Source organism: Microcebus murinus, chromosome 12 (assembly GCF_040939455.1).
Source record: "Microcebus murinus isolate Inina chromosome 12, M.murinus_Inina_mat1.0, whole genome shotgun sequence".
Lineage (NCBI taxonomy): Eukaryota > Metazoa > Chordata > Mammalia > Primates > Cheirogaleidae > Microcebus > Microcebus murinus.
Window position 1 is genome coordinate 8,413,096 of NC_134115.1, and position 72,089 is coordinate 8,485,184.

The window sequence follows — 72,089 nt, forward strand, 5'->3', positions numbered from 1 at the left end:
TTTCTTCGTATTGTGTTTTGGAAAAATATTTTAATTATCAAACAATAAATTTCATCATGTTTTCTTTATGGTATTCCTATAAGAACAAGATAAAATGTCAAGGAAACACTTTCTCCATGCCTGACACGAGGTTTTCAGTCAATGCGGCTATTATGTTTGTGACAGAGGTGAATATTTTGTTACTTTAACAGCTGGCAGTACACTTCTTAGTAGAGAACACATGATCTTTGATAAAATTCCTTGGCAAGTGGTTTAGGATAGAAAGTGAAATTCTAAGGACATGTCAATTAGCAGGAGTCAAATTGCCAAAGGGGACACCTAAACTATCCTGTGTGAGTCAAGGATAGGAATTTGATTTTACTCCAGAAAGGAGCAATGAGACTAAAGAGATGAGTAGGAAAGGGTGTAGAGGGGGATGATAAGGAGGTGAGAGGGTGAAAAAAGAACCAAAGCGAAGTTATGAAATGGCCAGAGAGAACTGCCTGACCGAGAGGTCATCAAGGGACAGTGAATGCCTGATTTTCATCTTAAAGTTTTTGCCATCACTATGATATAAACTCCTGGCACTAACACCTGCCTCAATCTTCCCTAAAGTCTTCTAAGTACACAAATATTATGTATATACATGAGTGTGTTCATGGAAAATAATACAAGCTGACATATTTGGGTTGTGGATAGAAAAAAATATTTCCTATATGCAAGAAATAGGAATTTTCAACCAGAAGTGACCATAAAGTTTTAGCTCATCTGAGAGATTTCACAACTTTTCAGGAAGGTATTAGACTTTCACAGGGCATGGCATTGGCTATGTAGTCCAATTCTAGGCAACTTCAAGGGAAAAATGGAAATCCTACCTAATGTAACACATTACTTATATAATGCATTACATTATTTAAATCATAATCGTTATGCCACTTTTTGCTTTCTCATGTGGACAAATAATAATGGATGAACCAAATACATATTGGAACATTATAAAAATGCTAGCTTTGTATGAATGAAATCTTAGTTATAAGCCATGGTACTGTGTTTGAGTAACGAAAGAACCACAATCATTTTCCTAGTTCATCCCATGTTTTATAACATTGGTAAAGATCTTATTATTCAATTCCCACACTTCACAAGCCCTGCAGGTGAGGAAACTGCATGTTAAACAATAATCCAGTTTTGCTGTTGGATAATTCAAGACTTATCCTTGTCAAGCCAATTTCTAAAGCTGAAGATTCATCACACAGTGAGATAAATTAATACTTTGGAGATTCCAAACATATTAGGGTTAAAGCATAAGTCTTTGTCTCAGACACTGTTAATCTTTCATGGTTTCAATATAAAAACTTTAAAAAAGTGTGTCCATATACATTGTAATTTATATCAAAGATAAGAAATAGGAGCCCTCTACCATGTTTCCCCGAAAATAAGACCTACCCATAAAATAAGCCCTAGCAGGATTTCTAAGCATTTACGCAATATAAACCCTACCCCGAAAATAAGACCTAGTGATGGGCGTGGCTACGCAGCCTATCTGCACAACCCATGCATTTTGCCGAGGAGCGGTAAAGAAAAGGAGCAGCCCTTCTCATCTGCCCCATGAGAGCTCTATTGCTCGACATGAGACATTAGGGCTAATGGTTCTAAAGGAAATAGAGTTGCAAGAAATTCAGGATGGAATTCGGGGTTTGGAGAGTTATGATGATGTTCCCGAAGACGACTTAACTATATTTGAATAAATGTAGATTGTTGTACCATACTTAAAAAAAATAGCACATCCCCTGAAAATAAGCTCTAGGGTGTCTTTTTGAGGAAAAATAAATATAAGACCCCGTCTTATTTTCGGGGAAACACGGTAGGCTCCATGGTTAATGATGTGTACATAAAGGATTAAAGCACTCCCTGAGTGGAATAATGGTGCTACAGTGGGAATATCTCCATCAGCATCTGATCATTCAGTAAAGTAAGTGCTCTGAAATAAACTTTTATTTGTTGTGACTTTATTTTCTCTGATAAAAATAGGCATTTGTTCTTCTTTAAAAAAGAATTTTGATGAGGTACCATAGGTTCATTGGTTGGGTCCTTCATTACTAATTTTAAAAGCATTAGTTTCATTCATTAAATATAAGCTGACTTATGCCAAAAGGAGGCTGAATTGGTCATTTTCCAGAATTTGGCTTTGTTGGGTATAGACAGACATGATGACATTCCCTGGAGAACTGAAAGCTTTTTGCAAGATCTGCTGTACTTTCACCAACAGCATATTGTTCCCGCTAAGAGAGATCAAGAAATATAAGGACTAAAATGCATTCTTGGAACTTTCATCAGAGCCATATTTATGCAAATTGCAGAGTGTATTTTGATCAGAATGGACTGAAAGATAAAGGGAGGTAAATAAGTGGAGCTCATTCACAGAAAGCAGAAGCTAAAAACGTTGAAATAGGTGAAGTAGGGTGAAGGGCGCTTACTTGTTTGATTGAGGATGTGTGATTCTTCAGCAAGTTTAAATCCTGATGGGAAAGGGCCAGTTGACAGTGAAAAGCTGAAGGAATCAAGGGAAAGGAAGCCAATTTATAAGAGATTTGAAGGAAGGATTCAGATCACAAGTAAACAGACTCTATTTCTCAACTGGATCGAAGGGGAGTCAATCAAGAATGGCTGGTACACAGGCGTGATTTCAGGAGCAAGGTATGTCTCAATCCGGAGCTAATTGCCCTGGAGGAGTTTGAAAGGTGACTGTGCCTCTGTAGAATATGCCATTGTAAAATAAGACTTTCCATTTTAAACCAACTAAATTATTTCCATTTTAAAATGTTGAGGAGTACTATTCAGCTCTAAGAAACAATGGTGATATAGCACATCTTATATTTTCCTGCTTAGAGCTGGAACCCATACTACTAAGTGAAGTATCCCAAGAATGGAAAAACAAGCACCAGATATATTCTCCAGCAAACTGGTATTAACTGAGTAGCACCTAAGTGGACACATAGGTGCTACAGTAATAGGGTATTGGGCAGGCGGGAGGGGGGAGGGGGGCGGGTATATACATACATAATGAGTGAGATGTGCACCATCTGGGGGATGGTCATGATGGAGACTCAGACTTTTGGGGGGAGGGGGGGAAATGGGCATTTATTGAAACCTCAAAATCTGTACCCCCATAATATGCCAAAATAAAAAAAAAAACAAAAACAAAACTCTATGAAAGATGTCTCCTTGATGTTCCCTTCGAGAGCAAATTGTGTGAACAAAACAATTTCAGAAGATGGAGGTCATTCAGTCTTTAGACATTACTTCGCTATGCAATTGTAAACAACACTGCTTCACAATTAAGCCAAGAATGCTATCATGAGGGCAGCAATGGAATTTTAAAATAGATCTATTTATGAGTTTGCTTTACTTCATTTCTTCTGCCATTAAATTTTTATTCTTACAAATATGATTATATTTTCTTAAACTTCAACTGCTTCTGCTGCAGTTATCTATTAGAAGAGCATAATCAGTTACCCAGTAAACAAAAATAGGAGTGGCACTGTCCCAAGTGTAAAGCCTATTATGAAGGCTAATAATAGATTCCAATGGTTGTGACTTAGAAGCTCTAAAACATAATTTGCTTTGCCTCATAAGAAGATAAGGCCAACATTACTGTATTAGAATGTGTTCAGCAACTTTACTTCACATAGGGCTTGCCAACAACTGGGTTTTTCAAGGTAACTTTACACGGTGACACTCTATTCATTACTAATCATATTGAACTATTTTCAAATTCAGGTTTAGTAGAATTTGCCCAAGAACATACAATATATCATGCTTAAGGTTGAACTTGCCTGTCACTATTTCATTTGTTTTAGGGCAGTGTTTTTCAAACCTAATGGTCATGAAAGTTGCCTGGAATGTTCTATAAATATCAACTAGGTCAACTAGGTTCATAATATTGTTCAAATTTTCTATATCTTTGCTGAATTACTCTTTCTATGTTTTATCATTATTGAGGACAAGACATTTAAATATCTGCCTATGATTTTGTCTATCTCTCATTTGAGGTTTCTTTTTTTTTTCAGTTTGTGTCTCATGTATTTTGAAACTCTGCTCTTACGTGTCTATATATTTAGAATTGTTATAATAAGATCTTTTATCATTATGAAATAACGATTTTTTTACACTGGCAATATTCTTTGATCTAAAATTTACTTTGCTGTTAACATAGTCGTTTCAACTTTTTTCACTTTGATATTAATATGCTCATTTCAGTCTTTTCAGATTTCATATTCCATGTTATCATGGTATACATTTTCCATGATTTTACTTTTAACTAATTTATATCTTTATAGTTATATTGCATTTTTAATATACAGTGTGTATATTGTGAACTTTACTTCACATAGGGCTTGCCAACAACTGGGTTTTTCAAGGTAACTTTACACGGTGACACTCTATTCATTACTAATCATATTGAACTATTTTCAAATTCAGGTTTAGTAGAATTTGCCCAAGAACATACAATATATCATGCTTAAGGTTGAACTTGCCTGTCACTATTTCATTTGTTTTAGGGCAGTGTATATATATATATATATATATATATATATATATATATATATATATATAGTTAGGTCTTATTTTTTCATGCATTACAATTTCTGCCTTTTATTGGAGTGTTTAGAAAATTTACATTTAATATGATTATTGATATGATGATTATTAATGATTATTGATATGATGAGATTTAACTGTTATCTATTTTCTATCTATGTGTCCCATCATCTTTCTCCTTTTCTCTCCCTTTTCACATTATTTTTGATCAGTTAAATATATTTAATTATTCAATTTTTCCTCTTTATTGGTTTATTAGCTCTTTGTTTTATTGCTTGGAGGTTGTTTTAGGGCTTATAATATATATATATATATATATATAATTTGTCACAGTCTACCCTCATGTGATATTATACCACTCCATGTATAGTATATTATAATTATATATGTCTATTTAACCACTCCTAAGTCTTTTGATATTGCTTATATATGCTTTATACATGTCACTATCCTGTGATTATTTTGCTTAAATAAATAAAATTTTAGGCCGAATGTGGTGGCTCATGCCTGTAATCCTAGCACTCTGGGAGGCCCAGGTGGGAGGATCCTTTGAGCTCAGGAATTGGAGACCAGCCTGTGCAAGAGAGAGACCCCTGTCTCTACTAAAAATAGAAAGAAATTAGCCAGACAACTAAAAATATATAGAAAAAATTAGCTGGGCATGGTGGCGCATGCCTGTAGTCCCAGCTACTCGGAAGGCTGAGGCAGAAGGATCGCTCGAGTCCAGGAGTTTGAGGTTGCTGTGAGCCAGGCTGACACCATGGCACTCTAGCCCAGGCAACAGAGTGAGACTCTGTCTCAAAAAATAATAATAATAATATTTTAATAATTGTAAATAATATAAAAATGTATACATTTATCCAGGTAATTATGTCTTCTGGTGTTCATGTTTCCTTTGTATAGATTCATATTTCCCTTGATTTCATTTTCCTTCTACCTAAAGGACTTCCTTCAACATCCCTTTTAGTGTGGCTCTGCTCAAGATGACTTTTTTCAGCTGCTTTTATTCTGAAAAAGTATTTGTGCCTTCATTTTTGAAAGATAATTTTGCTCAGTAGAGATTTCTAAATTGAGAGTTTTTAAATTTAATTATTTAAAGATATTGCTTCACCATCTTGATGCTTGCTCTTTCCTTTCTCTCTCTCTCTCTTCTTTCTTTCTTTCTCCTTTCTTTCTTTTTTTCTTTTCTTTTTCTTTTCCCCAATGAGAAATATGCTGTCATTTTTATATCTGTTCCTTTGGATATAAAGTGGTTTTTTTCCCTCTGGATACTTTTAAGATTTTTCCTGAGTTAAGATTTTGTGTCTGAGCTCACCCTCTCTGCATCATGGCCTGAAAACTTCGCATTGTTTATTGATGCAATTGTAGGGCTCATCTCGTCTGTTTCCATCTCTGAGGTGTGACTACCCTTTTAAAACTGTAATCCAATGTTTTGAAAACTGTCGTTTTCTCCATTTTGCCTGTGCTTCACTTTTAGGTGTTTCATATAATCCCTGTTATTCCATCTTGTTTAAAAGCAAAATTCTGCTTACACTGTTCAATTTAATAATTTTGCTACATTGCCAATATTTAAAGTCGCATAGCCTATAAAATGGTGTATTAATTTTAAAATAGTATTTTCATACTCAAATTTTGTGAAAATAATTTATTCACTCATCTGTGCAGTTTTAGCTTAAGATCTTCCCCCTTATGAGAACCGTGTTTTAAGTCACTCAACACAGTTGTTCAAAGCACATCATTTTCTCTTCTAACTAAATTGTTGTTGGATTTACATTGAATTTGCATATGAATCTGTTATGATGCTGTGACTCGACAACATCATAACAGATTCACACGTTTTTATTTGAAATTTGAGATTTCATCTTCATAAACAATTTTTGCCTTTTAAATGATCTCTAAAATTCTTATTTACAATAATACACAACATTGTAATCATGAGTTCCTATTTTAAGGAATGATTATGAATTCTGACATAAAGTAACTTGTAGGTTATTCTACAAGTATCCAATACTGTCACTGAATTTGCATCAGGCTAACCTGTGTTTTCCTAAAAAGTAACTTTGTTGCAAAAATGAAATGAGAATCCCCTGAACCCATTCCTCTTCGTTAGGTGATAATTCTATATGAATATCTCACATTTGTGCAAGTCCAGACCCTAAGGCAGAGACACTTACATACAATTTAAGAATGTTTGTATAAAGAGACATTATAAGGTAGTAAACATAGAGACATCTCCCTCTCTGAAGATATTCAAGGTAGTAAAGACAGAGACATCTTCTTCCTATTCCCAGGGAAGATTTGCTTACATTCCAGAGTAAATTTAAGTTCTCTCTCTCTCTCACACACAAACACACTCTCTCTCCCTCCTAAATAAGATCAGAATTGCCTGGTTTGGATGTCCTTTTCTATAGTGCACCTGACTCATGTACAGGTACTGTATGTTCCTCACTGAGTCACCGTGTGGAAATTAAAAATCTAGTGTAAAATGTGGCTATGGTTTCCACTGTAAAAATAAACTGTCTTTTTCTGAGACTCAGAGATTACATATACAAGTTCATGTTAGTGATCCTGGTTCCAGGGTGGGCCTGGAGCCTTGGCCAGCAGGGGCAGCCCTAGAGCTGGGGTGGTTTTGAGCTCGGGTCTGTGAGGACTGGCCTGGGCCTGGTGTCCACTAGGGTGAGCCTGGACCCTGGTCTGCGGGAGCTTGGATTCATGGGGGCTGACCTGAAGCCTGGGTGCATAGCATTGGGCCTAGGTCCTAGGACCCTGAGGCTGGCCTGGCACTGGGGTGGGCCTAGATTCAGAGTCTGCAGGTACCAGCTTGGTGCCTGGGGTCTTGGGGACTCGACTACCACTGGAGCTGGTCTGGGACTTGGAGTCGGTCTGGAGTCTGAGTCCATAGGTGCTGGGTGGGACCAGGTGCCACTGAGGCAGGCCTGGTGCTGAGGTCTGCCGCAGACTCAGGGGCTCCCTTTCTTCTCCTTCCTCTGCACACAGGGTATCTACCTGTGCTGCCCGGCCTTGAACAGGGGAGATGTGGGGCAAGTGAAACTGTCCTTCCCACCCTCCTCAATGTGTCTTGTCTGATTTCTGTGCTACACCCACGTGCTATAAACTCTTACCTGGATTCCTCAGCTTTCATGAAGGTGTTCTCCTGTGTTGGATATTTGTTGACATCGATGTTTCTGTGAGGGGACAAGATCCGGAGGGTCTTATCCTGCCACTTGCTGACATCATGCCTTGCTGCTACTTTCATCTTGTTAGTATCCACCATCTTGTGACATGCTTGCAACACAATTAATATTAAAAATCAATCTGACTGTCATTATCTTTTGACAGGTGTCCCGCTCTGAAATATCAAATAGTGTGTTCCGTTTTGCCTGCATCCTGACTGTGCTTTGAGTTGGGCCGTAGGCTCCGCATCTCATTAAGCTCCACAGTGACAAGGACATATTCGCAGCGGGCCAGCTTCTGCTGAAAGGCAGCTTGGTGAACATCCTTTTGCTTTGTAACTGCAGAGCTACTGAACTGATACTCAGTTACTGAAACTATTAAAAGACAAACAGATCAAGGGTTGGGGATTTTGCCATCAGAGGTGTGTCTTCTGTAAGGCCTTCAGCTCTTTAAAAAAAAACAATTTATTCAAAGAGCAAAACAAACTGTGATACACCTGTTAAAAGGGGTCTCCTCTTTTTTCTATGGGGTTTTTCTTTTTCTTTTCGGTTTCCATGCTTATTTTCACTCATCTCTGCTTTCCCTCCTCAGATGAGGTCAGCTTTGCTTGTCTTCTTGCGAGCCGATGACTGAGTCAATCCCACATAACAGAGGAGGAAACTGATATAAGAGTAGAAGCCACTTGCCCAAGTGCCCAGCCTAGTAAGTGCACAGCCAGGATTGCAGCCCAGACAGTCTGGCTCCATATCCAGCCCTCTTCATTCCCGCCCCCTCGTGGGAGGTGGTCAACAGAGTTGGATGAGGTGGAGAGACACCTGTTTCTGGCAGAAGCAATCCCATAAAGCAGAGTTACAGAATAGACATGGGAGAACTCACGGACATGGGAGAGCCATGCGCATTATGAGATGACACTGAAGATTTGGGTGAGAATTTTGAATTTCAAAACCATAGTCTTGTTTGGTTTAAAAACATAATACACTTTAATATTATATAAGGAAAAGTGTTAAACCTCAAAATAGTAATTATTTATAAGCTAGAAGGAAGGACAAAATAATAATAACAAAAACATTTTTTCTTTAGGTTGTTAACCTTTTCCCTCTAACCAACCATATGACACAAGTAACGTTACCATCATCTTACGAAATGATGTTGCTATTCAGATACTAATGGCTCAATGACTTGACCCCCTTGAAGGGGGTCTAGTGGAAAGAGGGCACTCAAACCCAGGTATTTTTACTACTTATCCAGCATCTTTTCATGGTAATATTTCTTATTAACCAAAGGCCTCTCCTATTTTTACTGCAAGTGCAGAGTGCCCCCAAAATAACTCTATGTGAAAACATCTCCAGAAACTAAAGTGCAACTGCAGGGTCCAAGTTCCACCCCCTCTCCACACCTCATATCACAAGAGAAAAGACAGGTTTAAATATAGCCTCTGCAACCCCCAGCAAGGGACTGGTGGAATAAAACTCTTACAGATCAGACTGTGGTAAATTTACTCCTTTATTCAATACTGAATGGGACATTCAGTTCATTTAAATTCCTTTTACTATTATTTGTCAATTGAAAAATAAAAAAACTTAAATTAAGAAACTACAAGTGCCAAAAAATGAAGAGGATACAGTGGTAGTTTTTTAATTTAAGGTTTTTTTTTCAATTGACAAATAATAGTTGTATATATTCACGAGATACGTAGTGATGTTTTGATACACATAATGTATAGTGATCAGATCGGGGTAATTAGCATGCCCATTATCTCAGACATTTATCATTTTTGCTATTGAAGACTAATTCTTCTGGGTTCCACCAGGGATTTTTAGGCTTAGAGAAATGCTCCTGGATACATTTCACTGGTCTCCTAACCTCCCAGTTCCTTGGGGCAGCTGGAGCTCTTCAGAGAGCTGACTTTTATGCATTATAAAGCAAGTCTGGGGGTGGTGAAAGCGTATGTTCAGTCTGGGAAATTTTTGCACAAGATTCCAAATCTCAGCAGTGCTACGTTTGTTAAAGAAAAACAGACTTAAAGTATTAGATTCCTGCATATATAAATATTGCTCTGGGTGTGAGGAGCCTAGACTGGGTCTAGCTGAAAGGTTTAGAGTCCATGCTTGACCATCAGACAGAACCAGGTTCTAATCTGGCTCAGTCAGTTCTTGGCTCTGTGAACCTGGAAAAAATACATGGGAAAAATAATTTTTTTCCTCTGTTTATTGGAGATAATAATTTTTTTCTTAGGACTGTTGTAAAGATAAGAGCTAATGTATTGAAAGCTCCTAGTGGAATGTCTAACTTATTCATATTGAAAAAAGAGAGCTGGTACTGATATTTTGACATTCCAGATTACTTGGTGACATGCCTTGCACACAGAAGATAATAAATGTTAATTTATACAGACATTATTTATACATAATATGTGTGTATGTATATTTACATACGAACTTGCTTGTTTGGGGAGGTTAGGGGTTAGGACCCGCCAAAATGGCTGCACTCAGGCTCTCGTAACTTTCCTTTTCTGCCTTGCCCCTGTCATGGCTAGTCTTTTGTTAAGCTAGTTTGGACTACATTAAAGTATAATGCAGCTCACTGTCACGTGGATGAGGTAAAGTAAATGACGCAGAATTCTAACATGAAGCTTTCATGAGTAGAGAACTTCTTTTGACTATTATATCTTACCTGAATTCCACATCTTTTGCCTTGCTCTGGAGATACTTTTCCTCCTCTTGTGCCCTCTCTACATCTGAGTTGTCATCACGACCCCGTAGAACTCCCTGAGAATCACCACCTTCACCATTACTTATTTTAGGTGGACTACAGGTCCCATCTCTCATTGTATTAAGGAGAACGTGCATGATGTGTTTATGTTGTGGCAGGTTTAATATCTGGGCAGGAAATCCCCACCTTGAGTCGGAGAACTTCTCCAAGAACTTCTACACTTAAAGTCAGTACATCATAAAATGTTGAAGCTCAATGAGATCTAAGCTATCTTAATATGATCTGGCACAAAAAGTCAGTTTATATCAAAGGTTCTCAAACTTATCAGCAGATCGGAATCACCTGAAGGGCAAGTTCGCCAGGCCCCACGCGGGGAGTTTCTGATTCAGTAGGTCTGGGTGGGGCCTGCGATTTCTAACAGGTTCCTGGGTGATGCCCATGCTTTTGGTCTCGGGACCACACTTGTGAAACAAGATGCTCCGAGGAGGATACTTAATTTTCTCCCTGTGCCAATCTAGGGCCCTTTTTTGGTAAAGGGCCTGATCACAACTATGCTTTTGTTTTAGAGGCCACAATGTCTCCATATGACTGCTCAACCCAGTGGGAGGAAAGCGCTCACAGGCAAAACAGAGATGAACGGGTGTGACCAGGTTTGGTTCTTTGGGCCATAGTGCACCCAGCTCCTGATGTAGCAATCGTCCTCCAAACTCTAAATTCTGTGATATCAAGGCAGTATGTAATTATTAATAACTTACTGATAAAGTTACTGCTTTTAATCACTATAGGAATTCAGTCAAAGGAGAGAATGCTGTGAGTTGAAATAGTTGTGTAAGGAATGAAGGAGGAGACTGGGCCAAAGATTTCTGGAATCAGCAGTAAGTATATTTACTGCTTAGGCTTTTACTGCCTATTAATTAATCACTAGCTACTCCCTGCAAGTTCTGCTTTATTTCATACAACAGCAGTGATTTTGAATTGAGCAACTCTCAGACAATTGTTTTATTAATAGTAAATGATTTAGCCGTCACTGTCCATCCCCTCCCTCCCCCCCAATCCCCCAACTGACTCGCTTCCTAGGTAATCACTTCTCTACTTTCTGTCTCTATAGATTTCCCTTTTCTGACATTTCATATAAATCAAATGGTACAACATCTGGTCTTTTGTGTTTTGGCTACTTAGCATAGTGTTTTCAAGTTTTATCCATGTTCAAGCATTCCTTTACGCTACTGAATAATATTCCATAATAAGGATATACCACATTTTTTGATCCATTCATCAGTTGATGGACATTTGGGCTAATTTTTACTTTTTGGCTATTATAAATAATGCAGCCATGAACATTCATATATAAGTTTTTGTGTGAACATACATTTTAATTTCTCTTAGATATATACTTGAGAGGAGTTAAGGACTGGGTCATATTCTAACACTATGTTTAACATCTTAAGAAAATACAGAAATGTTTCTAAAGTGACTGCACCATTTTATATCCCACCAGCAATGTATGAAGGTTCTTTCTTCCCTTCCTTCTTGTCAACACTTTTTATTATTTGTCTTTTTTGTTACATCCATCACAGTGAGTGTGAAACAGTATTTCCTTGTGGTTTTGATTTCTATTTCCCTAATGGCAAATGATGTTGATTATCTTTTATGAACTTATTGGCCAATCTCTGGAAACATGTTTAGTCATATCCTTTGACCATTTTTAAATTAGGTTATTTGTCTTTTTACTATTAAGTCATAAGAGTTATTTCTATATTCTGGATGCAATTGCTTATCAGATAATATGATTTGCAAATATTTTCTCTCATTCTGTGGGTTGTCTTCACTTTCTTGTTGGAATCATTTGAACTACAAAAGTTTTTACTTTTTAAAATTTTTTTAATCTATTAAATTTTGACCTATGATATATTTTTGAGTGAATTTTTTGTATATGATGTGAGGAAAGGGTCCACTTTCATTCTTTAGCACATGGATAACCAGTTTTCCTCCACCATTTGTTGAAAAAACTATTATTTCCCCATTGAACAGCCCGGGGCATCCTTGCTAAAAATCAATGAACTAAAAATGTATGGTTAATTCTTGTACTCTTAGTTGGATTCCACTAATCTGTATGTCTATCTATGCCAGTACCACTCTGTGATGATTACTTAGCTTTGTGGTTAAGTTATGAAATAGAGAAGTTAGCACCCTCCAAATCTGTCCTTCATTTTCATTATTGCTTTGGCTATCATGAGTCCCTTGCATTTCCATATGAACTTGATTAGCTTGTCAATTTCTACCAAAAACACAGCTGGGATTTTGATAAGGACATGATCAATTTGGGGAATATTGCCATCTTAATAACATCCTCCAGAACATGGGCATGGATGTCTTTCTGTTTGCCTAGTTTTTCTTTACTTTATTTTTCAGGTATGTCTTATACTTTCCAGGGCTTAACTTTTGCCCTTTTTGAATAATTCATTTCTAAGTATTTTATTTGTTATGCTATTATCAATGGAATTGTTGTCTTAATTTCCATATTTGGAATGTTCAGTGCAAGAGTATAGAAATGCAAATTTGTATATTAATATAGTACCCTGCAGTCTGGCTGAACTCATTTGTTAGTTCTAATAGTTTTTTGGTGTTGTGGTTAGGATTTTTAATGTACCAAATAATGTCACCTGCAAATAGAGATAATTTTGCCTCTTCCTTTCCAATCTAGATGGTTTTAATTTATTGTTATATTTAATTTCCATGACTAGAACCTCTGGTACAAGGTTGAATAAAAGCAGTAATAGTGCAAGTACTCTGCACTTGCACTCTTGTGATGTAGCAAGTACTTATAATTTTATGTTGTCTTGCATTCATTTTTCTTTTTTTTTTTAGTTTTTAAATTTAAGTTTAACTTTCACAAACTAGAAGCAAAGTCACCCTTGATACAATTTTCTATACTATACACCTGAATGGCTCCAGCTGGTGACCAGAGATAAAAACTTAGGAAGACATCTCTCCCTGCCAGCAGACTGGGCTTTCTGCTTTCCTGCTGCTTCCTCTAAACAGAGCATTCAGACATGTGCCTAAGAACTTAAAGTGACCACCTTTCAGTCTCAGCATGATCTCGTGGTTCTAGCGCCTGCTTGCTTTAAACCCATCGATTAAAGCTCTCCTGTTAGGATAACACCCTGGACCCAATAAAGGTGTTGGCCTCTGTGTCTGTGAGTGTGTTCTCAGGGCGTGGGCATGCTGTGTACCCCCCAGGGTCCTTTCACACTGTGGCTGTGTCATTGAAGCCACGCCTGCAATCTGCCCTCTGATGGTGAGGAGCAGCCGGTCCCTGCTGGTGCTCTTCTGTTCGAACCTCTGACTGCTCCTAGAAACAGCAGCTACCAGCAGAATTGATTTTAAAAACTCGGAGAGTTTCATACAAAACAAGTGAATAACCTTGTTTTTCTCCTGATCTAAGACAAAAAGCATATAGTCTTTCACCATTTAGTCTTCTACAAGTGTGACATGTCCTCATTGCTACTCACTGACCCATCACTCATGGTCCATATCCTGGGAAATAGTTTTCAAAGGTTCGTTGACCTTCATTTGAAACTTCAGAAAATGTTTATAAAGCCAATTCAAATATCAAACTTCAATGGCATAAAAGAAAAAAAAAAAGGCATAAAAGGAAGAAGATACTCACGAAATAATAGTCATTGTCTCAAATACAGATAATTTTATGAAAAGAATGTCTTAACTACTTTCTGTGGTTCTACTGCTTTTCCCCATTCCCTTCTGTGACCCATAAACCTTACTTTATTTGGCTTCTTAGTTGTTTAAAGAAACAAAGTACAATACAAGCATACATTCATCTATCCTGATAATTCCAGAAAAAATAGCAGAGTTAAATATAAATTGACCTTAGTCTTATTAAACAGTTACTCTCCTTGACAATCCAAGGCTTTATAATGAAAGTACATTTCTCTCCATTTAGAAATTCATACACGTAAAGCCATTAAAATAAAAAGCAGATCCAAATAATGTAAATGGAGATGAAAATAAATATTAAGTCACAGACATACGGTTTGTGACTGATTACTAAATATAGTATATGAAATTTTCTGATACAATATGCAATTTTTATTAGTTGAGTAAAGGACAATTCTACTCTTCAAAGTAGCTAGTTGTATTAAATTTGAAGAACATACAATGGAAGCATTAAGATGAGTATGTCTTTACGAAGAATAATGCTATAAAACACTTATTATGCAAAGCAAGCCTGCAAGAGAGAGGAGTGCAAGGGCTCGCTGTATTTGAGGTAGACTCATCACATGATCCAATAAATCTTCCCCTTTACCATCTGCATTCTCATTAGCTGGCCGTGAGGATGCAGTGCTGAGCACAGCCCTGCGCTGAGACCTGAGTACACACACCTATGAAATATACATGGCCGGAGGAGCAAAGGAGAAAAGAAGGGAAACATTTTCTGAGTTTTGTCTTCACTTTTTTTTTAACAATAACCAAAAATATTCTATACACACACACACACACACAAAAACAAAAACAAAAACGAAAAACCAAACAATTCAGTGTGTTATTCTTGTGAGGCTAAAGGACAGGATTAACAACAGAAGGTAAGAACAGTACAATGCAACCAGTCTGTGAATCATTCTGATTGGACCAACTGAGCCATGGACAATTTCAACACTGGGCAATGCAACACAGGATAAGGAAACATGGAGAGAAGTGATGCTATTCTGACTGTCAGAAGTACAAATACAAAGAGATTCTCCACTTTTGCCTATTGGAACTTATGATGGATTTAAAAGCAGGTGCACACTGAGAGATTTTTGTTCAAGTGTAACACAAATTGTGTCACAACATGAGGATGAAATAGGTTGTTTGGGGCTATGTTTTAGTACATAAACACTAAAAACATGTTAATGAATGTTAAAGTGCATCTTAATAATTTATTTTCAAATAGTACTGTCACCTGTGGAACAGCTTTTATGCATTTTAAGTAATGTTTAGTTTCTAAAGAGCACCTTAGAGGTTACTTTGAAGATTCATTGTATTAACTTTCTCAAAGAGCTTTTATATTGTAAAGAGAATGTCATTTAGAAAACGAACCTCCTGGATGTTACACATCCCTAATTATAGTATTGCTTAAGATAAAACAGGAAAATCATAACCCAAGGCTTCTTCACAGTAACCTCGCTGGGACGGTAACCAGAAGGCCCACAGGAAGCATGCCAGAGCAGAGGGTGACTGGTTTTCCGTAGCCCCCGCTTCCTCATGTTAAGCAGCCTCCCAACCAAGGGAAGGCAATAACTTCTTAGTATTAAAGCAAACTCAGCAGATTTGTTTCCTTTGTTCCCCAAGATAAAAATTAAATGAGACTTTGGAAGTGTTTTTCTGTATGTGTGTTCTCAAGTTTTGCCCTTGTTAATTTTCTGCTCTTTATTAACGAATTAGTAGTTCCATTCTAGAGTTTGCCTTAATTATTTCACCTGGGAATGACAAATTTAAAAAAAATTGTAGTAAGTAACCATAAAGAGGAATCTTAAATAAGTATCAGGGATCAAACCTTTACTTTTAGAGGCAGTCCTCCGGTGAGTAGTTAGCTACTAGGAGCCAGAAAGAATTGTTTTTACTGCCTCTGTTTTATTTCTCTTGGAGAAAATAAAAATCCAATAAAAGTGTTTAACCACACAAACTCATCAAATATTAAAAGAATCGTTTTCTCAGCATCAAACCAAATTTGGTTCAGTGTTGGTTTCCACATAGGAATAAAAAGTTGAGCAGCATTACAGATTAACACTGTAATGTGGGGAAGATTGTGGAAGCTTCAGTGGTGGTACAATTTGCTGAGGGGTCGGGAGAAATGGAAGACCAAGAATGTAAGGACCACATCAAGAAATATGGCTCTCCATTATAGTAAAAAAATATTCTTTTTTGCCTCCTTTTGATTATGAGTCCATTGTCACACTTTATTTTTATTAAACAACTCTTTCGTTTGCTGGAAGACTCTGAGCCACTTAAAGTTTCACAATGTACAAAGAAGAATAGCTTTAACTTTGTTCATTTACTCTGGTTATAAAACACCAAAAATATTGCAAAATCAGAAGAAATAATTTATTCCACAGAAAAGTCACAAAACTCTGTTATGCATCACTTTGTATGTTGACAGCTTTGGGTAGGGTGTCTTCAGGCCATGGTCACACAAAAGATCTCTAGGGAGATGACACACCAGAGTCAGGCTCAAGTTTACCAGCTATTAGTTCCTATTGATGTGGATCTGCTCTGAGCCGGTTAGTTAGAAAATAGCTCTAAAGGCCGTCTTTGATGGATCATTGCTTGGAGATACAAACCCCGGACTGCATTATTAAAACATCTTGGAATCAATTCTGTGCATTTCCAAACAAGCTCTGGCATAGATATGACCACACCGCTAATACAGTTTACTTCTCTGAATTCTAGACCCTTAACTTCCTAGGCCAAAGCCTGTCATTATGATATCACCTTATCTCTGCAAATTAAAAGTTTTCTTATCTTAATTCATGGAGAGTTAAAAGATGTCGGCACCCTGCCCCACATCGTTTTCCCCTCCCCAAATCTTAGCAATCCCCAGTGTCTAAGAGCATAGGCATGCACCTTATAGTGTTTGGGAGTTTTCACTCTAACTTGTCAGCTGAAAACTTCTTGTCAACTTCCATCAGCTGAAAATAAGAAAAAAAAAGTAGCCAAATTATTAAAAAATGTACTGTTATTTACTAATACAAGCACTTTACATGCAACATTTGTCTTCTCAACAATCAAATGCGGAAGGTATTTGCAATATCACCACTGCACAGGCAGGGATGATGAAGCCTGCAGAGGGAGGATCACTTATTCAACATCTTCAACTAGGTTCCTTATGAGCAGGGATCATGTTTTCTCCTTCTGTGGTGTTCCCGTTAGCACCTAACACAGTTTCAAATCTTTGTCAGTGCTCGTTAAAAGAGGTTGAATGGCAGATATGGCAAGCTATCCTTCGATCCTTGTCCTTGATCCCCTAAGAAAGTCATATGTTATGTTTTAAAGAAGGCAGAAACAGAGATAGCATGTTTGCAGCATGTTAAAGATCCTCTGACGTTTATTTGGAAATGTCTACAAGGACTTTTTCAAAGTTAATTCCCAATGACGGTAGGCTATGGTTAACCAGTTGTCCTAAATCTTAGCTATACTGGAATCACCTAGAAAGCTTTAAAACACCAATGCATTCCGCAGCAGACATTTAGATTTAATTTATCTGAGATGGGACCTGGGCATCAGCATTTTTAAAAGCTCATCTAGTGATTCTAATGTGCAGTTAAAACTACTAGGATGAACATTTAAATGCCTAATTGAATTTACTTCTAAGGTCTCTCACAGAAGATGTGCTAATGTTTTATTCGGCAGCAAAAAATATTATTTTCTATTAGTTGTCATATATTTATTAAGAATATAAAATTGAAGAGGGTAGAAACAAATGCACTCAGAATATTAAAAATTAACAAAGCTACTTTATAAAGTTCTTCTATGATTAGGTCAGTGAGGCAAAATTAATCTATTTTGACAAATGCAAAGCCTTGAATATTAAACAGAGATCTAAAAGTCACAATATCTTAGCAATTATTTCTAGACAAAAACTAGTGGATAGGAGTATAATGCTTTGGAAAATAGCTTTAACTAACAGAACACCATAGGAAGGAGCTTCAAGGGTTATTTATTAACCTTATTATATCTCTCCTTTCCTCCTTCACTTCATTCTTTCTCTTCTTCCTTCCTTTCTTCCTTCTCTCTCAAGTCTCCTTAGAAGTCACATCATTGATTTGTTCATATAGGTGTGTTAAATAAATGTCATAATAATGGAAAAATTCTATAAAATAATTATACTCAAGAAGAAAATATTTGCAAATATACCTAAGTTATCCATTTTTTGTATAATACAGGTTAAGCATCCCTAATCTGAAAATTAAAATTTGAAATGCTCCAAAATCTGAAACTTTCTGAGTGCTGACATGACACCACAAATGGAAAATGCCACACCTGACCTCATGTGACAGGTTGCAGTTAAAATGCAGTCAAGCTTTGTTTCATGCACAAAATTACTAAAAAATAGTATATAAAATTACCTTCAGCCTCTGTGTATAAAGTGTATATGAAACACAAATTATTTTTATGCTTAGACTTGGGTCCCATCCCCAAGTTATCTCATTACATATATGAAAATATTCCAAAATCCATCTGAAAAAAATTCAAAATCTGACACAATTCTGGTCCCAAGCATTTTGGATAAGGGATACTACTCAACTTGTATAGATATTGTTTGTGTACAAGCTAAAATTTATTTTTCTTACAAAAAAGAATATTTTTCTTCTCTGTTTCTTATAAATATATTATAGGCAAGCTAATTTCTACTCTAAATTCTACTCATTTGGGACTATCAGTTGCAAAAAAATGTAAAAGATGACATTGGTTGCTACAATCCAGCAATTGATATGTTTACACAATCTGAGCTCAGTGTTCTGGTGTGGCATCACCAATGAATTTTGTTTTTAGACAACTAAAATAAAATAGCTTTAAGACAAATAGATAAGATTTAGAGACGATTCTTCCAGATAACATCAAACTAGAAATTTAGATCATAGTAGCCATTTTGTGATGCTCTATTGAAAGAGGGAAAGAAAATATTATTACTCAAATATTTATGCAAATAATCTTAACAGTAAGTTATATTTGTAGCTGCCACAATATTGTTAATAATATTACCTAAATTTTACTCATTATTGCATAAGTGCTGTTTCAGGGTGGTGGGAGACCTATCCTTCCAGAGAATCAATAGAATTGACAGTTGAAATGACAGTAAAGAGGAAATCAATATCAATCAGCAAATATTCAAAGAAAGGGATTTCCATAAATATATGCAAAATGTAAACTAATGAAATAGAGATGATTGATAAAGTAAAACAAATAAATGGCAGATAAGAACATTTTGGGGAGGGCTGTAGTGCAGGATGGTTTCAATTTTCTCATCAGAGCACCAGAGAAGTTCTGAGCAGGTATGACCAATTGAGACAGGAGTCAGACAGCCCTGCAGGCAGTCAGATCAGAAGAAGGCCAACAGGATGGGAAAGTCACAGAATGTGAATATGCTTAGCTAAGATAAATGTAACCAATAGGGACCCTGAAGTTATTTTACTTTAGCCATAACATCTTTATCTAAGGTAATAAGGGGAATTCCTTTAACTGGGGCATGGGTACAGCTGAGGTGACGGTGTCCCTAAAAGAAATGCCCTCATTAACATAGTCAAAATCACATCTGTCAGAGCCATGACAGTTTAGAAATGCCATCATGGCAACTCCCAGAAGTTACCCTATAAGGTCAAGAAACGGGAGGGTTCTAGGAACTCTCCACTCATTTTCCAGAAAATCCATAATATTCCACCTCCAGATTAGCATATTATTAGGGGTTAGCATAAAAGAACAGACCCTAACCCTGGGGTAGCACTGTTCTTTTCCGGATCAGTCTGCTCTTTTGCCTCCTTCTAAAAGAGAGCACTTTGTTTTCTACAAATCTATCTGCTTCTGCCTATACTTTGTGTTTGAATTCTCTTTTGCTTGTGACCCTGTGCATGTCCTTCCCACATGGAGGTCAAGAACCCTCTGGTGGTCCGCACTGACATCACAGTGACAGGGACCGAGAAATGGGTCTGAAAATTAGGGGACGAACAAAGAGGATGTGAAATGTGAGCAAAAGAAAAAAAACAAACAAAAAAAACCCACAAGGTGTTAGTTGGAAGCATGGTGTTACCATCAGTTCAAATGCAGAAAACCAGAGGAGGAGAAGGCTGAGGGAGGAAAGGAAGGATCAAGAGGTTAGATTTCAATGTGTTGAGATTAAATATTTATTAGACATCAAAATAGAAATGCATAGGAGACATAGGCACAAAACTGAGTTCAAGAGAGACATCTAAGCTAAGGGAACGCTTGGCACGTAGATGATGTTCAAAGATGTAAGACTGTATGGCATCAGCAAAGCAGTGAGAGGAGGGGAAAGAGTGGAGTTCTGAGCTCTGAGACAGGTTGGGGAGAAGGAAAGATTGAAAAGAAAGGGCCCTTCAGGTAGCAGGAAAAAAACAACAACATAGTATCAGGGAAGCCACATGGAAAAAAAAGTATTAAAGAGAGAGTGATCTATTGAATCAAATCCCATGAAAGATAAAATAACATAAGGATTAATAACTAACCACTGGGTTCAAGAACCAAAGGCTATTAGTGATCTTGACCTGAGCTCTATAGTTAGGAGGAAAAGCCTGGCGGGAAGAGATTTTAAAAGAATAGGGAAGAAGGTTGGGTGTGGGGGCTCACACCTATAGTCCCAGCACAGCAGGAAGATTGTTTGAGGTCAGGAGTTCAAGACCTGCTTGGCCAACATAGTGAGACCTCATCTCTACAAAACATAAGAAAAAAATAAGCCAGGCATGATGAGGCACACTTGTAGTCCCAGATATTAGGGAGGCTGAGGCAGGAAGATCTCTTGAGCCCAGGAGTTGGAGGCTGTAGAGAGCTATGATGACACCACTGCACTCTAGCCTGGGCAACAAAGTGAGACCCAGTCTCAAAAACAAACAAAAAAATTAATAGGAAAGAAATGGAGGCAATTATCAAAGGAAACTTTCCTGAGTAAAAGGAATGGAGCAGTAATTAGTAGGGTAAGAGAAGTTGAGGAAATTTTTATTTTATTTTTTTAGTAAAAAGAAAAATAATAATAACAGTATGTTTTTATGCTATTGATAATGCCCCAATGAAGGAAAACAATTTGATGACATCAAAGGAGAGGAGACCTGAGAAGGTAAAGAGAAATGGAATTGAATGCAGAGAACTGGAGACGTGGATAGTTCATTTGTGTCAGTGTCTGAACAATACTGACACATAGATAGCCCATCTGTGTAAGAGACTGAAAGTTAGACATGGGTAGGAGCGCAGATGCACTGGTGGCAGTCTATAGAAGTTCTCTTCTGATGGCTTTAATTTCCCCAATGAAGTAGAAAGCAAGGTCATCAGCTGAGAGGGAAGACAGATGAAGTGTCTAGGGTTTGAAGAGATCAACTATGAAGTGGTCATCTAGGATGTAGGGAAAGTAAATAGATGAGGGATAGGGCCCACTTGAGGCTTATGATCATGAATTTAAAGTGAAAACAGTCCATTATAAATTTTATTAATTTTATATTTATTTATATATTTATTAATTTAAATTAATTTTAAGAATTAAAAATCAAGTGTATAGCCATTGGCAATTTACCTGGGACCCTAACAGACACCCATATTCTGCCATTTCTCCTGATTAAATATACACTCCAGCCATATAAAAACACTTTTACCTTGCCAAACAAACAATGCTTTGCCACTCCAGGATAATTGGCATTCATTCTTTAAACCACTTTAGATAGACCTTCTTTTCATATAATTATTCCCTGACCTCCCTTTTATGGGCGACTGTAGCACTATCTATTATTCTATCATGGTGTAGGTAACACTGTTTTGTAATTACTTTGATGACAGGCAATGTGACAGTGACCACTCTCATATCCTAGTGCCTAGCACAATACTATCTAGTAGTTGCTAAAGAAATATTGATTGAAGAGGAAACACAAACTTACAGAATAAACACCACAAATCAGATGCTCCCAAAACCTCTTAAAGATTTATATTTTATACATTTTTCAGATGAAGATATGAGACTAAAGTTACTCATGTAATTTTTTGAGGAATATATATTACTAGCTAGTTAGTGGAGGATTCAATCCACACCTGTCCTGAACTGGTGCTCTTTTCACTGCACCCTGCGCCTATGGTCAGCCTACCAGAGCCTGCTGGACTGTAGCCCTGCCTTGCACCATAGAGAATTCATTTCCTATTCATTACATTTGGTGATTATTTTTCTCTTAGAGCCTACTTATAAGGGAAACTATTTCCTTTCAAAAGGAAACTATTCAAAAACTATTTAAAAACAAAATAGTTTCAAAAGGAAAGCTAACATTTTAATAATCATAGAAGCCAACACAATTAAATACTTGTTTTAAATTAAAAACCTTGAGGGGACTAGATAAAGATGTCAGAATTCTAAAATATTCCCACATCCTGTCTCCACATTCAGAGCTTAGAAAGACTGGAGAAGGCGATTCATTTACCATTAATTTTTTGTTTTATTGTTATTAATGTTAAAAATTTAAAGGAAAAACACCATATGATTGTCCCAAAAGATTATATTAAAGCATTTTCTATAATTAAATATACATTTCAAATTTAGAATTTAATTTTAAAAGCTCTTCAATTAAGGTCTGGCTGTTTTTTATGAAACTGAAGTTTCATCTACCCTCTCCCCCAACAGCCCTTACTCCAAGGGAATTAAAAACATGTTCACATGAAAACTTATAACAGTTCAAGGCACTACTGAGGCTCAGCTAGCCATCAATAGGAGAAAGAGCTAATGAATGGTATACAATGAAACACCACTCAGCAATAAAAAGAACCAAATTATTGATATGTGCAAGATCATAGATGAATCTCAAAAATACTGTGCTGAGTTAAAGGAGTCTTAAACAAAAGCCTTCCTGCCTGCCTTCCTTTGCTTCTTTCATGTGTTTTAAACCTGACTTAATATTTTTTAGCTTAATTAAAGAAATTTTTGCAGTGTTGAAAATTTGCATAATTCTTTTAAAGACAGTTAACTCTAAAATCCTAACATACTGCATATGGAGAAAAAAGGTAGGAATATATGGATGGAAATAATCTATTTATTTACATTTGCTGTTTATATGATGAGTAGTAATTTAGCCAGGGGTAACCATTCATTAAAAATGAAATAAATCATTTACATAGTTTCTGTAGCTGTTTTCATGATACAAAAGCAAAGTAGAGCAGTTGTATAAAGACAGAGACTATATAGCCCTCACAGATGAATACATTTACAGGAGTCCCTCCTAATCCACAGGAAATATGTTCCATGACTCACAGTAGATATGTAAAACTTATGGATAGTACAGAATCCTATATACACCATGTTTTTCTCTACATATATATACTTATAATAGGTTTGATTTATAAATTAGGCACAGTAGGAGATTTAAAACAATAAATAATAAAATACAGCAACTGTAACAATATGCTAGCATCACTACTCTTGTGCTTTGGGGCCATTATTAAGTAAAATGAGCATTACTTGAACACGTGGGATGAAGGGATGATTCACATCAAGAGCAAGAGAGTTTGTACACTACTTAAAATGATGCATAATTTAAAACTTATGAATTGTTTTTTCTGGAATTTTCCATTCTCAGACCATAGTTGGCCATACATAACAAACCACAGAAAGTGAAACTGCAGGTAAGCGGGGACGACTGTATCATCTGTCTCATTACAGAAAATGTTCTGTCATAACCATTTCTCAGGACATGGGATAGAATAGTCTTTAAGAGCGTGAGTTCCAGTTTCCTTCTTTGACTAACCACTTGACTTTGAGTGAGTCACATAACTCTGAACCCAGCTGTCCCCAGTCCCTGAGATGCAGATAATAACAAGCGCTTCTATTTAGTTCTCAATCTGTCAAGTGTGCAGTGAGCATTTAAGGTCAAGAATATATTTCAACAATCATGACAGCTGGTGCCGAGAATACCATCGAAACATAAATAATGGCCTTGACAGTATGGCTGAGAAGACAAGACTAACATATTTGAAACATGGGAGGCATATACAAGACAGAACATAAATATATATAATTACTTAGTCATATAGTAAATTACAGTATATCCCTATAGTGGTATATTTTGCAGACATTAAAAATCATTTTTTCAAAGAAATACATTTGTGGCTATTTGGTTTTATTTAAGATACCTAAATACTGCTTCCATTTTTATAATGGCTATGAGATATTGTTGGCACTCTTCCTTGTTGGCACTGTTTAGTTAATGTATTTTTTAATTAATTTACCTATTCCATGTAATTTTCAAATTTACTATCATAAATTTTAAATTTACTGTGCAAAGTATTTTTTTCTATTTTATAGCATCTTGTTTATTTCTTTATTTTTTATTGATATCTATTAAATGTACATATTTTGGGGTACATGTGATAATTTGATACACTCATATAATCAAATCAAATAATTGGAATATCCATCACTTTAAGTATTTATATTTTCTTTATATTAGGAACATTCAAATTAATTATCTTCTAGCTATTTTGAAATGTATAATCAATTAATGATAACTATAATCACCCTATTGATCTATCAAATACCAGGTATTGTTTCTTCTAAGCGTTTACTTGTACCCATTAATCAACCTCTCTTCATTCCCCACTACACCCTACCCTTTCCAGCCTCTGGTAACCAGGAATCTACTCTAGGCAGAGTATTTTTAAAGTTATATTTACTTCTACCTGTTGCCTATGTAGTTGTGCCTACTCTCTCATCAAACTTCCTCAAGTCTTATCCAATATTCCAATATTTTTAAAGAACCACTGTTTTATTTTGGTAAACCTTTATTTGTAACTTTGCTTTCTATTCTATTTTTTAGTCTTATCTTTATTTTCTGTTTAATTTTACTTCTCTGGGCTAATTCTATTTTTCTTTTTCTAGCTTCTTAAATCGGACATTTAGCTAATTAATTTTCATTCATCTTTTCTAATAATAGGTTTTCAAATAATAAATTCCCTTCTAAATATTGCTATAGGTGCATCCCCAAAGGTTTAATGTACACTGTATTATCATGCAGTCCAAAGAATGTTTAAATTTCTACTTTGCCACATTAATTATTTAGAAATATAAGTTTCAGTTCTCATATATATGGCATACTTTTAGTCATGGTTTTACTATTAAATTCTGACTTATTTGTGTTGTGTTGAAAGAATTAAGACAATTAGGCTCATTTGTGGCCCAGTACATGACACATCCTATGCATGTTCTGTGTATGCTTGAGAAGAATGTGTATCCTCTAGTTGTCTCATGTAGTGTTTCATTTGGCTGATATATCCAGCTTGTTAATATTGTTAGTATCCATACTAACTTCTGTTTCCTTCATCCACCAATGACAATTCTGCTAATAATTTTACCTATCAACTTTTGCTTTATATACTTTGAGTCTAGGTTATTAGGTACAATCAATTTTACAATTATTGTCTATTTTTAGTACTTGAAACTTTTATCATTATACCATTACCAACTTTAACCTTATAAATAGTGTTAAGCTTACTTTGTTTGCTATTAATATAACTATTTTTCATCCTTTTATGGATATCTATTTCTATCTATATAGCTGTCAATCAATCTATCTATTTTGATTAATAGGTAGATCCCTTATAGGTAACATATAAGATTTTTTTAAAAAGCAACTTTGCCAGTCTCTCTAGTTAACTGATAAATGTAGCCCATTTATATTTATTATAATTAATAATATATTTGAATTTATTTCTACTATGATATTTTATGTTGTCTATTAGCCTACTTATATGTCTCCCTTTTTCCTTCTTCCTGCCTTCTTTTGTATTCACTGAGTTTTTTTAATCTCATTTTTTAGAAGTTACCAACTTTATATTTTCTTAAAAATTACCCTTGATAGTTTACCATGGTCATTTAACTTAAAACAGCCCGAAAGCATCTTCATTGTCCTTCTACATAATAAAAGACAGGTAGAATATTCTATTCACCTCTACCATTGTCACTGAAACTGCACCAGGAGTTTCAGCCTAGGTCCAGTTGCTCATCCATAGCACAAAGATCCAATTATGGGGACAATGGGCTACATGCATTGGGGCAGATTGTAGGGGTCGATGAGTCCTAGCCTCAGGAAGTCTGTTCAGAATCTCAACTCCTTTGTCTCACAGAAAATCCATCATTTCTGGGAAACAATTCAAAAGGTCAAGTGGTTAGTTAAGAGAGATGAGTATAAAAAAATATATTGATATTTGTTCACAGAGTCTGTTACACCATCCTTACATGCATTTTTTGAAATATTTTAGATGTATCTTGCATTATTATTATTTTGATACCTTCAAATTAAACATTCTTTTTTTAACAGTCAATTTCTGTTTATTTTTGCATATATATTTTGTAAAGCAGGTTGTTTAGTAACCATTTCATCTTTTATTTTGGAATTTCCTTTGGAGATCAATCTTTTTCCAGGATCAAATATTTTTACATTTTTTGTGTGAAGTTGCTAGCAAATTTTGTCAATATTTTGTTATTTGAATTCTTTAAAGATAATTTTGCTTAGTTAGATATTCTAGGATGAGTTATTCTCTGGGCACTTGGCATTTATTTTCCCGCTGTCCTCTGCTTTCTATCAATGCTGCTAAGGAGTCTTCTATTCGTGTAGCTGGCATTCTTTTTCCCCTAGCAATCTCTGGTTTCTCTCTGGCTATTTTCAATAATCTGTATTTTAATTTGATAATCGGACGTTTCATTAAAATGTGTCTAGGTGTCAGCTTTTGTTATACCATGTTTAGATTTTTTGCTTCCTATATATGTAAATTCAAGTCTTTAGCCCATTGTAGTGACTCAGCTGCAGGCATAAGTATAGTTGAGCCATCCCAACTTTTCATGTGTCCAGGACTTACTTTTACTTTCCCCTGAGCAGCTGCTAATACTTAAAAACTCTGGGTAACCCAGGTCAGTTTTTGTCCTCAAGACAACTCTAGCCTCCTGGACTGCTTTTGTCTATTTCTGGATTGCCCCCAGGGCTTTCTTGTGAATTCCATATTTATTTAAAAGTAGACATTATAATTTTCTGGTATTTTATAAAGCTAGAAGGATTTTTGGAAAATCCAGTTTGGCCAATTAACAGACATAGCTGTTCAAATTGGGCACAGTAACTATTATTGTTAATCATTTTAGATAGAATGAAATATTAGATAGATAGATGATGTTGAATAATACAAGGTCAAAGTGCCAATATATTCCAGATGTGAGACTTAACGCTAGATAATTTGAAGCCAATTTTACTGTGTTCTTGCATACTTTCAGCGAATGTAATCATTGATAGCTAAGTGAATAACCTAAAGCAAAAAGCAATAGAACATTTTAATCCTTGGGCTTAGTCTTACTCCATAATATATCTTGCATTTTTGAAACTATAAACTTAGTATTTTTAATTACTTACCATATGGTAAAACTGGCAGTCCAGGAATATGTCATTTTTCCTGTAACTTTAGAACAGCAGTCCCCAACCTTTTTGGCACCAGAGACCGGTTTCATAGAAGACAAGTTTTCCCCCTATGGGGGCTGGGGTTGGGAGAGGCGGAGCTTAGGCGGTGATGCGAGGGATGGGGAGGGAAGCAGCTGTAAATACAGATAATACAGAGGAAGCTCCACTTGCTCTTGCTCAACTGCCACTCACCTGCTGCTGTGTGCCCTAGCCTCCCCTGCCCCAAGTTTCACGGAGAATGATTTTTCCATGGAGGAGGTTAGGGTGCAGCCCATCTAATGGGCCACAGACTGGCACCAGTCCACAGACTTAGAACGTCTAGTAGCATATCGCTCCACTTTTCTAAAGAGAACACGTACAACAGTTTAGGAGAACTTCAGGACACGAAAGAGTCACTCAATAAAATTTAGGATATTGGAGTTAGAAGGGAGAAAGTTATTTAGAGGCAGGACATATATTCTGGCGCTGTTAGAATCACATTGTATAGGACACTGCCCACTTCATTAACATATAAAGCCAGCTTTCTGTTAGAGGTAGAGATTACAGAATCCCTGATTATGCTTTATTTTTAAAAAGTATACTTGAGGACAGAAACATGTTTTCCTCAGTTTTAATTTTACCAGAAGAGTTTTATTAACAAGTGCTCTTTTTCAAAAAGATAAGGGTAGAAAAAATATCCATTCTTTATCTCATTATTGTTTTATTTAAGAATTGACAGGCGGCAGTCACAGCTCTTGTCATTTGCATAAGTTGGGCGACTTTCCTCCATTGCTTACAACAAAAACTTTTGTAGAGCAAATGCTCACAGATTTAGGGCTTTCAGCAATGACTTTTCAAAATAGTAACTTTTTAAAAATAATAATATATAGGAACAAAGATGGTGGACAAGAAACACCACCAGACAGAGTGTCTCTGCAAAAAAGACAGATTCTAGAAGAAATCAGAAGAAAGAAGGAAGCAGACGAGCATACAAAGGACAAGGGTCGGAAGGAGGAGTACGGGAGACTACGGGAGACTCCCCGGGAGGAGGTTGCCGAGGAGAACTGAAAGAAGAGACCTCCTGGGAAGCTTGGAGATGAGCAACAAGGGTAGGTGGAGTGGTTAACTGTCCCCTCCCTTGCATCTCGGACTGCTGGCAGGCTCCCAAGTGGTTGGAGAGACCTGCAGACACCAGCCTAGAGACGGCCACCGCCAGTGAGCAGAAAGCCTTTAGCGGACACGGCACCTCCCTGTGCACAGACCCCAGCCGTGCTGCAGGCGCCATATTGCTTCATTCTCACCTCCCCCTTCCCAATCCAAGGCTGCCGAGAGAGACAATATAGCCACCAGCCGGAGTCATCTCCAGGGAATGGGACCTTCCTTTTTGTTGCCCTTCAGCTGACTGTGGGGTACTCAGACAGGGAGTTCCCTACCCACCAGCCCTCCCAGGTGCTGCTGGCTGGGTGAGTCCAGGAGAACGGGGCTGACCCTGAAGCTGAGAGGCAGCTTCAGGCTTGGACTCCCTGTGGGTGAATTAGGACTGGCACTCCTCTCCCTGGTGAGGTCAGGGATTGAATTCTGAGGCCCAGAGGTCAGACCTGCTGATCAGATCCCATGCACCCAGGGCTCAAATTCTCAGGGGCACAGAAGAGATATTCATGAACAGTCTACTGAGGTGTGTGTGCCTTTAGGGGAAGATCAGCATAGTTGAGGGCAACCTTCCTCACAAAGGAGGACCATGTGACCGGCCCAGGTGGGACCATGCACAGGGAACCTACCGGTCCGCATCACAGCCAGGGGAGACCGGTGGTGTGAGGTCTGCCCTGATGGCAGAGGCCCAGGAGAAGCCGCAGATTTGGGGAGGCTGGAAAGGAATGAGGCCTGCTACAGACTATGGGTCTCAGATGGCACCACCCTCACACGCAGACTTTCTGACTGAGTGGAGCCATTCTAGCCCCTCCACGACAGCTTTTCCCAAAAGCAGAGAACAGAACTTTGACCCCTGCTAACAGCATTTGTGGTGTCTGAGGACAGGCTTACCCAATGGAGCTCCACCCAGACTCACTCCCAGACCAGCCCTCACTGAGGTGGAGAATAGGGACACACCTGGAAGTCCCAGGGCGCCACCCACCACCTGAGGCAACAAACAGGATACAAACCCCCAAACAACAGTACAGCCTGCTCCTCTGAGCAAGCGCCAACAACTGCCAGGGAGGATATTCTGCACACCCTTTTCACAGCACCTACTGACTCATCATACAGAGTGTAGTCGAATCTTACCCACAAACACCACCTACCAGTTCAGAGACTAAACAGGGCATGTCAATACCCAAACAAAATCTAAAAGCAAGAAGCAACAACTGATCCAGATGGGAAGAAATCAACAAAGGAACTCTAGAAATATGAAGAACCAAATAGAAAACACACCCTCAAAGAGGAGCACCAACCCCTTAGAAATGGACACGAACCAAAATCAGACCTCTAAAATGACAGAAGAGGAATTTCGAATGTGGATGTAAGAAAATTCAACTTTCAAGAACAACTCAATAACCAACACAAAGAAAATGCAAAATGATTCCAGGACCTGGAACAAAAATTCGCTAAAGAAATTGAAACAATGAAGAAAAGTCTAACCAAACTCCTGGAAATGAAGAATCAATTCAGGGAACTACAAAACATAGTTGAAAGCCTAAAGAACAGGGTAGCTTGAACAGAAGAAAGAATCTCAGGGACTAAAGAAAACACCTTCCAATTAAATAAATCAGTCACAGACATAGCGCAGAGAAACAAGAGAAAAGAGCAAAGCCTACAAGAGATGTGAGATTATGTAAAGAAATCAAATGGGAGGGTCATAGGGTTACCAGAGGGGAAGAAGAAAACACTCAAGAGTTGGACAAGCTATTTGAAGATATAATAGATGAAAATTTCCCAGGCCTTGTTAAAAATCTCCAGATACAAGTTTAAGAAACTCAAAGGACCCCTGGTAGATTCAATGCAAACACAAAGACGTCACGACATGCAGTCATCAGACTGACCAAAATATCAACTAAAGAGGCCCTTCTAAGCTGTAAGATAAAAGAAGCAAGTAATATACAAAGGAAAGCCAATCTGAATAACACTAGACTTCTCTACTGAAACTTTACAAGCAAGGAGAGACTGGAGACCCATTCTCACTCTTCTGAAACAGAATAATGCCCAGCCTAGAATCTTATTCCCTACAAAACTAAGTTTTGTATACGGAGGAGAAATCAAGACATTCTCAGATAAGCAAAGACTGAGGGAATTCACCAAGACAAGACCAACCCTTCAAGAAGTACTCAAAACAGTGTTACACACGGATCAGCACAATAAACACGAATGTAAATCTACTCAAAGCTAAAGAACAAAGCCCAGATACCACAATGGCTCAAGAGAGAAAACAAAGCAACAAAGTTCAACCCAACATACTGAACAGAAATCTGCCCCAACAATCAGTTATCTCAATAAATGTGAATGGCTTGAACTCCCCACTCAAGAGACATAGGCTGGCCAAATGGATAAAAAAACACAAGCCAAGTATCTCTTGCCTTCAGGAAACACATCTAACCTGCAAGGATGCAGTTAGACTAAAGGTAAAGGGGTAGAGAACAATATTACAAGCAAATGGAAGCCAAAAGAAAGCTGGCGTGGTGGTGCTGATTACAGATAACTTGGTTTTTAAATCAAAAAAAGTAATAAAAGACACAAAAGGTCACTATATAATGGTGAAGGGAACAGTTCAACAAGAAGACATAACAATTCTAAATATATATACACCCAACCTTGGTGCACCCAGATTCATAAAGCAAACTCTACTTGATCTAAACAAATGGATAAACAACAACACCATAATAGTCGGAGACTTTAACACCCCACTGACAGCCAGGACAGATCCTCCAAACAGAAAATCAATAAAGAATTAATGGAATTAAACAGACTCTACAACTAATGGGCCTGACTGACATTTACAGAACATTCTACCCTAAAACCACTAAGTATATGTTCTTCTCATCACCACATGGGTCATTCTCTAAGATTGACCATATCCTAGGAAACAAACCTGTCTCAAACAATTTAAAAAAATAGAAATTATACCACATATCTTTTCAGACCTCAATGGAATAAATGTAGAAATCAATCCTAACAGGAGTTCTCATTTCTACACAAAGTCATGGAAAATAAACAATCTTCTGCTGAATGATCACTTCATAAATGAGGAAATCAAGATGGAAATCAAAAGATTCTTTGAACTAAATGACAAAGGAGACACAAGTTACCAAAGCCTGTGGGGCACAGCTAAAGCAGTCCTGAGAGGAAAGTTTATTTCCACAAATGCCTATATCCAAAAGTCAAAAAGATCACAAATAGACAACCTAATGAATCATCTCAAAGAGCTGGAAAAAGAACAGACTGACCCAAACCCAGCAGAAGAAGTGATATCATTAAGATCAAATGAGAACTGAACGAAATTGACAACAGTGAAACTATATGGTAGATTAACAAAACAAAAAGTTGGTTCTTTGAAAAAAATAAACAAAATTGACAAACCATTGCCTAGACTAATGAAAAGCAGAAAAGAAAAATCCCTAATAAGCTCCATCAGGAACAATAAAGGAGAAATTACAACTGATGCCACAGAGATACAAGTCATAATTTATGAATTCTACAAAAACCTCTATGCACACAAACTGAAAAACATGGAGGAAATGGAAAAATTCTTAGAAACACACAGCCTCCCGAGGCTCACACAGGAAGAAACAGAATTCCTGAACAGACCAATATCAAGTACTGAAATTGAAACAGCAATAAAAAATCTTCCTAAATAGAAAAGTCCTGGACCAGATGGTTTCACACCCGAATATTACCACACCTACAAATAAGAACTGGTGCCTATCCTGCAAAAATTATTCCACAACATCAAGAAGGATGGAATCCTCCTCAACTATTTTATAAAGTGAACATAAACCAGATACCAAAACCAGGAAAGGATGCAACCAAGAAAGAAAACTACAGACCAATATCTCTTATGAATATAGATGCAAAAATTCTCAACAAAATCCTAGCCAATAGAATCCAGGTGCTTTTCAAGAAAATAATTCATCACAACCCAGTGGGCTTCATCCAAGGGATGCAGGGATGGTTCAATATACACAAATCTATAAATGTAATTCACCATATAAACAGAAGCAAAAACAAAGTCCATGCGATCCTCTCAATAGACGCGGAAAAAGCACTTGACAAAATTCAACACCTTTTTATAAGAATGCTCAATAAAATAGGCATAGATGGGGCTTACCTAAATATGATACAAGCCATATATGACCACAGCCAATATCATACTGAATGGGGACAAATTCAAAGCATTCCCACTTAGAACTGGAATAAGACAAGGTTGCCCACTACCTCCACTTCTATTCAACATAGTGTTGGAAGTCCTTGCTACAGCAATCAGACAATCAGACAAGAGAGCGGAATTCAGGGTGTCCGTATGGGAGCAGAAGAGATCAAACTTACTCTTTGCTGATGACATATTATACCTAGAAAACCCCACGGATTCAACCAAGAGACTCCTTGAATTGATAAATTAATTTGGTAAAGTCTTAGGATACAAAATCAATACACAAAAATCAGAGGCATTCATATACACCAACAACAGTAAAAGTGAGAACCAAATCAAAGACTCAATTCCCTTCAAAATGGCAACAAGGAAAATAAAGTACCTAGGAATATATTTAACCAAGGAGGTAAAAGACCTCTACAGGGAGAACTATGAAACACTGAAGAAGGCAATAGCAGAGGATGTAAACAGGTGGAAGAATATACTATGCTCATGGGTCGGCAGAATCAACATTGTTAAAATGTCTGTACTACCCAAAGTGACCTACAGAGTCAACACAATCCCTATTAAAATACCACCATCATTTTTCACAGATTTAGAAAAAATAGTTTTACGCTTCGTATGGAACCAGAGAAGACATCGTATAGCAAAGTCAATCCTAGGCAATAAAAACAAAATAGGAGGTATCAATTTACCAGACTTCAAACTATACTATAAGGCTACAGTCATTAAAACAGCTTGTGACTGGCACAAGAACAGGGACATTGACCAGTGGAACAGAACAGAGAACCCAGATATAAAACCATCCTCATATAGCCAACTAATCTTCAACAAATCAGACAAAAACATACACTGGGGAAAAGAATCCTTATTCAATAAATGGTGCTGAAAAAACTGGATAGCCACATGTAGAAGACTTGAAACAGGACCCACATCTTTCACCTCTCACAAAAATCAACTGCATAAAAGACTTGAACATGCTGGGTAAAAGACTTGAACATTAGGTGTGAAACTATTAGAATTCTAGAGGAAAACATTGGAAATAATCTTCTAGACATTGGCCTAGGCAAAGAATTTATGAAGACTCCATAGGCAATCATAGCAGCAACAAAAATAAATAAATGAGACCTGATGAAATTAAAAAGCTTCTGCACAGCCAAAGAAACTGTCAAGAGAGCAAACAGACAACCCACAAATGGGAGAAAATTTTCACAAGCTACACATCCAATAAAGGGCTGATAACTAGAATTTATTTAGAACTCAGGAAAATCAGCAAGGAAAAATCAAACAACATTATCAAAAGTGGGCAAACGGCCGGGCGCGGTGGCTCACGCCTGTAATCCTAGCACTCTGGGAGGCCGAGACGGGCGGATTGCTCAAGGTCAGGAGTTCAAAACCAGCCTGAGCGAGACCCCGTCTCTACCATAAAAATAGAAAGAAATTAATTGGCCAACTAATATATATAATATAAAAAAAAATCAGCCGGGCATGGTGGCTCGTGCCTGTAGTCCCAGCTACTCGGGAGGCTGAGGCAGCAGGATCGCTTGAGCCCAGGAGTTTGAGGTTGCTGTGAGCTAGGCTGACGCCACGGCACTCACTCTAGCTTAGGCAAGAAAGCGAGACTCTGTCTCAAAAAAAAAAAAAAGAAAAAAGAAAAAAAAAAGTGGGCAAAGGACATGAACAAAAATTTTTCAAAAGACAGCATAATAGCCAACAAACATATGAAAAAATGCCCAACATCTCTAATCACAAGGAAATGCAAATCAAAACTGCAATGAGATATCACTTATCTCCAGTGAGAATGGCCTTTATCAAGAAGTCCCCCAAGCAATAAATGTTGGCATGGATGCGGAGAGGTAGGAACGCTCCTACACTGCTGGTGGGACTGCAAATTAGTTCAACCTCTGTGGAAAGCAATATGGAGATACTTTGAAGCAATACAAGTAGATCTACCATTTGATCCAGCAATTCCACTACTGGGCACCTACCCAAAAGATCAAAAGTCACTTTATGAAAAGACACCTGCACTCGAATGTTTATAGCAGCACAATTCACAACTGCAAGGGTGTGGAAACAACCCAAGGGCCCATCAATTCATGAGTGGATTAATAAAATGTGGTATATCTATACTAAAGTGAGCTGTCCTTGGGTCAGATTGGCCGAGACCCAAAGTCAGCAGAACAGGAGCCCATTGCTCATTCCCACAATAAGCAGGACATGACTTGTTGATTGGCTGAGAGAACCATTCCTTCGGGCAAATGACCAAGAACCTGTGGCCCGCATGCGAGCCAAGGTTGTCTGGTGCCCTACATGCAGTGGCAGATGTTGCAGATGGCCAAGGACCTGTGGTTTCGCACTTGAGCTAAGGTTGTCTGTTAACCTGCATGCGGAGGCAGACAGTAAAGAGAGAATGTAAACATTTAAAGGACAACCTAGTGCTATGACCGGAAAAGCAGGTGCTATTGCCCATGGGAAGTCACGTACCAAAACATACCTGGAAAAGTAGCTGGCATGAGAAAATAACTGCGGGACACTTGCCCAATCAAACTGTATAAAAATAAAACGACTGGCACTTTAAGCTGCTGCAATCTTCAACTGTCTCTGTGTCTGTGTACTTTATTTTTCTGGGACTGCAGCCAACTCTGTCTGTCTGTGTCTTATGTCTATGTCTTTATGTGTCATCCCCCGTCCTACAATCGGGCCATGACACTATAACATGGAGTATTAGTCAGCTTTAAGAAACAATGGTGATATAGCACCTCTTGTATTTTCCTGGATGGAGCTGGAACCCATTCTACTAAGTGAAGTATCTCAAGAATGGAAAAACAACCACCACATGTACTCACCACCAAATTGGTATTAACGGATCAACACCTAAGTGGACATATAGGAATAACATTTATCGGTTGTCGGGCAGGATGGAGGGCGGTGGAGGGGATGGGTATATACAAAGATAATGAGTGAGATGTGTAACATTTAGGGGATGGTCAGGCTTGAAGCTCTGACTTGAGCAGAGAAGGGGAGCATAGGAAATTTATAACCTTAACATTTGTACCCCCATAATATGCTGAAATAATAATAATAATAATATTTATTATCTATATTATGGCTTGCAAAGGAAATATAACTCTCCAATCAATCATACATTCTATTTTGGTAATTTCCACTGGAAAAAAAATGTCTCCAGATTTATACTTTATATCTTCATTCAAGTGTTTTAGAGAATATCACACACACACACACAGAGAAAATCACTCCCTAATAAAATATTTGGTATTCAACACAGAATAAAAGTCTGTACCTTCATTTTGATTTTTACCATAATTAATTATTGACATCTATTCCTAAAGGGGAAATTAGAATTACTCTAATTTTGAGATCACTACTTAGAATAATTGCTAATCTAAATAATAAACTTCAAACAACCTTCCTCGTAGAATTCCTGTGGATCAATTTTATTTTACAGGAATGATGATGGTATTTAATAAAAGTTCTAACCTTTAATAAATTCATTTTGGTAGATTTTGGTGCCTGAATGAGACAATAACAAATAATAATTTGGTATATTTTCCAACTATGCTGAATTATTTAGCTTAAATATTCTAAGTCATATAAAATTCAGTGAAAAACTAAAAACAAAGAAAGAAGGACAAAGCCATATTAAAATTGTATGTAAAGTTTGCGCACCGTATATAAAACTAAGTTAAGTGGGCTAACTAAATATCACTTCATGTAGAGTTTTGGGAAAACTCTTTCTCCTGTAAGAGAAAAAGCAGCCAAGGTAGGAGAGAGTATGAGATCTTAATCAAGTGAGTCTTTTCCCCAATCTTGTGTGGCAGGATTATAGATGGGAATCCTGGGACCAGATTTAGAATATTGATCTGTTGTCAGTGACATGAATCAGCACAGCCATAGGGTGATGCTTCCAGACAAAGAGAAAAAAATGCTCCGAGATAAGAAAAAACAATGTGTTGCTCTCAAGACTGGTGCTGTAATCACTACTAAACTAATTAGTAGGACAGTAAAGGCTGAGGCACATTGGAAAGGCCAGAAGAAGCAAAGTCAATAAAAATGGTCAGTGAAGACAGAAAGTCAACATGCCTGGCTGATGGATGGTGCTGAAAATCCCTGAGAGATGAGGTGACTTCAGATAAGAGGGCTGAGGGAAGACACCCAGTCATGGAGAAAGCACAAAGGTAAGGGTCAGTGAAAAGATCAGCCACAAAAGGAAACGGCTGCCACATTTATCATTCGTAGTGTCAGGATTGACACTGGATCAATGGAGTTGCCTTTTTTACAACAGTGCAATGCAAAAATCTCCACATGGAGCTCTCGCATGGAGAGCGGAAGTGAGAAGCCTGGCCATTTGTGCACCTTTTAGTAATGAGAAATTGGATATTAAAACAGAGAGTGGCCAGACCATGTGTGACAGTGGAACTCTGACCCACAACCACTGCAACTGTTCTGGGAAGCATTGGGTTCAGGAAGGTGAACAACAAATTCTGCAGCTATTTGCCCCAATCAGAGCGTGAGCAATGACTGCCATCTCCCCTAATTTGGCCCCTGCTTCCAACTTGGGACCAACCAGAGAAAGCCAAATACCCTCGCCAATCAATCATGTAAGACTCCAGGATTCTGCGTGGCCTGCCCCCAGATTCTTGGTAACAACAACCTCCTACCAAAGCCACACTTTTTTTTGTTTTTTTACTATAAAGCTTTCCCATTCTCCTGAGTCTTTGAGTCTCGGCCAAACAAAAATGACGGTGACTGCCTCCCTTTCTCTAGCATGCTTGCTAGACAAATAAATAACTTGTTTTCATTTGGGTTGTTTTGTTTATTGCTGTAATTTTCCTGGAGGCTCCACTAAAACACATTCTGAACTGCTCAGCACCGTGGCCCCCAGACTCTGATGAGGGGCAGTATCTATGGAGGCCTTTCATGCCTGGCTTCTTGTGGCTTGTCAAGGCTGTGTTGACACAGTAAGTCAACGCTGGACTGAAACTCTGCTCTCTTTGTAGGAGGCCCTTGGTTATTCACTTTCAGCTTAGTACTTCAGGTTTGCTATTGATTCCCATTTACTAATATTTGGCATCCTTGGTGGAATAAGGCCATTACCTTTCATCCCTTTTTGCTCTCTCTTGTGCTTCTGTTTTGAGAGGTACTGTCTAAATCTAAAGTTGTTTGTTGTAAGAAGGAGAATTATGATGTAGAACACAGGCATTGGTACTATAAGCCTGGTGCTTAAGCTGGCCTGATAGATTAGTGAACTGCCATTCTTACCAAACCAGCTTCCATCTGGAAAAACTCTCCTGTCAGTCACCAACAAGATTGGATGACGCTCCTTGTCCTTCTCCTTCTCCTTCTCCTTCTCCTTCTTCTTCTATTTCAAGAAAATATGAGAGTACAAACATTTTGGTTGCATTTTATAGCTTTGCCTCTCCTTAGCATGGGTTAGAGGCAACATTCTTTCTGGTTTTCCACCTGCCTGTGGGCACAAGCTGCCAAGTCTGCATTTGGAGCTTACCAACTCCCAGGCTGGGGGCCTGAGACACCAAGTGCACAAACATCACTTCCAACGTACTTTTGCCAGTTCTCATGGGATTACCTAAGTGTAAATCCCCTCTTTCTGCAGGAAAAACTGTCATTTCTTTTATGAACCCTGTTACAATCCTAGTATTTAAGTCTATCTCTTTACCAAAAATGATTTGGGCCTTTAGTGGCCACTCTGGAAAACACTTGACTTGAACAAATTGTTCATTTTAAAGACACTTAGAAAAGAAAGACAATAAAATTTCTCAAAGCCAGTGAGCAGCAGTTTTGGATTCACATGCATAGGTTTCCAAATGAAATTCTGATTCAAACATGGCTTCACTTAAATATTCTTTGGCCAAAGCTTTGACCAATATGAAAAACTTAAACAATAGCAAACTAGACTCATTTGCCTAGCAAATCTTCCCCCAACTTGTCCTCCAGTTAACTTCAGATATCCAACTCTTCTTCCCCCAACCTTCTGATTTCTCTCCTTTAACACCTCCATGGACTTCTCCCCCCTTTCATGGGCCCCACCTCCTCCCCATGACTCTCCTAAGATTCCAAAAGATCCATCTCTCCAACAAGCCAGATATGCAAGCAACAGTAGAATTTAGACCTTGAACTCCAGCTGAATTAAAAGCTATGATTAAGGATTACAAAACAATTCAAAATTCTTTGGGGTGTATACAACTCAGAGTTACCTGAACTATATCAACTTGTACTTCTGTTTGTGGATCCTCAGACATTAAATACTGGGATGGCAAAAGCCAGTTGGATTGACCAGGACAGATACAGGATTTTTCTTTCCATAATAAATGTGAGGGTCAAAAAGTAGGGCAACATATCCTAAAAGCCTTACCTGAAACATTTCTAATAAAAATTGAATGGACCACCACTTAATCATACAAATAACGAAAAATTATAGGAGAATTTCAGAATAGACTAGAAAATATCTTCTGACAATATGTGAACGTTAAAGAGGTGCCAATATAACAGTGGCTCTTTTTTTGTCAATGGAATTAAACCTGAAATTGAACCTAATTAGATAAAAATTAGAATTGGAAATAGCCACCTTAACATGACCTACAATACCTGGCAAACATTTTTAAAGAGCCTTACAACAATAACAACACAGGACCCAAAATAAACTTATGGCCCTGTACATCAAACAATTGAGTGGACAACCTATAGAACAGGGTATCTGAGGATATTATAAACAGAAGAGACACTGGAAAAATGATTGATTTTACATAAATGAAGCCATGACAAATAAAAATCTCTTAATCCAGATCAATGAGGGTGCCCAATATCCTTACAATTAAACATTCAAGGTGAATTAACCATAAATATAGGTGGTCAACCTTAGCAATTCCGGGTAATATGGGCATGACTTTTTCTACATTTATTCCTGCCAACTTTATTCAACATTTTCCTCATAGTAAACAGGTAGCAGGTATTTGAAATAACCCACAGATTTCCTCTGTCTCCTAGCCCTTAACTGTAACCCTTGGGAACTTGACTTAAAAAGCATTTCTCCCTGCTCTGTTATAAAACCACTGCAAATTTAATAAAGAGTGAGTTAATTTCCAAATGGAATTGTTATAGTAAATGCACACCAGACGGAATATGTCTTGAGTTTCCTGAGGACTCCTCTATTTACAGTGATGTGTTCTCTGGATATACTTCCGCCTCTTCATTATATTTGATATATACCCCCAGATAAAGATCTTGACACTCTATCTAACACTCTATGGACTAAAAATAAATTCCACTTTTATGGGAAAAATAATTGGAGCAGAACCTATTAAAGTTTATAAATATCCTGCCAAATCATCATCAAACTTCCCTGTTATACCTTGAAACCAGGAGTAAAGGAGGAACTCAAAACTATAGGTGAAGGCCTTATATCCAAAGGCATAGTACCTTGCCCGAGCCCTTGCACCACTCCCATCCTGCCAGTGAAGAAATTACACAGATAAGAGTATTATTCATTTTTTTTTTTTAATTTCTTTAGGTTTACTTTGTGTCCTAGGATATGGTCAATCTTAGAGAATGTCCCGTGAGCTGATGAGAAGAACGTGTATTCAGTGGATTTGGGGTAGAATGTCCTGTAGATGTCAGTCAGACCCAATTGTTCTAGAGTTTTGTTTAAGTCCATTATTTCTTTATTAATTTTCTGTTTGGAGGATCTGTCTTGAGCCGTCAGTGGGGTATTGAAATCTCCAGTGATTATGGAGTTGGTATTAATCCATTTGCTTAGATCCAGTAAGGTTTGCTTTATGAAACTGGGTGCACCTAAGTTGGGTGCATAAATATTTAAAATTGTTATCTCTTCTTGTTGAACTGTGCCCTTCACCATTATGTAATGACCCTCTTTGTCTTTCACTACTTTTGTTGGTTTAAAAACTAAATCGTCTGTAATTAGAACAGCCACACCAGCCTTCTTTTGGCTTCCACTTGCCTGGAATACTGATCTCCACCCTTTTACTTTTAGTCTATATGCATCCTTGCAGGTTAGATGTGTTTCCTGAAGACAGCATATACTTGGCCTGTATTTTCTTATCCATTCAGCCAGAGAAAAGAATCCCTTTTCAATAAATGGTGCTGGGAAAACTGGATAGCCACTTGTAGAAGGTTAAAACAGGACCCACACCTTTCACCTCTCACAAAAATCAACTCACGCTGGATAACAGACTTAAATCTCAGGTATGAAACCATTAGAATTCTAGAGGAAAATGTTGGAAACACTCTCCTAGACATCGGCCTAGGCAAAGAGTTTATGAAGAAATCCCCAAAGGCAATCAAAGCAGCAACAAAAATAAATAAATGGGACATGATCAAACTACAAAGCTTCTGCACAGCCAAAGAAACAGTCATGAAAGTAAACAGACAACCTACAGAATGGGAGAAAATTTTTGCATCCTACGTATCTGATAAAGGGCTGATAACTAGAATATACTTAGAACTCACGAAAATCAGCAAGAAAAAATCAAATAACCCTATTAAAAAGTGGGCAAAGGACATGAACAGAAACTTTTCTAAAGAAGACAGAAGAATGGCCAACAAACATATGAAAAAATGCTCACCATCCCTAATCATCAGGGAAATGCAAATCAAAACTACAATGAGATATCACTTAACTCCAGTGAGAATGGCCTTTATCAACAAGTCTCCAAATAACAAATGCTGGCGTGGATGTGGAGAGAGAGGAACACTCCTACACTGCTGGTGGGACTGCAAACTAGTTCAACCTCTGTGGAAAGCAATATGGAGATACCTTAAAGCGATACAAGTGAATCTACCATTTGATCCAGCAATCCCATTGCTGGGCATCTACCCAAATGATCCAATGACACTCTACAAAAAAGACACCTGCACTCGAATGTTCATAGCAGCACAATTCATAATCGCAAGGCTGTGGAAACAGCCCAAGTGCCCATCAATTCAAGAATGGATTAATAAAATGTGGTATATGTATACCATGGAGTACTATTCAGCTCTAAGAAACAATGGTGATATAGCACATCTTATATTTTCCTGGTTAGAGCTGGAACCCATATTACTAAGTGAAGTATCCCAAGAATGGAAAAACAAGCACCAGATATATTCTCCAGCAAACTGGTATTAACTGAGTAGCACCTAAGTGGACACATAGGTACTACAGTAATAGAGTATTGGGGAAGGGGGGAGAGGGGGCAGGGATATACATACATAACGAGTGATAGGCGCACCATCTGAGGGATGGTCATGCTGGAGACTCAGACTTTTGGGGGGAGGGGGGGAAGGGCATTTATTAAACTTTAAAATCTGTACCCCCATAATATGCCGAAAAAAAAAAAAAGAGTATTATTCATTTGTTCATGATCTCAGGAAAATCAACAAAATTGTTATGTCTTGCTTCCCAGTAGTACCTATACAGAATCCCACTCTGTCATTAATTTTGCTCAAAGCCACCTGCTTCACTGTATTGGGTTTCTTTTCTTTTGCTCAAGCAGTTTTCTGTGTGCTTCTAGATCAGGACAGTCAATACCTAGGCCTTCACCTGGGGGTGGATGAACAACAATACCCCTGGACAGTTCATGCCCCAGGGGTTCACTGAGGCTCCCTCTTATTTTTCCCAAGTTCTCAATCAAGACTTAGAAGAACTAAATTTTACTTGTGAGTCAGTTTTGATGCAGTATGTACATGACCAGATGATTTCCCCCTTTTCTTAGAGAGCAAGGAAACTGGTGGAAAGGATTCCATTTACTTGCTCTCAGCCTTAGCAGAAAAGAGACATGAAGTTTCAAAAGATAAATTACAATTTTTTCAAACCACAGTTCTTTAATTAGGACATAATCTATCTAAAGATGGTAAAACACTCTCCTCTGGTAGACTAAAGACTATTGGAATTTATCCTAGATGCCTCACAAAATGAGAATTTAGAGAATTTCTAGGTTTAACTAAATATTGCAGACAATGGATGCTACATTTTTCTGAGCTTGAAATACCTTTTAATGAATTGGCCAAGTCCTCAGTAAGAGATCCTCTCTTCTGCTGGCTAAAATATAAATTCTGTAACCACAAGGAGGCTCTTCAACAGCCTCCTTTAGGCACCCCTGACTATAAAAAGCCACTTTGTCATTATGCATGAGTGATCGGGATAAGCCCTGTCCTTTAACTCAATTTCATGAAAACCATCAAAAACCCATCACTTACTATAGCCTCACTCTGGAACCAGTTGTAAAGACTTATAGTCCTAGTCTTAGGGCAACAGCTTCCACTGCAAAATTTGCTGATGTTTCTGTAGAACTATTCCCAGGCTTTCTACTTGACATCATGATTCCTCAGGCAGTGTAGACATTGCTACTGACAGAGAGCACACAACACTTTTCAAACAGCTGACTAACTTCTTATGAGATTCCGTTACCTCTCCCTCTTCACTTATACTATACTTCCCTATTCACTGATGCAATACCTAAATCCTCCCCTCTTTTACCCCAACCAGAAGAGGGGGAACCTCATGACTGTCAGACTTCAGTTAAGAAGCTTTTTATAACTCACTCTCATTGTGAACTCCGACCCAATGTTATTTGTTGGTAAATCATACTTCAAAACTGATATTGGAGATTATCAAGTGGGATATATTGCCACTAATTTAGGCTCTGCATTGGAAAATAGTGCTCTATATGAAGTAAAATCAACTCATATGACAGAATTTATTTTACCTACTAGAGCATTCATTAGCTAAAGACCAGATGGTAAACAACACCTAGCATGAAGCAGCGCATGACTTTTGTATGCTTTAGAGACGAAGGCAGTTGGTCACTTTTGCTGGAACTCCCATGAAAATGTAAAGCAAATATTAGATGCACTCTCTTTCTAGATAGTTGGCTTTTTAAAGTTTGAGGTCCATACGAAAAAAAGATAATATGGAAACTGAAGAAAATATTCTAACAGAAGTTTATTCCAAACAAGAAGCCTTAACCAAAGTCATTATCTTATATAAATGTTCAAAGGAGTGGTCTCTGGAGGGATTCAAAGAGGCTATTATAAAATATCAATGAGTCAACTTTGACTTTGAAAAGGAAGAATGGAAAAAATCTGGTTCTACCCTTCACCCACAGCCTCTCTGGCTTCCTCACAAGATGGTTACTTGTGGGCAGTGGATGATATCAAACGGACATTTGCTATATTTCTCCAGGAAACCAATCACTGTGGCTGTTATGGGTTGGATTGTGTAGCCCCCAAAAAGATATGTTGAAGTACAAACCCCCAGTACCTCAGAATGTGACCGTGTTTAGAAACAGCGTCACTGCAGATGTAACTAGTTAAGATAAGGTCGTTCTGGAATAGGGTGGGCCCCTAATCCAATGAGACTAGTTTCATTAAAGAACATGGCCATGAGAAGATGGAGACGTGAGGGAATGCCATGTGAAAATAAAGGGTTGGAGTGATCATCTACAAGCCAAGGAATGCCAAAGATTGCCAGCAAAGCCCCAGAACCTAGGACAGGGTAAGGAAGGACTCCTCTACTGGTTTCAGACAGAGCTCAGGCCTGCTGACACCTGGATTTCAGACTTGGCCTCCCAAGCTGTGAGACAGTGAATTTCTGTTATTTTAAAAGACCTGGTTTGTGGTATTTTGTTACACTAGTCATAGGAAACTAATACGGTAATATAGACAAACTGGTAACTGTCTTAAATCAACAAATTTTGAGGAGGCAGGCAAGGCTATTTTTAGGTCATGGGTCACTGTTAACAATGTAACATAACCCTGTAAAGCTGGACCGCAGCCAGAAACAAAGCCTAACCGTCCTCTGAACACGTTTACGTGCATTTCACTCAGCTTCCACCCTCCATGGGGTTTGAATATGTCTTAATTATTGTATATCTATTTCAAGATGGTTTGAAATACTTCCTTGCTGAAAAACTATAGCCTTCACAGTTACTAAAAAAGTTGCTTGATTTGTGTTTCCAACCTAGGGCATAACAACTTGTATATCAAATGACTAAGACACACACCTTACAGAAACTATTATAAAACTAAACAGTCCTTTTTCCAGAATCTTCTGGAAATGTTAAAAGGACCAACATTACCTTCACATTAAAATTAGCAAGACTTGAGCTCCCCTGGCTGTCAGCGCTCCTGCTAGCCCTCATGGCCATATGATTCGCTCTCTCAGCAGCACACTGATTATCCCCTTAGAACTAGTAACTGGAAGTCACATGCATTTAGGGATTTCCTCTTTAATACGAGTCTGCCCTGATGCATGCAGACGCAGTGAAATACTGCAAGGGACTCGTATAACATACCCAGTCTTATCGCCGACTGGTTAAGGTTGCCTTCCCACAACATCTGCCTCTTCATGATCTCCAACCAGGAGGTTATGTCTATTGGAAGAGACAACAGAAAAACTGCTCTTGAATCTTATTGGAAGTGTCGAAGTAAAAAATAAAAATGTAGTAATGAATTTCTACGTTTAATGTTTTATTTGGGAAAAAGGAATTGCAATTTGCAGCATACACATAGACTGAGTAGTCTTTAGTATGTCCAAAGAACACTAAGAAGTTTGAGATTTTGTTAAAAAGGGAACTGCTATCTACTGTTCTTGATAAAGTTCACTGACACCAGTAAACCTCTGGGGAGCTGGCAAGCTCTGATTGGTGAGTGATGGAGGTGGGCAACATTAGTCCTAGAATTGCAGTAAGTTATCTCAGCAGTTGTAGATAAAACTGGTGTCAGCTTACAATAGGAAGTTTCAACAGCCAAATTTGCAGAGACCTACATTTCTAGAGCAATGTAATGTGTCCTGAATGGTTTTTTTTCTCCCTGTCTTCTCCTGTCAGTTTTGGTTGAGTGTGACAAAAATGACCCAATTTGTATGATCAACTTTCACAGAGGAGACCTTGTCAGATACTATTGACAACAAATACAGCAATGAAAGTTCAGGGAGTCAAAGCTTGGGTTCATGTTTCATAACTAAAGAAGCAATTCAGAATTCTACCCAATTGTGGGAAGAGGGGATGGGTAAACACATCTAACAGGTGTGGTGCGCACCATCCGGGGGATGGACATGCTTGAAGCTCTCATTCGCATAGGGCAAAGGCAATCAATATGCGTCACCTAAACATCTGTACCCCCATAATATGCTGAAATAAAAAAAAAAATTAAAAACAAAACAAAGAAAGAATTCTACCAATTGGAAGACAATTCTAATGGGAAAACTCAAACTAAATATTCTCATAGATAGATCCTCTAGAAGCAGTTAATCTTCAGAGGTAGATAATTGACATAAGACTTTCGGAATGACAGATGACCTTGGATAGTGGACCCAACACACTGGGCCAAGACGCTTGCCTAATTCCTGTTTTGTTTTTTTCTGCTTGCTTATAATCATTCTTCTCATTTTCTATGAAACTCTGGTTGTCATCCACTTATATGGTTCCATTTCTATTTTCTTTCCTATTTACCATAATATTTAGGTCAGAACATAATCTTTCTAAAAATATTTTTTTGTAGAGATCTGGTCTGCTATGTTGCTCAGGTGGTCTTAAACCCCTGATCTCAAGTTATCCTGCCAGCTCAGCCTCCCAAAGTGCTGGGAGCACAGGTGTGAGCAATCATGCCCAGGCTAGGTCAGAACATAATCTATTTCCATACTTAGATGATCTTAAACATTATCCATTGTCCTCAATCATACTGATGGCTGGATATGCCATTCGAGTGGATGTGTGAAAAACAAACTTAGTTTCTTCCTTCTATAGTCTCACATTGTCACACAACACTTCTGACACCAGGTGTGTGTCGGTTTCCCCTACACACCAAGCAAGTAATCCTCTAGTGGACACCAATTGAATATCCTATAATTCAACTCAGTTCTGACAGTATCTACCTGTAGACAGCATCAGATCCCACAGGTTGAGCACTCAATCCCCAAGACTGCTGCCCCCAACTTCAGATGCCAACTGCAAGTCCCAGGTTGTTTTACCTGTGTTTCCAACAGACCTTTAAATTGGAGCTCCCATGACCCCCTTGTTGGGTTTGGTTAATTTGCTAGAGTGGCTCACAGAACTGAGGGAAATACATTTACTGGTTTATTGTAAACATCAGATGAAGAGATGGATAGGGCAAGGTATGGGGAAAGGGATGCAGAGCTTTGATGCTCTCTCTTCTTGTGCCACCCTCCAAGAATCTACACATATCCAGCTATCCAGAAACTCTCTGCACCCAGTCCTTTTGGGTTTCTAAGGAAGCTTAGTTCCATTACATAAGCATGATTAACTGAATCATTGGCCATTGGTGATCAGCTTAATATTCAGCCCCTCTTTGCACCCCAGAGATTTGGAGGAAAGTTCCAACCCTTTAATCCTGCTTTGGTTTTTTCTGTGACCAGACCACATCCTGAAGTTACGTAGGAGCTGCCAGCCAACAGCCAACTCAGAATACAAAAAGACACCATCACTTTGGAGATTACAAGGATTTTAGGAGTTGCATGCCAGAAAATGGGGATGAAGACCAAATATATAGGGTAGTACTCCTTTATCTGTGGGGGATATGTTCCAAGACTCTCAGGGCATGTCTGAAACCTTGGATAGTACCAAACCCTATATTTACTATGTTTTTTCTTATATATACATAACTATGATAAAGTTTAACATGTATTGGGCACATTAAGAGATTAACAACAATAACCAATAAAATAAAACAATTGTAACAACATGCCCACATCACTACTCTTGTCCTTTGGGGCCATTATCAAGTAAAATAAGAGTTATTTAAACATAAGCACTGTGATACTGCAGTAGTAGCTCTGATAACCATGATGGCTCCTAAGTGACTAACAGGTGGGTAGCATCTACAGTGTGTACAATTCAACCCCTGGGTGGGACAGAGTGGGACTGCATGAGATTTCATCAAGTTACTCAGAATAGCTCGCAATTTAAAACTTATGAATTGTTTATTTTTGGAATTTTCCAATTAATATTTTTAGACCAAAGTTGACCTCAAATTACTGAAACCACAGAAAGCAAAACAAGAGGTAAGAGAAGACTGCCATGTTTCACACTATCACACCACCCATTACCAGGCCTCCTTGACAAAAATCTCTGGACAATTTCAGTCTTACCAAGCAAGACTATAAAGAATTATAGCCAATGGCATTTCCACTGGCAACTACATAAACAAATGACATTAAAACAACGTATGACTTTCTAAGTGTCCCTCTATCCTAGAAAAAGAATCAATTAATATAATCAATTCACCAGGCAATAGGTAATTCTAAATGCAAATGAACAACTCTTATAAGAGTGATGGGCCAACTAATTGCCACCTGGAAGGGACTAACAGCTCCAAATATGTATCCCGGCTAATGGACGTGGCCTTGGTTCTGACCTCACCTCATGAGCAACTTATTTTTTCTTGTCTCTCCATGTTCCCCTGCTGCATACTGTATCCTTTGTGGCCAGGACAGTTGGTCCTATTTGTCTAAGACTAATATTGCATAAATTTTAGGAATGGTATTCAAAGACTTTCTGTACACAAAGGCACTAGTTCTATAAATCTAGGTTGGAAATTTGACCTCAGACATGAGCTCCAAAATGAGGCCACTCTTGATTACCCAGGCACTCACCTGGGGGCATTACTGACTTGTTCTTTCTGTGAATAATCACAGCAATGTTCTGAATGGTGGAAATTATACAAATAGGAAAAACTGCAAGAAAGTTATCACTAATTCTGGAAGAAGTTATTAATCCCATCATCTCTTCCCTACATAAAATACAGATCAGTCTCAATTCAGTAGTGCAAGTAATGATAGACATTCACATTTCTGTAGATTTCTTGTGGGCTACTCATGGTAGTATCTGTGTTATTGCTAATACTTCTTGCTATGTTTGGATCAATGAAACAAGCTAGGTATAGCAGACTCTGTATCTCATGTTTCCTTATGAAAAAGAGATAACTATTATTCTAAGGTTGATTCTCATGATCTATGGTCAATTTCTCTCTTAGTCTGGGTTAGGCAGTTAGAATTCCTGGTTCTGTAGCATTTTGCAGGGACAATTACTCTTGTTTTGGTCATAGCTGCCATGGTGCTGGTCCACTGCATTCTATGCAGGGTCTTAAATGCTTCTGTGTAGCTGTTCTTTCATTAGGTGATTGCTATCATGATACAACAACAAAAAAGTCAAGAATTTTGGTAAATCTCAAAACAATAGAATGTAAAAAAAGAAAAAGACAAAAAGGTCAAGAAGATCTCATAATATAGTTGATCATGGAGACAACTAGATAATATCAAAGTGCTGAAGATCTGGGTTGCTAGCCTTTACTGAATTGGTCAATCTCTTGCAAACAAGAGAATGACCCAGATGGGGGACTGAGAGAATAAATATTCAGATGAACAATGGTCAGATTATATGACAATAGAATTCTGATCCACAATCTTGGAAGCCACCCGAGGAAGCCAAACCACATCATTGGCAATGATTGGTCCCACATGTTGAGGACATGGTTAGTGACTGTTTTGCCCTATTTTGCCCCTGTCCCAACTCAGGAATAACCAAAGAGAGTAAAATATGCTCCCAAACCAATCTCATAAGATGCTCTGATTCTAATGAAGCCACTTCCAGCTTCCCCTTGTCCGCATTCTCCAATCAGAGGCAGCCTCCCTGCACCCTCTTTTCCCTGGCTCTAAAGCTTTCCCACTCCCAAGCTCTGAATAAATCACCTGTTCTCGTTTATTTCCACAGTAAGATGCAGGTCAAGATTCTTCTATTCACATTTGAAATGGTGAAAAGTAGCATCATACCAGAAATATTTGCTTTTTTACTTTGTTTAGGTAAGCAGAAAGGACAAGCTTCTGACTCTTACAAAGCACACATATCACTTCAGAGAAACACGAGTTGTGGAAAGTGATGTCTGCTTTTGCTCTGTATTATCCATAAAGCACAGCCAACATCTTCCTTTAACGAGCTGGTGTGTGGGGATGTAGACGTGATCACATTGAAAGGATTGACAATAAGATTACAACTAGAAACTGAACCCCCGAAGTAACATAGCTTCTGTGTTTGCAGCCTTTTTTTCTGAATATAAAATGTACTTCTTTATGTAACTCCTGAGAAATCTTAGCACTTGATCTCATAAGAGGTAAGTAAAATGCACACATTAAAAGAAATCAAGTACTTTAATGTCTCCGAAAATGACAGGTCTTTCCCCTCTGTGAGCCGTATTCTGATTTACCTTGAAAGCATTTAAAGAATATTCTAGGACACCAAGAGACCAAGGTTATTCAAATAAGTTTGAATTCCCTTTATTCTCTCTTTATTCCCAATGAGTTTCAGCGGCAACTGCAGTCCCTTGCCCTGTCCCCAGCCTTCTTCAGGAGTAGAGGTTCCTCAAGGCTCCCATACACTCAATAACCAAAGCCATCACGGCTTTCTCAACCACACGGCTGGTCAAGACACCGCAGGCTCGTGCCCTCGCAGGCACACAAGAACAACTGTTCTAGCAAATGCTGGTTGGGGATGAGGTGCATTTTCTTTTTTTTTTTTTCTTTTGAGACAAGAGTCTCAGTCTGTTGCCCTGGGTAGAGTGCAGTCACGTCATTGTAGCCCACTGCAACCCCAAACTCTTGGGCTTAAGTGATCCTCCTGCCTCAACCTCCCAAGTAGCTGTAACTACAGGCACGTGCCACCACACCCAGATAACTTTTTCTGTTTTTGGTAGAGACAGGCTCTCGCTCTTGCTCAGGCTGGTCTCAAACTCCTGACCTCAAGTGATCCTCTGGCCTTAGCCTCCCAGAGTACTAGAATTACAGGCTTAAGCCAATGCACCCAGCTGAGATGTATTTTCTAACCACTCTCATTGCTGCTCCCCAGGAAGAAGTTTTACAGCTGCTATGACACCCAGTTGCAACTTCTTTTACCTTGTTTGGAATTCAACAGGGGTAAGTTCCTTCTTATTATTATAGCTATATATAAAGCAACCAAGAATAATCTTTAGACCAAAGCTGACCTTTTGTGTATATGGTTTGTTTTCCTTCTGTGCTGTGGATGTTCAGCCTGTCCATGAGTATGGCAGTGGAGGGGACTGGCATAAGATAAACTGGAGAAGGTAGGAGGGATGGAATGACCCAGCGCTTCATAGGCCAGAGTAAGCAACTTAGATTTTATTTTGAATGCAATGGGTATTGGGGTATTTTAGGCCACAGAATGACTTTTTTTTTTAGTGATATTCTTTAACCCATTTATGGGTTAAAGTGGATTGTGGAGAATATTTGCCACAGAATGGTTAAGTCAAGGGAGGCCCCTACAAGGGGTCTCCTGTAATACTAAATGAAGTTATCACCAAGCTTCTACATAAAGCAGAAGTAATGGTTTGTACATAGACATAGAATCTATAATGAGTTGTACTTTGAGTTCTAAACTCAGGTTGAGATGGTAGGAAGAAAGTGGAGCCAGGAAATAGTTAAGATGAAAAATCTAGTTTTTGGGATTTCATTAAGCAGAACAGATCATCCTTATCCTCCTTGATTATAAGACCCCAACTTTTCTTTTCCATGCTAGAGAAGGCAATTTAAAGGATAATTTACAGGCTAAGTAAGCCTTCAGGAATTTATTAAGTCCCACAGTCCATGCTGTGCCCTGGCCCCTGTTGGACACAACTTCCCACAGCACCAAAACTGTTCTCCAGCTATAACTGTTCCCAGGACCATATGCTAAAGCAGTGGTCCCCAACCATTTTGGCCCCAGGGATCAGTGTCAGACCAGTGAAAGACAATTTTTTCACAGATCGTGGCTAGATGGCAGAGACGGGGAGTTATGCCAGTGATGGGGAGCAGCTGTAAATACCAATGAAGCTTCACTTGCTCACCTCCACCTCCTGCTGCGTAGCCCAGCTCCTAACAGGCCACGGACCAGTGCCAGTCCACCACCTGGGGAGGTGGTGGTAGCCACGGTGCTAAAGCATTTCTCTGCTGTCACAGCAGGCTGATGAACTCACCGCTCTTCATCAAATTTATTAAATGAATAAATATAATCTTTCTTCCTTCTAATTAGAAAATTAATAAATGTTATTTCCTAAAAATAATGATTTTCATCACCCCAAAATAACTTAGCTAAAATTTTGGTACCATCCTTTGTGTCTTTCTTATGCACTCATTTATAATATAATGTGATGTACAATGAGAATTTGTGGAGCAAAGAAGTTGTTTAATTTTTTAAAAAATAATCCTGAAGTTACTAGCAATATTAAATCCTTAAAGTTAAATCAATTTACATGGGGGAACATCCCTTTTTGTCTATCATAAACCACTTGGGCAGTCCCTCCATTATAGAAACATAAGGCAAGTGTCCAGCCCAAGTGATACGAGGTTCAGGGGATGAGCACAACTAAATATTTGCCTTATCGGTGGTCCAGCGGATGAGAATGCAACTCACACATATATCTATTTCACATTTGCAGACTTATAGAGATACCAAACAGCCATTTGTGCAGAAGGGAGGTGGATCCAAACCATTCCTCTTTGAGCTTCACAGCCATTGAGAACATGTTAGATGGCATCCCAGACTCAGACGTGTTGGGAGAAAAGGGCAACAAGGGCCCATCTAAGGAAATCCAACATACGTGGAATGAGGTACTGGCTGGGACCAAACCCTTGGGTCTCTGCTGACAGGGGAATGCGTGGCAGATGCTGACATCGGTGTTGGAGTTGCCGGTGGTGCCAGGCGTCTGTTGAAATGGACGGTGGAGAGTGTTCAGGCGACTTGTCCTGACAGGTCAGTCACAGGCCAGAAGAAAACAGAGAGGCAGATTCATCCCAGCCAGGGTTGTGATAGTGACACCATGCACAATGGGGCAGAGAGGCTATGGAAGTGGCTGTCACATGAGGGCATACATAGAGGTGCACATTAAATATACAGATTTCAAGGCCCCATTCATTCCAGATTGGACAGGGCCCAGGAATTTGCATTTTAACAAGTACCCCAGGTAATTCAGAGGCAATAGTTCAATGATCATACTTGGAGAAACTCAGTTTTTAGTAATAGTAGAAGAGAAGAAATGATAAATAATAGGCTCTATTTTTCCTAAGCTAGATAAAATAAAAAAATGAATACAGCAGAGGCCTAATAGATAGGGAGAAAGTAAAGTGAAATGGATAGAATGGATGAAGTTCCTAAATATCAGGATGAGGGGAATTTCATCCTGAATAGAAAATGAGTAAGAAGCATTTTTTAAGCAAGATAAATGTCACATGTGAGGTTTTTTGCTACCATGTATTAAAATATATCTCACGTTAAAATAATTAAAACTGTGGTGTTTGTTCAGAAATCAGCATATCAACAATGAAATTAGAGATTCTAGAAGCTGAACTGTGTATGTGTGAACACAGTGAATGGTAAAGGTGACATTATAAATGTGCAGAGTCACAGAATATTAACAAGGTGACATAATATTGTGTGGAAAGGACATTTTGAGGGGGAGCTGTCTTTTGTGTCACATCACCCACAGGAAGTATGAGCACATGTCCAATAATATTTAATTAGTGGACATTTTTGAACACCAAGAGATACACAATTGCTCAATACTCAATGCTCTATATGGAGAGGCAGGAGAGACTGACTCCAGGTGCCTCCAGGGGGCTGGAGAGCTAATACTGAGTGAGTAAGCAGTACTTAATTTGGCAATACATTTTCAACATCGTATCTTGTCACTTTAGAGTGATCTCTATAGATAGAATAGAACCAAGAGAAATAGAGAAAGGTGGCAGTAAACAAACATGCTTAGATAAAGAATGCAAAATAACTAACTAAAGGCTTGAGCTAACTCCAAATTGGTACAAATACTAAAATCACATTCCTGTGATAATGAGGAAAAGCCACGACCTCAAGCTTTATAGTCAGGAAGAACGTTCTATGGGAATTTTGTGAAAGGATTATTCAGCCCTCAAAGTGAGAGTGAAGAGAGTGGTGGCTTTTGGTACCTACATTAGAGCCAGCCTTGGAATGGTTTTAGATCAGTAGAATTAATCTCCGCTTAGAACAGTGATCGTTTTGGCAAGGACCATCACCTTGGAAGAGATTATAGAGCCCTTAGCAACTTTCACTTGCACATCTTATGTATGCTTTTAGATACTCTGGTATCTAAAACTAAGAAAAATGCAATTAGCTACAATTTCACATCTTCAGGAAGACACTCCTGTAAATTTAAAGGGACATGTCTTCATTTACATTTACAGCACCATTCCCATCATCCAAAAAAAGTCTTAAAAAGCCAATTCTTATCTTTCATTCAAGGGGGGAAATAAGAGGCATTTTTGCTCTTCAGAAAATCAGTACGATGGGCTGCACTATAGAAATAACTGGAAACCAACTTTCACAACATGACACGGGCAGCCCAAGCTGTCTGTGTTTGCTGATGAACGCAATGGGCGCCACAGCTCTGCATTTACTGAGACCAGCGCAGTGCTCTGTGCTTCACAGGCTCCCATGGTTCATCTCACGACAGCCACACAGTGAACACCCTCATTCTACACCCAGAAGAACAGGCTGAGGCACAGAGAGGTGCCTTAACCACAAGCCCTGGCCACCCAGCAGGTGAGAGGTGGAGCTAGCATGCAGAGCCACACCAGGTCCACGCACCCTCGCCCACCTTGCCACACTGTACTCCGCAGTTCCTATGTACCCTGGGTCGTGAAGGGGTATATGGGGTGAAGAATTCTACACCAAACTATCTTAGCCCTCCAGGATGAGTTTGCGTGCTATTCCCTTTATTACTAACTATAGAAAAAATCCTTACTCTTGCCCAAAGAGACAAGCTTGCCCAAAGATAAAAAAATCAAAGCTTTAAAATGTTTCCTTTTCCTATACTTCCCATTTCTATTATCTCTTATTTCCTCTTCCAACTGGAATTTCTCTGGTCGCAGGCCCTGGTTTACCTTATGGCTAAATCATCCATAAGCTTCCAGGGTCTTCCCTCACTTCCCAGTAACTCTCCTTTCTAATGGACCCTGTGTCCCCTGTCCTGATAATCGTCCCCTGTGCTGATAATTGTCCCAAATGAAAGGTCTGCTCCAACATATTTCAAAAGCACGCCCTGTGTTAAAAGGATGAATCTATAAAACCCAGACTTTGCATGATAAGACCCTCCTGAGTGTCTGCTTTGGAATTAACTTCCACCTGACCCCTCATCCTAAAAGCTCAACTTAGAGCCTTTCTTCCGGCACTCAACTATGCCCAGCCCCATTTTCCTGATCTATAGGACTCCCATCTTTGCTTAGGCAAGTACCATAACTTCTCCAGGCCGTTAAGATCTCTGCAAAGTCAGTCCATTCTACCGTGTCCTTATGTTTCTCTCACCTCTTACATTGATTTCTGTCCCACCTTCACAGGCTATATTTCTATGTCATGTCAGGTATTAATGTGCCACTTTCATGATTATATCTACATAATTTATCTATCATATGATAATAATATAAATATATATTATCTATTATTTATATATTATCTGCATAGATATTTATGCATTTATATATTTATAATTTATATATTATCTGCATAGATATATTTATATATTATCTGCATAGATATATATTTATATATTATCTTCATAGATAATATATAAATCTGTATATATTTATATATTATCTACATAGATAATATATAAATCTTTCATTATCTCAGAACCTAGAAGCTTAACAATATACTTAATAATATAGTAATACATTCTCTTTTCTCAACAATCTTCTCTATTTTCTGATTCTCCCATATATTTTCTCCTTTTTCCCTCCGTCATTATCTTTCTTTTACATTCCTTTTTCCTTTCCATTATTCTCATGTGACTGATGTTTCATGAAACTTGAAGCCCATTTTTTTTCTTATTTCTTGCTTAATTCGTTTACTGAGGAATCACGTGGGGAAACCTAGTGTACAACCTCTCTGCATTTAGAATCAGTTGGGCTTAATTTTTTTTCGAATCCCTATTTTCTTATCTGTGATTTGGTGATAATAATCATACCTACAGAGCAGGGTTATTTTGAGCGCTTTGGAAAGTATAGTGCTTATCACAGAGCCTGAAATGGTAGCCCTGGAAATGTGTCGCTAGGCATTATGTTCGGAACATTCCCCCTGCTTTCAAGTATACTGCTGTTTCATAGAGGAGAGAAAAAATAATGATAAAATTAAAAAGTTAATATGAAAATGAAATTTTTTGCATCAACCTAAGTCTCCTGGGCCCCGGAGCGCTCCAGGGAGCGTGGGCGGCCCCGGGGAGTGAGGTCTGGGGTCCAGGAGGGTGGCGGGATGGAGCCGGGCGGCCGGGTTCCTGGCTCCCCCCCTCCTCCCGCGGCTGCACGTCTCGCAGCGGCTGCGTCGCGTTTGACCCAGGCGTCCCACACCTCCGGCTTTCCTTACCTCACTCCCGGATGCCATGCGGCCCTGGGCGCCTGCTGGGCCGGGGAGAGCTCGCGAGGAGCAGGTGTTGGGCCGTAGAAATGTACAGCCCGTTTGGGAGAGAGACGACCGCCCAAAAAGACTCAGAGTCCAGAGGCTTGATGCAAGAGAGCAAAAGGATTTATTTCCAGCGCAGCGCAGGGGCTAGCAGCATCACCGAGCTAGGGGAGCTGCCACCCCGACTCTCAAGCTTAGGGGTTTTTTATAGGCTAAAACCGCACGCTGGTGGTTAGGGAGTTTAGGGTGGGGGAATTCCACTGGTCTTGTCTTGCACAACTGGTTGCACTCAGTTCCGGGAACTTGCAACAGCTACTTACTGGAAGGGCGAAGGGGTGTGGGGTCTTGGTTTTCTAAAAGCAAGCGTGGTTACAGAAGCAGAGAGCTGGTTAGGCTAGTTTGGGGTCTTACATTCCCCCCTTTTTCTTTTGGAAAGTTTTAATCTTGAAACTACAGGCCTTCATCTCCAGCAAGAGGTTGATAGTGTCGTTGTAGAACCATTAATTGAACTGCGCCGACCTGCTCTCGGACAAACGTCACTAGTCAGCTGAGTATACAAGGCCCAAAGGTTAGGAGCAAGATGAGTATAAGCAGGGGCCCTAGCAAAGTGGAAAGTAAAGTAGTTAACCAGGGGGAACTGTTAAACTAAGACTCAAACTAACCTGCTTGCCGTTCATATTTCCGTTTGCGGCGGGCAGGCCCTTCCCTGACCTTAGCTATAGATTTTCTAACAACTTCCGTATAGTCTGCATAGAAACAACGTTCTTTTTTGAGGGCAGCACACAGTCCTCCTTACTGGAGGAATACTAGATCTAACTCCCTCTGGTTCTGGAGCACTACCTTGGATCAACAGCTGCCCTCAGAGTATTAAACCCTCTTTGCTGCATTGCCAGAGAAGAGATACTAGTTCCTGCCCCTATTGTCCCTAAGCCAAAAGAGTAACCAGGGTTATGGCTGTGAAGGGCTTTCTTTTTCTTTTAAAAATTAGGTTGGTGACTCTTCGCCCTACTATGCCTTTATACATTGTTTCCTCAGTGTGGTATATTATTTTTGGGAACACTAACACTATTATACAGTAATCTTTAGACCTATGTAAGGTTGTTGGTGGGGGTTCGGGGCGGTAAGTACAGCTGTAGGTCTCTATCTTAAAAACATTGGACCAAAAACATAACATCCCCAAAACACAATAACTAACCCCCCCACCGCGACCCGTCCATGTTTGTCACCCAGTCAATCTTTAGATGCTACAACCCCAGTCCAAGTCTGTGTCAGTGGTCCTGGGCTGTTGCCACCACTCGGGTTAGTCTGGTCTTCAGAGGATTCTTCGGGTCTGCAGTTGCTTTCCACTGGTCCTGGCACTGCTCCTGGTCTTTTTTTTTTTATTAGCAGGTCTTACATGGGACTGGTGTAGCCAGGTCGCTATTATTCTATCGACCTTAAGAGCAGTGGGGGTAACAAGAATAATTTGATAGGGGCCCTTCCACCTCGGCTCGAGGGTTCTGTTGTTATGCCGTTTCACCCACACCCAGTTCCCTGGCTGGTGTGGGTGAAACGGGTGTCTGGCACCCTCCTCCTCAGGCCGGTAGATAGCATGGAGGGCCGGCCATACTTGACTGTGGACACGTTGCAGAGCCTGCACCACTTGTAACACTTTTTTTGGGATGTCTCGGAAGAGCCTCAGGGCTCATCCTAGGAACTACAGGAGGGAGTGTGCCGTACATGATTTTAAAAGGGGTTAAACCCAAGTGACAAGGGGTGTTCCGGGCTCAGAACAGGGCGAAGAGAAGGAGGGTCACCCAGTCTCCACCAGTCTCTAGGGCCAATTTAGTCAGGGTCTTCTTTATTGTTCTATTCATTCGCTCTACCTGCCCAGAGCTCTGGGGATTATATGCACAATGTAATTTCCAATCTATCCCCATAGCCCGGGCTAGCCCTTGACTAACTTGACTGACAAACGCAGGTCTATTATTTGATTTTATCCCTTCCAGCAGTTTATACCTAGGGACTATTTCTTCTAATATTTTCTTAGCTACTGTCAAAGCTGTTTCTCCTTTCGTAGGGAAGGCTTCTACCTATCTGGAAAACGTATCTACTATGACCAGTAAATATCGGTACCCGTATTTTCTAGGCTTGACCTCTGTGAAATCCACTTCCCAAAATAGTCCTGGCTGCCTCCCCCTTTCCCTCGTACCTGCGTGGGTCCCTCTGGTCCTCCCCGGCTGCATGACCTGACAGGCTCGGCAACTTTTGACGATGTCATCTGGAACCCGTCCTTGTGACTTGAACCTTAGTTGAGCAGTGTCCAGCAGTTGCAGCATCTTTGACCAACAGGGCCCTGGCTGCGATAATTCGCAAACACACTGGCCACCCCACCACCACCAGATCTAGTTTTTTTTTTTTTTTTTTGACAAGTACGCCACCGGTCTCTTCCAGGGTCCCAGGGCCTGCGTGAGTACTCTCTTGACTATTTCCCCTCTTCTCGTCTATGAACAGGTGAAACTCTTTTGTAGGATCAGGGAGTGCTAGGGCCGGGGCTTCCAGCATGGCTGCCCTCAGGGCCTGAAAAGCGTTTTCCATTTGCACAGTCTACTCCCATGCTTGCCCCGCCCTACACCCTTCATACAGAGGTTGAGCCTTTTCTGAAAACTCAAGGTCATCATGGAGGGCCTCGTTGAACAGGGTAGGCAAGTTTATCCTGAACCCAAATCCAATCTCTGCCACATGGTCCACTGATATAGTTTGGCTCCTGTTGCCCCCTGCACCCAACTGGTCTTACTGGACAATTTTCCTGTGTCTTCCATTAGTACCAAATGTTCTGCTCCTGTATCTATGAGGAAGCTGACTGGGTTCCCCTTCACTTGCAAAGTTACCCTAGGTTTGGGGAGGGGGACCAAACCCCATCTTCCCTATTCGTCTATCACCTGTCCTGCAACCGTGACTTTTTCAGGACCTCCAAGTCTTCACCCCCCCTTTCTTTTGGGGCACTCTCAGGCCCAATGTCCATGCTCTTTGCAATTGGCACATTGATCTTTGCCTAGCCTTTCCCGCCGGGGCCTTTCCCTATCCTCTGACCCTATCTTCCCCCTTCTTGTGGCGGCTAGCAGGATTTTAGCCATCTCTCTGTTTGCTTTCTGTGCTTCTCCAGCTTGGAATTTCATATTTTCTATCTTGATTCTCTCTAACCTTTTTTCTGGTGTCTCTCTATTGTTATAGACTTTCTCCGCCACTTCTAACAGGTCTTGCAGAGTCTTCTCGCCCAATCTATCTATTCTCTGCACCTTGTGCCTAATGTCGGGGGCCGCCTGATTGACAAACGCCATCAACAGGTGCTTTACTCTCTTCCATAGTGGGATATATGGGGGTGTACTGCCGGAAGGCCTCCATGATCCTCTCTAAGTATGCTGCCGGGCTCTCTTCCGGCCCCTGACGAACATCTCCTACCTTGGCCAAATTGGTTGGCTTTCGCGCCGCCATACGGAGACCGGCCATCAGAGTCTGGCGGTAGACCCGGAGACGCTCCCTACCTTCAGCCTCATTGAAGGGGTAGAGGTCACCGAGCTGGATCTGATGGAGCCGTCTGGGCCACTAGGGCGAGAGAAGGCTGAGGCACCGGCATCTTTACTCAAGAAGGAGGGTTTTGGGCGAGGTCCTGCCAGACAATGATATAGGGACCTTGATTGGGGTGTCCTTGGGGGTGCGGTGCAAAGATTTTCTTTTTCACTGCAGAAATAACAGAAAGGTTAAAAGTTTCATCTGAGGGCCACCCCACACTGAAGGAGGGCCACTCAGAGGCACAAAACGTCTGCCCGGGGCCCTTCCGGATGATGACGGACAGGTCGTGGGCCCGGTCTCATACTTCTTTCCAATGTGTCAGGGTGAGGGAGAGAGGAGTACTCTTCCCTCGGCCCATAATTCCTGGATGAGTAAAAAGGAGAATTAAAGAGAAAACAGCGACAACACAGACAGCAGACAAACACCTGAAGCCACTTGCTTTTGCACAAAAATACAGACAAAGGATGATATCCTACCCTAGGGTTATCTTGCCCAATCCTGCAACGACTTGCAGGCAAACAAATGGAGTCGACCAAGGCCACCTGGTCACCCCTAATCCCTGGAGCGTCCTGCAGGGTGACAGTTTTTCTGGCCAAGAACCCTATCTTGGTCCAGAGGAACTTCCTCTTTACGGAGTTAGTATCCTGTCGTTCCAAATTCAAACTTCAAAACTGACACATCACATACAACCCAGAGACAAACATAAAGGATGACTCCAGAGTCTGCCTACCTCCAAGCCTGGTGCCACTGGTCTTTTTAAGAGGGGTCGCCTCTCCTATCCCGGATGAGCCCCCAAAATGTTGGGCCGTAGAAATGTACAGCCCGTTTGGGAGAGAGACGACCGCCCAAAAAGACTCAGAGTCCAGAGGCTTGATGCAAGAGAGAAAGAGGATTTATTTCCAGCACAGCGCAGGGGCTAGCAGCATCACTGAGCTAGGGGAGCTGCCACCCTGACTCTTAAGCTTAGGGGTTTTTTATAGGCTAAAACCGCACGCCGGTGGTTAGGGAGTTTAGGGTGGGGAAATTCCACTGGTCTTGTCTTGCACAACTGGTTGCACTCAGTTCCAGGAACTTGCAACAGCTACTTACTGGAAGGGCGGAAGGGGTGTGGGGTCTTGGTTTTCTAAAAGCAAGCGTGGTTACAGAAGCAGAGAGCTGGTTAGGCTAGTTTGGGGTCTTACACAGGCTGAGCGTGGGGCCTCACGGGAGGCAGTGGCGGGACGTGGGGTGACTCCGGGTGACCCTGGGTGACCCTGCCCCTTCCCGGGCCTGGGCTGGGCCCACGGGGCGCCGCTGCCCCTCCCCCCCAGGGGTGCGTCGCGGGAATCCTAGGAATTCACCTTTCTGTTAGGGTTTCGGCCCAACCACTCTTTAGTGTCTGAGCAGGAAGTGGGTACCAGATTGAGGAGGGTCCAGATCAAAGAGAGAAAAGTAGAAAACCTTGAAATGTGGAGGGTTGTAATGTTTTTGCGGCCTGGGAAACTGGCCGGCGCCTTAGCCCTACTTACGGAAGAAAAGGCGACGGTTCCGGGCTTTAAAGTAAGATTTAAAATAGGAAACGGAACGGGGAGACAGGTGGAAAGGTCACTAGTTTCTTTCTATCAGTTCCCCCAATGCTTGGAGGGAGGTGTTTTTTTGTTAGTTTCCTTTGGGAGGGAGGAGATGTATTCCTGTGGAATCAGGGCTGGGAAACGGAAGGGATAGCCCAGAGTAGAAGAATTTGGTAGGGGCTGCCAGTGTAGAGGGTTAAATAACTGACAATGAAATCCTAACCATTTATTTTTGCCATTATAGAGTTCCCTTCTCCCTATTTCCCCAAAGTCTGCCAGCATGTTACAAGATCAATACAAAACGTCCCCAGTTGTCTGTCAGTCTCACTAAGCCAGCATCTCAATTGTTTGAGTCTTGGCTGTTGTTATAAAGGGTCTTCTTCTTACACAGGAGTATTGTGTGTACGCAGAATGAATTCTCATAGGTTTTCATTTCAGCATACTTTTTATCCCATGGGATTTTATTTTATTTGGTGATGATTTCCTATTTTTAGCGTTTTGTTTTTCTTTTCTTAGTTTACTGATTACCTCTGTGGATTTGGTTTAACTGTCATATGGTAACAGCATAGTAGGGAATTACAATGTATGAAGGATCCCCCTAAGCTTTTTACAAGTTTAAATCTCCTTAGGTGGTAAACATAAAGTAGAAACTGCCTGTCGGAAAGGAGTCTTTATATTAATACATGAGTATTTACGCTAATATTCTGCGTTTAAAACTTGGTGTCAGACAAAATAACCTAAATGAAATTTGAGTCGATAGTTCACTGACTACTGTTCTTGTTGAAACCTGTGGTTGCCTTGCCCAAATGACTGCAGGGGAGGTTAGCTGAGGCATAAGGCACAAAGAATGGACTCACCCATATGTTTCTTGTCAGGGATAGGTAGGGCTCATCATTTTGCATCCTCATCCCCACCACACACACATACTAAAGTTTCAAATAATCACTGTTTGGCTATGTAGTTCTTGTGTAATGGAGGCATGCATTTTTTCCTTGCATATTGAAAAACAGAAAATGATTATTATGCTTTAAACAAATTATTTTGCATAATGTATCTCTTAGAGAGAACAGCATTTGTTTTTAGCAAAGTATATTTGGTCAGTAGCCTGCTATGCAAGATATTTTCATTTTGTTTCATTTTATAAGATTTCATTTTATAAGATTAAGGTAATCAATTTGACAGTTTTAGTAAAGGTTGTTTACAATTTAAAAAAAAAGAATGGAAAAATAAACACTATATTCTCACTTAAAATTAGGAGCTAAATGAGGGATATATATGGTTATAAAGTGGAGTAATGGCCATTGAAAACTAAGAAGGAGATGGGAGGTGGATAAGGGATAAAATCTACCTGTTAGACACAACGTTCACTGTTCTGGTGACGAATACACTAAAAGACCTGACTTCAGCATTATACAATTCATCCATATAACAAAAGACAAAAAGACTTGTGCCCCCTGAATCTATTGAAATGAAAAATAAATAAAATAATTAAATTTTAAAGATATAATAGGTAAAATTTGATCTAAAGAATTAAAAATGAGCAGAGTACTATAATCCATTTTAAATTAATTTTGGGGTATGGTGAGAAGAGAAGGCCAAGATGCATATTTTTTCCCATTGTATTTATTAGGGTTCTCTAAAGAACCAGAGTAAGAGGAATGTCTATTTATTTATCTATATATCTATCTATCTTGAAAGAATTATTTTAAGGAATTGGTTCACACAATGGTCAAGGTTTGTTGTATCCAAAATTCACAGGATATTCCAGCAGGCTAGAGACCCAGGGAAGAGTGTCAGTTCGAGCCCAAAGGCAGTGTGCTAGCAGAATCCTTTCTTGCTCCCAAAAGTTCAGTCTTTGTTCTGTTAAAGCTTTCAACTGATTGGAATGGGCCCACCCCGATTGTGGGGGGCAGTCAACTAAGCCCACTGATTTAAATGCTAATCTTATTAAAAACAAAACCCTGACAAAAATATAGAGAATAATGTTTGACGAAATATCGGGGCCCTGTGGCCCAGCCAAGTTGAAAGATAAAATGAACCATTACACTACAAATACCTGCTTGACCTAGTACTACTTATTCAAAAGATCTTTTTTTATTCATTGAATGAAAGTGACATCTTCATGAGTATATGTCTAAATTCTCTATTCTATCCCACTGATATAATTAATTATAATCATTATAGTAAAATAATTGTATATATAATACATAAATATAAATATCATTTACAGTAAGCTAAGTCAAAGGTTAATTTTTACCAAAATTTATTCAGGATGGATTATAGGCCTCAACATAGAAGCCAAAGCCAAAACAGTAAGAACAATTAAAATTTTATAAGGAAACAGAACAAACTATCATCTAAGACCTTCAGGTAAGCAGAGATTTCTTATACAGGACTGAAAAAAGCACCTAATATTTTAAAGTTCATTAAATTGAACTTCTTTAAATTAATGGTTCTATTTATCAAATAATACAATTAAGAGTGAAAATCTTGATTCCATCTCATTTGTCTATTTTTGCCTTTGTTGTCTGTGCTTTCAGGGTCATAACCAAAAATTATTAATTAAACCAATGCCTTGGACCTTTTGCCCTAGGTTTTCATCTAATAGTTTTACAGTTTCAGGTCTATATACTTAAGTCTTTAATCAATTTTGTGTTAAGTTTTGTATATGATGTGAAACAGAATCTAATTTTGCTTTTCTGCATGTGGATATTCAGTTTTCCCCAAATAATTTATTGAAGAAACTGTCCTTTCCTCATTGTGTGTTCTTGAAACTTTTGTCTAAAAGTAATTGACTGTAAATATTTATTTCTGGTTTTTCTATCCTGTTCCATTGGTTGATGTGTCTGTTTTGATAACAGTGCCATGTTATATTGATTACAATAACTTCATAATGTGTTTTGAAATCAGGAAGAATGATGCCTCCAGCTATGTTCTTTTTGCTCAAGATTGTTTTGGCTATTCAGGGACTTTTGTGTCTTCAAGTCAATACTCTAACTTCTTTCTTCAAGAAACTAGTAAAGAAGAACAAAATAAATACAAAGCAAGCAGAAAGAGAGAAATAATAAAAATAAGAGTATAATTAATCTTCAAAAATCAATCACTTTTCTGTATAACAGCAAAAAAAAAGTGAAATTGAAATAAAAAACACACTATGGCCACACCACTCTGAACGTACCTGATTTCGTTTGAAATTAAAAACAAAATACCATTTACATTAGCACCCCTAAAAATTAAAAACTTAGGTACAAATCTAATAAAATATCTGTACAAGATCTGTATGAGAAAACTAAAAAATTCTGATAAAAAAATCAAAGAACTAAATAAATGGAGAGATATTCCATGTACATGGGTAGGAAGTCTCAGTATTATCAAGATGTCAGGTTTTTTTAAACTTGATCTAGAGCCAATGAAATTCCAATTATCACAGCAAATTATTTTGTGCATTCTAAAGTTTATACAGAGAGACAAAATATCCAGACAGCCTACAGAATATTGAAGGAGAAGAATAAAGTTAAAGGACTGACATTACCCAATTTCAAGACCTATTATAAAGTTATAGTAGTTAAGACAGTGCGGTAGCGATAAAAAAAAAAATAGACAAATAGATAAATGCAACAGAATAAAGAGCCCACAAATAAGCCTGCATACATATAGTCAACTTATCTTTGACAAACAAGCAAAGACAATACAATAGAGCAAAGATAGTGTTTTCAACAAATGGTGCTGGAACAATTGAATATCTACATGCCAAATAAAAGGAAAGAAAGAAAGGAAAGGAAAGGAAAAGAAGGAAGGAAGAAGAAGGAAGGGAGGGAGGGAGAGAGTGAGGGAGGGGGGGGGAGAGAGGGAGGGAGGGAGGGAAAAGAAAAAGAGAATGAGAAAGAAATAAAAGAAAAGAACATGAATTTAAACACGGTCCTTAGACTTTACACAAAAATTACCCCAAAACGAATAATAAACCTAAATGTTAAACAAAAAACTATAAAACTCCTATAAGATAACATAGAATAAAACCTACATGACTTTGAGTATGGTAATGGCTTTTTAGATATAACTTCAAAGATATGATCCTTGAAAGAAATCATTGATAAGCTGGACTTGATTGAAATTAAAAACGTTTGCCATGTGAAAGACATTGTCAAGAGAATGAGAAGACAAGCTACCAACTGGGAGCTATATCTATTTGCAAAAGATATATCTGATAAAGGACTGCTATCCAAAATATACAAAGAACTCTTAAAACTGAACAGTAAGAAAATATCCAATTAAAGTATGAGTTAAAGACCTAACCAGGCACACCAAAGAAAATATAGAGATGGCAGATAAACATATGAAAAGATGTTTCATGTCATATGTCACCAGGGAAATGTAAATTAAAACAACAATGAGATACCATTATACATCTATTAGAAGGGCCCAAATCCAGAACACTGACAACACCAAGTGCTGGGGAGGATGTGGAGCAATAAGAACTCTCTTTTACTGCTAACAGGAATGCAAGATGGTACTTTGTAAGGCAGTTATGTAGTTTCCTACAAAACTAAACATACTTTTACTATATGATCCAATAATCACAATCCTTGGTATTTGCCTAAAGGAGTTGAAAACTTTATGCATGCAAACCATGCAAAAAACATTGTGCACATAGGTGTTTATAGCAGATTTATTGCTAAATCTTAGAAGAAACCAAGATATCCTTCAGGAGGTAAATAGATAAATAAACTGTGCCAATGAAATATTATTCAGCACTAGAGAAAAATGAGTTATCAAGCTATACAAAGACATGGCAGAATCTTAAATTTATATTACTAAGTGAAAGAAGGCAATCTGAAAAGGCCATATACTATATGAATCTAACTGTATAACCTTCTGGAAAAGGCAAAACTGTGAGATGGTAAAAAGATCAATGGTTGCATGTGGTTGGGAGAGGAAATGAACAGGTGGAACACAAGATTATAGGATGGTGAAGCAGCTCTGTGTGATACTTTAATGGTGGATACATGTCTTTATACATTTATACAAACTCGTAGAACATAGAGTACAAAAGTGAATTCTGATGTAAACTGTGGACTTCAGGAGATCGTGATATGCTGATATAGGTTCATCAGTCATAACAAATGTACTACTCTGGCGGGGGGTGTTGATAATGGAAGAGGCTATGCATGTGTAGGGGCAGACAGTATCTAGGAAAATCTCTGTACCTTCTCAATTTTGCTTAAATAAAAAATAAAAATAAATAAAAGTCTCTAATTTTTTTAAAAAGCACAAATATATAAAATTTAGAATAATGAAGCAATAAGAAAATCAATGATACAGAAAGCCACTTTTTTGAAAAAAAATAAGTAAATTTATAAAACTCCAGTAAGACTGACAAAGATAAGGGAGACAATATAAGTCACTATGTAACGAATGAAACAGGAGATGCTATTACAAACCTTGTAGCCATTAAAAGGATTATAAGAGACTACTCTGAAACACTTTATGCTCAAAAATTTAACAGTTTTGAAGAAATGGACCAATTCCACAAACTCCATAAACTATAAAATTTCAATCAAGATTAAATAGATAATCTGAGTACTGCTACAACCAACCTTTAAAGTAATTGAATCCATAATCAAATAGCTCTTGAAAAAGAAATTATTAGCCTATATGATTTCACAGGAGAATTCTTTCAAACACAGAAAAATTTAAAATACTGCATAATATCACCACGAAAAAACTTAATAGAAAGAAGGGAAATTCTTTCTAATATATATTTTAGGTTAGTTTTATTACCCTGATATTAAAACCAGACAAAGATGGTACAAAAAGGAAAACTACAGATCAATATCTCCATGATCTTGGAAGAAGAAAATTTTAACAAAATATTAGTTGAATTCATTAATGTATAAAATGAATTATATATCACAACCAAGTGGGATTTATTACAATTATGCAAAGATGGTTTAATATTTGAAAATCAGTATGATTTACCACTCTGAGAGGCTAGAAAAGAAAAATCATATGATTAACTGAGACAAAAAATAAATCTAGAAAAAGCATTTGACAAATTCTACCCATTCATGATAAAAAAAAAAAAACTTTCAGCAAACTATGAGTAAAAGGGAGAACATCTTCAACTTGATAAAAAGCATCTTCCAAAACCTGCAACTAGGCTGGGTGTGGTGGCTCATGCCTGTAATCCTAGCACTCTGGGAGGCTGACGTGGGCGGATTGCTCAAGGTCAGGAGTTTGAAACCAGCCTGAGCAAGACCCCATCTCTACTAAAAATAGAAAGAAATTAATTGATCAACTAAAAATATATATACAAAAAATTAGCCGGGCATGGTGGCACATGCCTGTAGTCCCAGCTACTCGGGAGGCTGAGGTAGTAGGATCGCTTGAGCCCAGGAGATTGAGTTTGCTGTGAGCTAGGCTGATGCCATGGCACTCACTCTAGCCTGGGCAACAAAGTGAGACTCTGCCTAAAAAAAAAAAAAAAAAAAAACAACTCCACAACTAACATCATACTTAATGGTGAAAGATTGAATGCTTTTCCCCATAAGACTGGAAATAGGACAAGGCAGTCCGCTTTCACATCTCTTAGCCAATATAGTACTGGAAGTTCTAGCTAGCACAATAAAGCAAGAAAAAAGAAATGAAAAGCATATAGATCAGAAAGAAAAAAATAAAATGGTTTCTATTTGCAGATGACATTATTGTCTATGTATATTATGAGTCCAAGGAATTTACATACACCTCCTCACACACACACAATACTACCTAGAACTAATAATGAGTTTGGGGTATAAGATTAATACAAAAACAATCAATTGCATTTCTATATGTTAACAATGGATATGTGAAAACTCAAAATTAAGAACACAATATCTAGAATTCTAATAGTTTCATACCTTAGGTTTAAGTGTGTTATCCAGCGTGAGTTGGTTGTTGTGAGAGGTGAAAGGTGTGGATCCTGCTTCAGCCTTCTACAAGTGGCTATCCAGTTTTCCCAGAACCATCAATTCATGAGTAGATTAATAAAATGTGGTATACGTATATCATGGAGTACTATTCAGTTCTAAGAAACAATGGTGATATAGCACATCTTGTATTTTCCTGGACAGAGCTGGAACCCATACTACTAAGTGAAGTATCCCAAGAATGGAAAAACAAGCACCACATATACTCACCAGCAAACTGGTATTAACTGAGCAGCACCTAAGTGGACACATAGGAACTACATTAATTGGGTATTGGGCAGGTGGGAGGAGGAACAGGGGCGAGTATATGCATACATAATGAGTGAGATGTGCACCGTCTGGGGGATGGTCACGCTTGAAGCTCAGACTTGTGGGGGGAGAAGGGGGCAAGGGCATTATTTGAAACCTTAAAATTTGTATCCCCATAATATGCTGAAATTTAAAAAAAAAGAACACAATATCATTCACAATCATTCTAAATATAATGAAATACTAAGGAATAAATTAAATAAAATATGCACTATATCTTCTTTCCTTTTTAAATTTTTTTTTTATTTTTTGTAGATACCGTATTTTTCTTAAAAGTTACAAAGTGATGATGAAAGAAATCAAAGAAGACCTAAAAGAAAAAAATGGAGAAGCATACCATATACATGGGTTGGCAGTCTCAAAACAGTAAAGATGTTAATTCTCCCCAAATTGACATATAGGTTTAATGTAATTCCTATCAAAATGCCAGCAAGTTACTTTTAAATTAAAAATATACCATCTTATTCTAAAACTTCTATGGAAAAGAAAAGGAACTAAAATATCTAAAATAATTTTGGAAAATAAGTGGAAAGAATCATTCTATTTAATGGTTAAGTCTTACTATATAGGTACAATAATTAAGACACTGTGGTATTGGCAGATGGATAGACACATAATCAATGGTACTGAATGAGGAACCCAAAATAGATCCACACAATTATGTCCAACAAATTTTTGACAAAGTTGTAAAAGCAATTTAATGGAGGAAGAATAGCATTTTTAATAAATGGTGCTAGAGCAATTAGATATCTATAGAAAAAATACTTGATATAAACTCATAATTTATAAAAAGTTAACTCAAAATGGATTATAGACCTAAATATAAAATGTAAAACTATAAAACTTTTAGAAAAAAATGTAGGAGAAAAATCTCAAGACCCCAGACTAAACAAGGAATTCTTAAGCTTGACATTATTTGCACAGTTCACAAAAGGAAGAATTAATAAATTACACCACTATAAAATTTAAAACTTTTACTCTGTGTAATTCCTTGTTAACAGTATGAAAAGACTAACTACGGACTTGCAGAAAGTATTTGTAAACTATATATCTGGCAAATAACTTGTATCTAGAATACAAGCGTACCTTGAAATTATTGTGGGCTCAGTTACAGATCAATGCAATAAAGCAAATATTGCAATAAAGTGAATCACACAAGTTTTTTGGTTTCCCAGTGCATATGAAAGCTTATACTGTATGATAGTCTATTAAGTATGCAATAGCATTATGTCTAAAAAACTATACATACTATAACTTAAAAATATTTTACTGCCAAAATAAAAAAAAAAAAGCTGACACAGAGACACAAAGTAAGCATGTGCTATTGGAAAGATGGTGCTGATAGATTTGCTCCTCAATTTTATAAGGCTTTCAATAAAAACCTTCAATTTTAAAAAAGTCAGTATCTGTGAAGAACAATAAAATGAGGCATACCTGTATATAAACAATTCTAAAGATGCAACAGTTTAAAAATCCCAAACAATCTAATTAGACAATCAGAAAAAACCATAAACAGATAATTAACTTAAGAGGATATACTGATAGAAAATAAGTACCTATATAAAGTGTGTTCAACATCATTAGCCATTAGGGAAATACAAATTGAAAGCACAATGGGATATCACTACACACCTATAGGAATGGCTAAAAGTTTTTTAGAGAGATATTAACATCAAATGCTTTCCAGGATGTGAATAAACTGAATTACTCATACATTGCTGGTAAGAATGTAAAATTGAACAGGTACTTGGGAAAATAATACAGTAGTTTTGTACAAAACAAAATATGCATTTACCATATATTCCCACAGAGGTACACATGGACAGTTAGCACAGAGAAATGAAAACTTATGTTTATACAAAAACTTCTACATATATGTTTATAGCAGCTTTATTCTTAATGGCCCAAAACTAAATAATTTAGATGTCCTGCAACTCGTGAATAGTTGAACATACTGGGAACATCTATACCACAGAATATTGCTCAGCAGTAAATGGAATGAACTATTGATACATGCAACAATTTGGATTGACCTCAAGGAAATTATTCTGCCTTTTAAAAAGTTACTTTCAAAAGGTTACATATTGTATGATTTCACTTATTTTGGTTTGTCTTGAAAAGACAAAATTATAGAGATGGAAAGCAGATTAGTATTGTTATGTCTTCTTGTTGAATTGTTCCCTTTACCATTATATAATGGCCATCTTTGTCTTTCTTTGCTGTTGTTGATTTGTAGTCTACATTATCTGATATGAGAATGGCTACACCAGCTTTCTTCTGGTTTCCATTTTCATGGAATATTTTCTTCCATCCCTTCAACTTGAGTCTAAATGAGTCCTTGTGAGTCAGACATGTTTCATGGAGACAGCAGAAACTTGGCTTGTATTTTTTCATCCATTCAGCCAGCCTATGTCTCTTGAGTGGGGAATTCAAACTGTTCACATGTATTGAAAGAATTGATAAGTCAGGTGGATTTCTGTTATGTATTTCTGTTCATCCTGTTGAACAGAACTTTATGGTTGTATTTTACTGTTGAGTCATTATGGTATATAGGATCTGAGCTTTAGCTTTTGGGTGATTTTACATTGGTGGATGTCTATTGTCCTGATCAATGTATAATGCAGATCTGAATACTTCTTGCAAGGCAAGTCTGGTCTTGACAAATTCCCTCAGTGTCTGTGTATCTGAGAAAGTCTTTATTTCTCCTTCATATAAGAAATTAGTTTTTCAGGATACAAAATTCTAGGCTGGCCATTTATTCTGTTTTAGAAGACTGAATATATGGCCCTAATCCCTTATGGTTTGTAAGGTCTCAGTTGAGAAATCTGCAGTTAGTCTCATGGGTTTTCCTTTGTAAGTTACCTGACATTTTCACCTTATAGATTGCACCAGTTCTTCTTTTGTGTTAACTTTGGCCAGTCTGATGAGTATGTGTTGTGGTGGTTGCCTCTTTGGTATTAATCTCCCAAGAGTCCTTTAAGCTTCTTGTACCTAGGTATCTAAATTTCTAGCAACCACAGGGACATTTCCCTCAATTATTCCCACAAATAGCTTTTTCAACCCTTGTGTATTATCTTCTTCACCCTCAAGGATGTCTATGATTCTTATGTTAGGCCTCTTTACATAATCTCATATTTCTGTAGGCTTTGTTTTTCCTCTTATTTCTCTGTTTTTTGTTTCTTACTAACATGTTTAATTCAAAGGTGTTATCTTCAAGCTCTGAGATTCTTTCTTCTGCCTGATCTAGCCTATTCTTAAGGTTT

The 72,089-nt window shown here is 38.4% G+C and overlaps 1 long non-coding RNA gene across 1 annotated transcript; it reads right to left on the bottom strand.

Moving 5' to 3' along the window:
• Positions 1–17,080: 17,080 nt before the first annotated feature.
• On the bottom strand, positions 17,081–56,479 carry LOC142874357 (uncharacterized). The gene is made up of 3 exons (XR_012922169.1): positions 56,415–56,479; positions 45,321–45,398; positions 17,081–17,153 (listed from the first exon to the last, which is right to left on the bottom strand). It is a non-coding gene; the product is annotated as an uncharacterized LOC142874357 (long non-coding RNA).
• Positions 56,480–72,089: the final 15,610 nt, after the last annotated feature.